The following is a 63054-nucleotide window of genomic DNA, read 5'->3' as shown; positions in this document are numbered from 1 at the left end:
TATAAACATTGAAGTGAAAAAAAGTTTTGCAATTCACTTTATCACTTTTTCAAGTTGATATACTTTCAAGGAATATTTTAAGTGATTTTATTTGTATTTAATGTTTTTGACTCTTAATTGCATGTAATGAGGACCCTGGGAAGCGTGTAAGATCCATAAGCGAGCTTTATTTGAACAGATCGTAGTCAACAGGCAGAGTCCGATACCAGCAAACAGATATATCCAGGGCAACACAAACTCATAGTCCAAAACACAGGCACAGTCGAAAAAACAAGAGTGAGCAGTCCAAAAGTGACAAAGAAACAAAGCTAAGAAACCGAACAAAACTATGGCAAAAAACTGAGTAAAACTAAGACAGAAACAACGAACAAAACGATGATCATGAAACAAAACCGTGGAACTAAACAAGGCAAAGAAAACAGATAAACGCTTGGTAGAGTCCGTAAAACAAGGCAATACTTCGCAACCGAGAGAGCACATGGTGAGTCCTTATATACTGCCAAACAGGAAGTGACAGTAGAAGCAGCAGAGGGAGCATGCAGGCAGTACTGGGGTGAGGGCTCCCTCTGCTGGCTTGGCGTTACAGAATCCCCCCCCCTAGGAGCGACTCCTGGCGCTCAAACAACAGTCCAGGTGGGTGGGGGAACAGAGGCAAAACAGGGGGTGGGACGGAGGGCCAGGTCCATGTAGAGCAGGTGGCCTGGATCGTGGAGCAGGGACAGACAGTGAAGCACTGGAGGACCTGGACCATGGAGTAGTGGCAGACAGTGAAGCACAGGAGGACCTGGACCATGGAGCAGTGGTAGACAGTGAAGCACTGGAGGACCTGGACCATGGAGTAGTGGCAGACAGTGAAGCACAGGAGGACCTGGACCATGGAGCAGTGGCAGACAGTGAAGCACTGGAGGACCTGGACCATGGAGCAATGGCAGAGTAGGGAACCATGGTGGGGCAGGCAGAGCAGGTAGGGCTGGGAGCCATGGCGACGCAGGCAGAGCGGGGTGTATATGAATGATTTCTTTGGCCTTCTTGGCTATGACATGACAGGCAGAGAGTTCATGATAGGACGCCGCCCCCATAGGAGGATCTACAGCTTGCGCTGACACCTCCGGGGGCATGGGCGCAGATGCTTGGGCAGGTGTGGCAGGGCAATTATAAATGGCCTTCATGGCCGTGACAGGACAGGCAGAGAGTCCGTGGGGAAACGCCGCCCCTTGAGGAGATTCTGCAGCCGGAGCTGCCACTTCAGGGGGCATTGGCGCAGAGTCTTTGACAAAAGAGGCCTCTGGCGTAGACTCGTGGACAGGCGAGGCCTCTGGTGTAGACTCGTGGACAGGCGAGGCCTCGGGAGCAGATTCGTGGACCGATAAGGCCTCTGGAGCAGACTCATGGACAGACGAGGCCTCTGAACCAGATTCGTTGATAGACGAGGCCTCTGGAGCAGACTTGTGGACAGATGAGGCCTCTAGAGCACAGCGTGCTGCCCACACACTGAAAATGGCGATGGCCATTACAGGCAGCACAGTAGATAGTGGGGTGTCTGTTGACCTCGAGGGTGCTGATGCTATGGACTTATGGCTTGTGAATGTGGGCTCTGCGTGGCTTGGGAGCGTGGGCTCTGCGTGGTCAGCTGATATGGGAGGTGGTTTGAGAAGGTCAGAGGGGACCTGGTGAGATTCTGGTAGAACAACAGTTTTTTGACTTGACTCAGGGAGGCCTGCCGTGGCCGGACTTGACTCAGGGAGGCCTGCCGTGGCCGGACTTGACTCAGGGAGGCCTGCCGTGGCCGGACTTGACTCAGGGAGGCCTGCCGTGGCCGGACTTGACTCAGGGAGGCCTGCCGTGGCCGGACTTGACTCAGGAGCAACAGCAGCAACCCGACTTGGCTCATGAAGAACAACCGTGGCTTGACTTGGCTCATGGACGACAGCAGCAACTTGACTTGGTTCATGGAGATCAACTGTGGCGTGGCTTGGTTCAGGGAGATCAGCTGTGGCTTGACTTGGTTCATGAAGGTCAGCTGTGGCTTGACTTGGTTCATGAAGGTCAACAGTGACTTTGCTTGACTCGAGGGCTACAGCTCTAGCTTTACTTGACACAGGAGAAATAGCTGTAACCTGATTGGACTTCGGAAGAGCAGCTCTGACCTGACTTGACACAGGAAACACAGCTTTAACTTGACTTGATGCTGGAATAACAGCTGCAGCTTGACTGGACTCGGAAACTTGACTGGACTCAGGAAACGCAGCTGTAACTTGACTGGACTCAGGAAATGCAGTAGCAACTTGACTTGGAAACTTGGCTTGGCTCAGGAACAACATGGCTTGACTCAGGAACATCATGGCTTGACTCAGGAACATCATGGCTTGACTCAGGAACATCATGGCTTGACTCAGGAACATCATGGCTTGACTCAGGAACATCAGCTGTAACGTGACTTGACTCCTGGGGAACAGCTGTGACTTGGCTTGACTCGTGGGGAACAGCTGTGACTTGGCTTGACTCGTGGGGAACAGCTGTGACTTGGCTTGACTCGAGGGGAACAATAGCTTTGGCTTGACTTGACTCTGTTGCTTGACTTGACCCTGGAAATCGACTGGGCTTGGAAGCCTGACAGAAACTGGAAACTTGACTTGACCCTGGAGCTTGGCTTGACTTGGAAGCTTTGGACTTTGGAGCAGCAGCTGTAGCTGGACTTGACTCGGCAGCTGGACTCGAATCGGCAGCTGGACTCGAATCAGGGGTAGCTGCCGTGACATGAGCTGCCCACACAGCCATTAGGGGTGAGTCCAGCACGTGGGCCATCATGAGGCATGGCTTGGAGACAGCGATTATCTTGTGGAGTGGCTCTGGGATGGCGGCCATCTTGTGAACTGGCTTGGGGAAGGCAGCCATCTTGTGGACTGGCTCTGGAATGGCAGCCATCTTGTGAAGAGGTTTGGAGATGGCGGCCATCTTGTGGACTGGCTCTGGGATGGCAGCCATCTTGTGAACAGGTTTGGGGATGGCGGCCATCTTGTGGACTGGCTCTGGAATGGCAGCCATCTTATGAAGAGGCTTGGAGATGGCGGCCATCTGGTGGACTGGCTCTGGGATGGCGGCCATGACGGGTGCAGGCCCTGGAGCGGCAGGCGTGGCGTGAGCAGGCCCTGGAGCGGCAGGCGTGGCGTGAGCAGGCCCTGGAGCGGCAGGCGTGGCGTGAGCAGGCCCTGGAGCGGCAGGCGTGGCGTGAGCAGGCCCTGGAGCATGGAGAACAGCTGTATCTCAGCTTGACTCATGGAGAACAACAGCTGTATCTTGGCTTGGCACAGAAAGTGTTGCCCTGGCTTGACTTGACTCTGTTGCTTGACCGGACTTGGAAGCTTGACCGGACTTGGAGGCTTGACCGGACTTGGAGGCTTGACTTGACACTGGAGCTGCAACTCGACTTGACTCAGTAGCAGCCGTGACGTGATGGAGCGCCATTTTAGCTGCCCATACAGCCATTAGGGGTGAATCCAGCACGTGGGCCATCATGACCACAGGCGGCGTCCGAGTGCTGGCTGCGGGTTCTGGGATGGCGGCCATCTTGTGGCGTGGTTCGGAGACAGCAGCCATCTTGTGAACTGGTTCTGGGATGGCGGCCATCTTGTGGACTGGCTTGGAGATAGCAGCCATCTTGTGAGCTGGTTGGAAGACAAAATTAAAATTAGGACTTTAAAGTACCTAGACTGAAACTTCAAGTTCTTCTGTTTTTCATCTTCTCAAAGTTCCTCCAGCTGCTCCTTTCCTATTGCTGTCTGAAAACTGGACAGTGAATTCCCATGAATGGACTAGGTTGTTCAGTGGCTTTTGAGTTACTGTCACTCTGGAGGCATCTTAAGTATTTCAGAGTCACTTTGTAGCATGTTTATCAGCCGGTAGCTTCATATTCCTCCACTGGGTGGCGGTGATGGAACAGGCTGATGACGTCACTGCAGTCACGTTCTCATGTTCTAAGGAGAAACACAAACATTCATCCAAGGCCAATACTCAGTAATTAAAACTGACATAATGTATTGCATGTGATCTCATCACAACGGAATAATGAAAGACATACTTGTACTATTTTTATTAGTTCATTTATTCTAGTGCCTCTTCTCAGTTTTTTTCCCCCCGTAAACACAATGTAAATATCTCACCTTATCATGTGCCTCTTCAGATATGTCAGTGTAATGTGGATGCTGAGGCGGCGTTAGAATCCAAATGCAGAAGTTTATTACAAACAACAGCAAACATACACGTGGAAACAGGCAGAGGGTCAATAACTGGAAAGGCAGTCGAACAGTATACAAAATGTAAACGTAATCCAAGCAGCAGAGTAATAACACAGGCAGTGGGTCAAATGCCGTGAAGTCAGTCCAATAAAGCAACCAATCCAACAAGGGTAATCCGTAAACTCGAAATCCAAAGACAAAGCAAGACAGCAACAGGTAATCAGAGTAATAACAAATGCTTGGTAAGGCAGGTGAAACTGGCAATACTTCGCAAAGTATAGAGCACATGGTCAGTCTTTAAATAGTCCCAAACAGGAAGTGACAGTAGAAGCAGCAGAGGGAGCGTGCAGGCAGTACTAGGGTGAGGGCTCCCTCTGCTGGCTTGGCATTACAGATTCCCCCCCCCCCCAGGAGCGACTCCTGGCGCTCAAAAACAATAGTCCAGGTGGGTGGGGAAACAGAGGCAAAACGGGGTGGGACGGGGGACCAGGTCCGTGCAGTGGAGGTGGGCCTGGATCGTGGAGCAGGGACAGACAGTGTAGCACTGGAGGACCTGGACCATGGAGCAGTGGCAGACAGTGAAGCACTGGAGGGCCTGGGCCATGGAGCAGTGGCAGACAGTGAAGCACTGGAGGACCTGGGCCGTGGAGCTGTGGCAGACAGTGGAACCTCGGAGGACCTAGGCCGTGGAGCAATGGCAGACAGTGGAACCTTGGAGGACCTGGGCCGTGGAGCAGTAGCAGACCGTGAAACACTGGAGGGCCTGGGCCGTGGCGCAATGGCAGACAGTGGAACTTTGGAGGACCTTGGTCGTGGAGCTGTGGCAGACAGTGGAATCTTGGAGGACCTGGGCCGTGGAGCAATGGTAGACAGTGTAGCCTTGGAGGACCTGGGCCGTGGAGCCGTAGCAGAGTAGGAAGCCATGGTGGGGCAGGCAGAGCAGGTAGAGCAGGGAGCCATGGCGAGGCAGGCAGAGCAGGCATAACAGGGAGCCATTGCAGGGCAGGCAGAGCAGGCAGAGCAAGGAGCCATGGCGAGGCAGGCAGAGCAGGCATAACAGGGAGCCATGGCGAGGCAGGCAAAGCAGGCAGAGCAAGGAGCCAATGCAGGGCAGGCAGAGCAGGCAGAGCAGGCAGGAGCAGAGATATCCACAGTGGAACTAGTGACATCCATAGCAGAGCGGTGTGTTCACGAATGATTTCTTTGGCCGTGGCATGACAGGCAGAGAGTTCAATATTGGCCTTCTTGATTGTGACATGGCGGGCAGGGAGTTCATCATAGGCCTTTGTGACTGTGACATGACAGGCTGAGAGTTCATGATAGGACGCCGCCCCCATAGGAGGATCTACAGCTTGCGCTGACACCTCTGGGGGCATGGGCGCAGATTCTTGGGCAGGCGTGGCAGGGAAGTTATAAATGGCCTTCATGGCCATGACAGGACAGGCAGAGAGTCCGTGGGGAAAAGCCGCCCCTTTAGGAGGTTCTGCAGCTGGAGCTGTCACTTCTGGGGCTATTGGCGCAGACTCATTGACAGAAGAGGCCTCTGGCGTAGACTCGTGGACAGGCGAGGCCTCTGGAGTAAGCTCGTGATCAAATAAAGCCTCTGGGGTAGACTCGCAGTCAGGCGAGGCCTCTGGAGCACAGTGTGCAGCCCACACACTGAAAATGGCAACGGCCATTACAGGCAGCACAGTAGATAGTGGGATGTCTGTTGACCTTGAGGGTGTGGATGCTATGGACTTGTGGCTTGGGAATGTGGGTTCTGCGTGGCTTGGGAGCGTGGGCTCTGCGTGGCTTGGGAGCGCGGGCTCTGCGGGGTCAGCTGATACGTGAGGTGGCTTGAGAAGGTCAGAGGGGACCTGGTGAGGTTCCGGTAGGACAGCAGTTTCTTGACTTGATTCATGGAGGTCTGTCGTGACTTGACTTGACTCAGGGAGGTCTGCCATGGCCTGACTGGACTCAGGGAGGCCTACCGTGACTTGACTTGACTCAGGGAGGCCTGCCTTGACTTGACTTGGCTCGTGAAGAACAACAGTGACTTGACTTGGCTCGTGAAGGTCAGCTGTGACTTGACTTGGCTCATGAAGGTCAGCTGTAGCTTGACTTGGTTCATGAAGGTCAGCTGTGGCTTGACTTGGCTCAGGAATAACAGCAGCAACTTGACTTGGCTCATAAAGATCTGCTGTAACTTGGCTTAGCTCATGAAGATCAACTGTGGCTTGGCTTGGCTTAGGGACAACAGCAGCAACTTGACTTGGCTCATGAAGATCTGTTGTAACTTGGCTTGGTTCATGGAAATCAGCTGTGGTTTGACATAACATAGACAACCCAGCTGTAACTTGACTTGACTCAGGAACAACAGCTGTAACGTGACTTGACTCAGGAACAACATGGCTTGACTCAGGAATAACAGCTGTAACGTGACTTGACTCAGGAACAACAGCTGTAACGTGACTTGACTCATGGGGAACAGCTGTGACTTGGCTTGACTTGTGGGGCACAGCTGTGACTTGGCTTGACTCATGGAGAACAACAGCTGTGACTTGGCTTGACTCATGGAGAACAACAGCTGTATCTTGGCTTGACTCATGGAGAACAGCTGTATCTCAGCTTGACTCATGGAGAACAACAGCTGTATCTTGGCTTGGCACAGAAAGTGTTGCCCTGGCTTGACTTGACTCTGTTGCTTGACCGGACTTGGAAGCTTGACCGGACTTGGAGGCTTGACCGGACTTGGAGGCTTGACCGGACTTGGAGGCTTGACTTGACACTGGAGCTGCAACTCGACTTGACTCAGTAGCAGCCGTGACGTGATGGAGCGCCATTTTAGCTGCCCATACAGCCATTAGGGGTGAATCGAGCACGTGGGCCATCATGACCACAGGCGGCGTCCGAGTGCTGGCTGCGGGTTCTGGGATGGCGGCCATCTTGTGGCGTGGTTCGGAGACAGCGGCCATCTTGTGAACTGGCTTTGGGAAGGCGGCCATCTTGTGAACTGGCTCTGGGAAGGCGGCCATCTTGTGAACTGGCTCTGGGAAGGCAGCCATCTTGTGAACTGGTTCTGGGATGGTGGCCATCTTGTGGACTGTCTTGGAGATAGCAGCCATCTTGTGAGCTGGTTGTAGGAGGGCAGCCATGACAGGTGCAGACTCCGGACAGGCAGGCATGGCGTGAGCAGGCCCTTGAGCGGCAGGCATGGTGTGAGCAGGCCCTGGAGCGGCAGGCATGGCGTGAGCAGGCCCTGGAGCGGCAGGCATGGCGTGAGCAGGCCCTGGAGCGGCAGGCATGGCGTGAGCAGGCCCTGGAGCGGCAGGCATGGCGTGAGCAGGCCCTGGAGCGGCAGGCATGGCGTGAGCAGGCCCTGGAGCGGCAGGCATGGCGTGAGCAGGCCCTGGAGCGGCAGGCATGGCGTGAGCAGACCCTGGAGCGGCAGGCATGGCGTGAGCAGGCCCTGGAGCGGCAGGCATGACGTGAGTATGGCTTGGAGTGGCTGACGTGACGTGAGCGGGCTTTGGAGCAGCAGGCATGACGAGTGCAGGTTGTGGTTTGGCAGATGTGGAGTGAACAGGCTGTAGCTTGGCAGACATGACGTTAGCAGACCTTGGCTTGGTGGATGTGGCTTGAACAGGCTTTGACTTGGCAGACTTGATGTGAGGGGTCTCTGACTTGGCAGACGTGATGTGAGCGGGCTGTGGTATGGTGATTACTGCTGGATTGCAGGGTCTCTCGTCCGCAATCCCAACAGTGAAAGGTGAGCCGCTTAACCGGAGTGCAAGATCTATGTAATTTTCAAGAGTCCAATGTGGGGTATTGCGTGGCATCAAATATGAAATGTCCTTACATAAACCAAAACGGAAAAGATCTTTAAGAGATGTATCATTAAAATTCACCTGATAGCACAGTTCACAGAAGTCGGTTACGTAGTCCTCTATTGGACGGTTTCCTTGTCGGAGACTGATGAGACGATCTGCTGGGTCCATGGTTGGTCGTGTATTTGTAACTTCCGCTTCATTCATGGGAGGCGAAGTATTCTGTAATGTGGACGCTGAGGCGGCGTTAGAATCCAAATGCAGAAGTTTATTACAAACAACAGCAAACATACACGTGGAAATAGGCAGAGGGTCAATAACTGGAAAGGCAGTCCAACAGTATACAAAACGTAAACGTAATCCAAGCAGCAGAGTAATAACACAGGCAGTGGGTCAAATGCCGTGAAGTCAGTCCAATAAAGCAACCAATCCAACAAGGGTAATCCGTAAACTCGAAATCCAAAGACAAAGCAAGACAGCAACAGGTAATCAGAGTAATAACAAATGCTTGATAAGGCAGGTGAAACTGGCAATACTTCGCAAAGTATAGAGCACATGGTCAGTCTTTAAATAGTCCCAAACAGGAAGTGACAGTAGAAGCAGCAGAGGGAGCGTGCAGGCAGTACTAGGGTGAGGGCTCCCTCTGCTGGCTTGGGGTTACAGTCAGGCTGACATTGTTCTGTTTATTACAAGAAACCCATCTTTTGGAATCAGAACATAAAAAAGTAACAAATACACAATTAACACAAATATACTCTGCATCTTACAACTCAAATAAAAGAGGCGTAGCTATATTAATCAGTAAAAACCTTACCGTATGTCCATATGTGACCCAGAAGGAAGATACATTATCATCAACATATCCTTTAATAATAAAACAACAACCATTGCTAATATATATGGACCAAACACAGATGACCCCTAATTTTTCCATAATTTTTTTCTCATCACTAGCCAATCTTTCTCAGTCAGTTATCATAATTGGAGGTGATTTTAATACCTATTTAATACCTATGTTATTGATACAACTCAAGACAAATCGAAAACGGCAACACAGTTTAAACCATGGCAGTCTACCGAAACCATTAAACAATACATGAATGATCTTGGTCTTGGCGATAGCGGGAGACTGACAAACCCAAATTCAAGAGAATATACTTATTTTTCAGCCATTCATAAATCATACTCGCGTATTGATTATTTCTTGACAAGCAACTCTCAACAATTAATCCTATCATCATATCCGATCATACTCCAGTCACTATAACTATTAATAATACAGATGTTAAAAAAAAAATCATTCAGATGGAGAATGAATACATCACTACTCAAAGACAAAGACCTTAATGAATATTTTAAAAAAGAATGGGCATTTTTCTTGGAAACAAATAACATACCAGGCACTTCTGCAGTACAGCTGACTAACAAATGGTTTACTTAATTAAATCAAACAACAAATACATTTTACTGGAAGTTTACAAAAGCTACAAAAAAATAAAGCTCAAGGTGGTTTAACAGCACCAGATTTTTTACACTATTACTTGGCATCTCATCTACAATATCTTTGCAAATGGATACGACACCATCCAAAACCTGTGGCTAGAGTTAGAACAAGCAGAATGTAAAGACATTATTATATCTGATCTCTCATCACTCACTCTCACACACACACACACAAAACAAACAAACAAACAAAAAAAAATTAAACAACAAAATCTATTTTGATGATAAAAAAAAAGAATTACTAAATGGAAGAAGAAAGGCATTGCACATTTACGTCACCTGTTTCCGGGTAACACCTTCATTACATTTACAAAATTAATGCAGAAATTGAATTTAGGAAAATAACACTATTATTACTAGCTACAAATAAGAAATTCCATTAAAACTACAATTGGAATCAAAGATATTGCACAACCTCCCCCAATTTTAAAACACGCGCAATAACCAATTCAGCAAATTCGCTTACAAAATTATATACTTTAATATCATCTATAGACACAAACACTGCAGCACCAGTTAAACAATGGGAGAAAGACCTCAATATCAACACAGATGTGGAATTCTGAAAAACAGTTTATAGAAATACTTTCATTTGTAGCACAAACACAAATATCCAATTAATTCAGTATAAAGTTGTACATAGAACACACATTACACAATACAAGATGTTCAAAATGGGCTTAGGAACTTCTGACAGATGTACCAACTGCAACTTAGATACACAAGACTCCTACCTTCATGCATTTTGGTTATGCCCACCAGTTCTTCAATTCTGGACTGATGTTACAAACAAATTGACAGAAATTTTCAAAATTATAATCCCAACGCTCCCCGTACTGTCCCTCTTCAGTGATACCTCTCAAATTAACCCGTCTTTTAAACATCTGATACCTTTACTCATGTCTCTAGCTATCGCCAAGAAAACAGTATTACTTAACTGTTATTCAAATTTAATACAACCTTCAGCCCTCTGTTCCTACCATTAAATACTGAATAAATCTAGCTGGTGAGCTGATGTCCCAATTAAGTCTCATGATATGATAACTGACTATGATGATATTGTAACAGGACTCGTAGGAAGCGTGATAGATCCAGATGCGAGCTTTAATAAACACAACGTAGTCAAGACAGGCAGGGTCGATAACCTAACCAAACAAAACTGTAACACGTAGGCAAGACCAAAAGACGAATCCAATTCAACAGGCAGAAGGTCAAAATCCAAGAGAGAGCAGTCCAAAATGACAAATGAACAAGGCTATGGCAGAAAACAAGACAAAACTATGACAATAAACAAAACCGTGGAAAATAACAAAACAGGGCAATGAAACAGGAGAAATGCTTAGTAGAGTCCGAACAGGCAAAACAATACTTCGCCGGGTCTGTTTGGTATAGGCCTCCTTAAATGGCCACCAAACAGGAAGTAACCCATGAAGCACAGAGGGAGCAGAAACAGTCAGTGCATGGGTGAGGGCTCCCTCTGCTGGCGTGGGGTTACAGATGTCCTATTTCTTTTGGTAAGATTCTTATAAATTCTGCATATTATTATTATTATTATCAATACTATTATTACTATTATTTCTATTATTATTATTATTACTATTATTATTAACAGAGGTGGAGGTGGTGGTCATCATAGTATTGATATGTGTGTGTGTGTATGCATCTATGTGTGTATGTTTATATGTATGTATCTGTGTGAATGTATATGCATCTGTTATGTACGTGTGTATTATGTATTAGCCTGGTTCATAACTTGATGGTTCATGGGCTCTTTGTGTGTTGCGGCTGCTCTGTCCCTGTCGGTGGGCCTGATTGACGCATCTTGTCGGCATGGGCACTATCTACTTTTTAGTTTGGGTCCCCTGCTCCCTCAATTTGCTGCCTCTGCCGGCGCTGCATTATATCTCTTAATTTTATGGAATAAGAGTATAATCTGAGCTGGAAGTGGTGTATCTGGCTGGGGAGCTAACTAGTGAACATCAGGACTACAGCCAATTATATATATATATATAAATATATATAATTATATATAATATATATATCTTAACGGAGACAACCCACCTCCATGTTGTGCATTTAAAATCCTTTAATGCATGGCAAACCGTTGATTATCCCTTACATATACAGTATCTCACAAAAATGAGTACACCCCTCACATTTCAACAATCATTTCAGTACAGTGTATCTTCTCAAGGGACAATACTATAGAAATGAAACTTGGATCTATTTTAGAGTAGTCAATGTGCAGCTTGTATAGCAGTGTATATTTACTGTACCCTGAAAATAACTCAACATACAGCCATTATTGTCAAAATAGCTGGAAACAAAAATGAGTACACCCTAAGTGAACCATTGTTATCCAGCACTGCCTTAATCATTCTGTGCATGGAATTCACCAGAGCTGCACAGGTTGTTGCTGGGATCCTCTTCAAATCCTCTATAATGATCACATGGAGCTGCTGGATCTTAGACACATGCTGCTCCTCCACCTTCCGCTTGAGGATGCCCCGTAGGTGCTCAGTAGGGTTCAGGTCAGATCACCTTTACCTGCACCTTCCTTAGCAAGGCAATTGTCATCTTGGTGGTGTGTTTGGGATCATTATCATGTTGGAAAACTGCCGTTCGGCCCAGTTTCTGAAGGGAAGGCATCGTGTTCTGCTTCAGAAATGTACAGTACATAATGGAATCCATGTTTCCCTCAATGAACCGCAGCTCCCCAGTACCAGCAGCACTCATGCAGCCCCAGACCATGATGCTACCACCACCATGCTTGACTGTAAGAGAGACAAAAGTTTCTTGGGCCTCCTTACCAGGGCATCACCACACATGCTGGAAACCATCTGAGCCAAACAAGTTTATCTTAATCTCAAAAGACCATAGGACATGGTTTCAGTAACACATGCTCTTGGGCAGGTTGTCTTCAGCAAACTGTTTGCGGGCTTTCTTGTAAGCCATCTTCAGAAGAGGCTTCCTTCTCGGATGACGCCAATGCAAACCGACTTGTTGCAGTGTGCAGCGTATGGTCTGAGCACTGACAAGCAGCCCTTCTACTTCTGAAATCTCTAAAGCAATGCTGGCAGCACTCATGCATCTATTTTTTGAATCCAGGTTCTGCACCTGATGCACAGATGAAAACTCAACTTCGTTGATCGACCCTTGCGAGGTTAAATGACATAGTGCTGTTAGGATCTATCACTTAGGATGTACTCACTTTTGTTGCCAGCTGTTTTGACAATAATGGATGTATATTGAATTATTTTCAGGGGACAGTTGTAACGTGGGAAGGAAGACGAGAGGTGAGTGGACATGGTCAAACAGGCAGTGGACATGGTCGAACAGGCAGAGTAGACAACAGTAGACAACAGCAAACAGGTATATATGGAGCGAGACACAAGAATAGTCTGAGAAGCAGGCGTGGGTCGATCCGTGGCGAACGTAATCCGAGGGGGGGCAAGCGAAGGGGTAATCCAACCAGGTGGTGCAGGAGCCCTCCAAGGCGGAGCAGGAGGCGCAGGAGCCCTCCAGGGTGGAGCAAGCACCCGCGTCTTGAACTGGGACCTGGGAAGAGCAGGGACAGAGGAGGCAGACAGAACAAGGAGAGAAGCAGAGAGTTCGTTGGTGGTTCAGGACCAGGCATGGGTACTCTAGCTGGGTGAGGATTATTGGGCGCTACCACCGTGCAAGGAGCTAGGACAAACGTCCCTGTTTCATGAGATTCCGCGGCCTCATCCGCCAACTCCGCTAGCGCTGCCACCTCCAGAATCTCTGCAGCAAAAGCCGCCACCTCTGGAGTCTCGATGGTGGTATCCGCGACCCCTTTAGGAGGATCTGCTACCAGTACTGCCACCTCCGGGGGTACTGGTGCAGACTCACGGTCAGACGAGGCCTCTGGAGCAGACTTGTGAACAGACAAGACCTCTGGAGCAGACTTGTGATCAGACGAGACCTCTGGAGCAGACTTGTGAACAGACGAGACCTCAGGAGCAGACTTGTGATCAGACGAGGCCTCTATAGCAGACTTCTGATCAGACAAGACCTCTGGAGCAGACTTGTGATCAGACGGGATCTCTAGAGCAGACTTGTGAACAGGCGAGACCTCAGGAGCGTAGTGTGCGGCCCACATACTCAGAGTAGTGACCGCCATCACACTAGTATTCATGGCCTGACGTGGCTCTGGGAGGTCAGATGAGACGTGACTTAACTCTGGGCAGTCAGCCGGGACGTGACTTGACTCTGGGCGACCAGCCGGGTCGTGACTTGGTTCGTGGAGACCAGCAGTGACGTGACTTGGCTCGCGGAGATCAGCATTGACTGGACTTGGCTCGTGAAGATCAGCAGTGACTTGACTCATGGAGATCAGTAGTGACTTGACTTGGCTCGGGAAAATCCGTTTTGACTTTGCTTGACACAGGAACCACAGTTTTGACTTTACTTGGCTCAGGAACAGCAGCTTTGACGTTGCTTGAATCAGGAATGACAGCTTTGACTCTGCTTGACTCAGGAACGACTGCTGTGACTTGACTTGACTCGGGAAACACAGCTGTAACTTGACTGGACTTGGAATCAACCTGACTGGGCTTGGGAACAACAGCTGTGGCTTGACTTGACTCGGGTAACAGCTGCAACTGGACTTGACTCTGGAACAACAGCTGTAACTTGACTTGACTCTGGAACAACAGCTGTATCTTGACATGACTCTGGAACAGCAGCTGTAACTTGGCTTGACTCAGGAAACACAGCTGCAACTTGGCTTGACTCGGGAAACACAGCTGCAAGTTGGCTTGACTCAGGGGTAGCAGCTGTGACGTGACGGAGCACCATTTTCGCCGCCATTTTGGGAACGGGCGCGGCCGCCATCTTGCGAATGGGGTCCATTGTAGCCGCCACTAGGCCTCACCGGTGATGAAAGCGGACCCTCGCGTCTCAGTCTCGCCTTTAAAGGCTGATTTAAGCCATCGCAAAAAATCTCAAGTAATAGATAGTCTCAATGATTAGCAGTAGCCAAAAATTCACAGATGTGTTGTTCTAGTGTTCATGGGCCTTGTTTTAATCTGAATAATATCCGGGTTGTGTCCATACCTGTTAACTGTCTGTGGGTGAAGCTGCTGGATCCTTGTGTGACTGAGTATTCTGTAACGTGGGAAGGAAGACGAGAGGCGAGCGGATCCAAATGCAAGCTTTTATTCATTAGGCGAGGCAAATACATGGTCGAACAGGCAGAGTAGACAACAGCAAACAGGTATATATGGATCGAGACACAAGAATAGTCCGAGAAGCAGGCGTGGGTCAATCCGTGGTGAACGTAATCCGAGGGGGGGCAAGGCGAAGGGGTAATTCCAAACAAACAAGCGAGTAGTCCAAAGGCAGGTGGCAAGAAAGATGTAACGAGAAGACCAGGCGAGAAAGCTAAACTCAGGGAACTAGAGAACTAGGGAACGTACGCAAAACAACAATGAAAACACCATAATACTCTGTGAGTAACAGGGGGAAAGTTTCATTTCTATAGTATTGTTCCTTAAGAAGATTTACTAAAAACGTTGCAGAAATGTCAGGGGTGTACTCACTTTTGTGAGATACTGTACGGTACTGTCCAAAAGTTTTAGGCCACTAATATTGTCACCAACTAAAATGGTTTTAAGTCAGTTATTTTTATCTTTTGCTGTAGTGTGTCAGTAGGAAATATCAGTTTACATTTCCAAACATTCATTTTGCCATCCAAAATCCAGTGAGATTTTTGTTTGCACAAGGAGTCTGACAACAGCCAGTGCTCCACACAGAGATCTGAACTCATCATTATCTAGTCTGTCTGAAATGACTTAACAAAACAAACTGAGACAGACTAAATCAAGAACAACTGTGGCAACATCTCCAAGATGCTTCAAGAGACCTACCTGCAAAGCTACCTGAAACACTATGCACAGGCACCTATGCATCTAGGGCAAAAGCTGCTTTAAACGGATGGTCACACCACATGTTGATTTAATTTAGTTAATAGATGTTACTTAATAAAGAAAATCTATTTATGATATTATTTTTGACAGCATCCTCATTTTACAGCATCTTTACACAAGTGCCTAAAACTGTTAACGCTACTGTAGCTTTGCAGGTAGGTTTCTTGAAGCATCTTTATATGATGTTGTATGAGTAATAAATGTGTAATAACCACTGCAGCATTCCATTAAAAATTGTCACTTGTCAATGTTTCCATGGTGATTTATGTAATTAAAAAAAATGCACAGAAATGTATTTCTAGATCTATGACACACCAACAAAATTTTCTGAGATTCATACAATAAGTTTACAAATAAGAACACAGAAGAATACAGAGAAAATCAGACTGGAGATGAAAGAAGGCACAGCTAAGTAAGTATAAACCATGGCAGGAGAAGAGTGTACACCCGAAGGGAGACTAGACAATAGCGGTGTCTCAAATTGCCCCGAATACAGGACAGCTATTTGTGGTGGTGTCCAAAACCAGAGTAAATGTTACTGAGTGCACTCATTTGATCCCATAATGTAATGCAATAATGAGTATACAAACAATGTACACTCAACAGGTAGAGAACACCCAAAATGCACTGTGAAGATTGTGCTGAATGAATTCACGTGTTTGCCAGAAGATGGGGCTGAATCATTCGCCCATCCATTCATCCATTTTCCAAACTACTGGTCCAATGTGGGTACAGCGTAGTATCATACGAATTTCTTTTTAACTGATTATTAAATAGCGTAATTAAGGTTTATACATAACAGGGTTCAGGATAAATCTCTTACTACTGGAACTGCCAGTTTAATAAGTTTTCTAATGATTATTAAACAGCTGGCACAAACTCTTCAAAAGGGACAGGCATTGTCAAGTCACTCACCCATTTTCTTTCAATCCTTCAACTGCTCTATATTAGTAGATTATAATGTTGGGAATAGTGAATGAGGGTTTAGGGGGCGAATTTGAACACAGCAAATGCCTGAGATTATGCAGTCCACAGAATGTTTATTGCTTGCAGGTGGAGGTGTGAAGAGTGTTGGGAGAAAGCGCCTGATGTAGGCAAGGCATTAATATATAAATTATATGTTATTGAACCATAAATGATAACTAAAATTGACTTGTACAAGGAATAGATGGGATATCATTTAGATAAGTTTTTTTCAGAGAAGTATTTTTTTCTTCTCATAGGCCTGCAGAGCAAAACTGCTGATTGCCTCTAAAGACTCAAATTCATTGAAAATGTTAACAAGCGAACTTACTGAAGGATAATAAAATACCAAAGTGAAAATTATAATAATAATATAACCTTTAAATATATTGTTGTTTCAATTAAATACAGATAAATAGAATACAAATAAGGCCTATTTCACAACTATACATCAGCAATGTTCAGTAACATATGTAATTATTTGTCATGAAAAGACATTTAATGAATGAATGATGCTTTTGTCACAAACAAAAGAGTGGATCACAAATTGTATTTACATGGTGTAAAATATGAAGGGAGTGATGCTGATAAAGCTGTATGCCCTTAGCAATTATAGAGTTTTCCATTTGTGTTTAGAAACAGGTAAGACCAGTTATATTTGTGAAATAACATCACAAACACATTATTTTTTGTACATTTTTAAGCAGAGTTCAAAACCAATTCACAAAACCAAGTTAACTAAAACTTTGTAATCAATACATAACTGTAATCAGACTATGAATATTTTTAAATATAATCGCATCTCAGCTTGTCTAACAGACATTTCTTGCTGGATGAAGGACCATCACCTTCAACTCAGCCTTACCAAGACAGAACTGCTGGTGCTTACATAAATTTCAAGGCATTAATGTTTGCCTACAAAACCACCACTGGCTCTGCACTCTAACTCTACCACTAGCTTTCTCTATTCTTTTTCTATTCTATCTGTTTTCTTTTTATTTATTATAATGAAAAAATAAAATAAAATATAATAAAAAAAAAAAAACCTTGCTACGTGTACTGCCTTAAGCTAACTGAGACTTGTCATAGCACTTACATATCATTGCTCTTTTGTTAATTTTGATTGCTTCCATTGTCCTCATTTGTAAGTCGCTTTGGACTGGGTTCAACATGTATTGCAAAAGGAAGGTAGTGAGAAGGATAAACTAGACTAGTGACAACTGAAATGTGCCTCACTTGGAATAACAACTTCTGCTTTCTGGAAGGAAGAGGATGCTACAGAAGAAACTCAAATTCCAATCAATAGCATAATGGGAGAGCCAATAAATGTGCATAAACATCTCATGTGTCTATGTGATTTGTAATGTTTATATATCGTAACTAGTTGTTTGATGGTGGTGACCATGTTTAATTGTAGACTGATGACAGACAATCAGATTTTCAGCACAACAATATCAGAATTTATTAAGGTAACATTGTTTGCATGTGTTTGGCAAATTAAGTCTCCAAAATTGATGTCAGGAATATTGTTACCTCAGCTGCACAGATATGCCTGTATATGTAAAACACAAAACTACAGCTCTCAATATAGCTATAATAGACAGAATTAAATGTATTACAATTAACTCAATATAAAAAACATAGCTTGTGAAAACACAACACAGTTATGGTAAATAAAGCAGAGAGTAATTTTAAACAAAAACTTTCAACAGCCAAATATTGAAAACCTTTAAGGCATGTCAAGAGAACAAAAATATCCATGAATGTATAGGAGAAAAAAATTATGGTTCACCAAGAGAACAAACAAACAAAAAAATCACTTTACTTTTCATGACTTTTCTTATGGCAGGACCAACTGCAAGCTGCCATCTGTCTACATCAGAAATTGTTATAAAATTTTGTCTAATGGCATTACATTGTTCTCTGTTTCATGCATTAATCGTGATATGCTAGCATTAAATTCTGAAACAAAACATGCCTTTTCTACTGTTAGATTTATTAATTCATTCATTCATTCATTCATTGAATGATGTTTACTCTAGGCTTTTCTTTGCTTCATCCTTTTTGATGTCTTTCCAGGTTGAGGGTATATCTGCTGGCTTTGCATTGTACTCTGCAGCAAACTGCTCATTGAATTGTGCCATCACATATTTCCAGTATGCTGAGGCCTCTATGCTGCGGTCTGGATCAATTTGCCAGTCTGGATAGATTTTACTGTATTCCTTGTATGGATGCCACTGATCATTGGTGTCTCTGTTCTTAAAGCGTGTGTCGCTGTGCACCGATGATGTACAGATGTCTGTCACTAGTTTTTTAGAATCATTAAATCTGGTACAACCGAGACCTTCTGGTCTGTGAATTGAGACAAAGTGTTTAGTGTGGGCTTCTCCTCCAGCCTCACATGGTGCTTCACAGAATGGACACTGTTTCCCACAGCCCCACACTCGCTTGAACAGCACATCCTGTGGTTTGATTTGAAGACGCTTTATTCTGCTTTGAAAACCTGATTTTTGGAAACTATCTTTCAGTAATTTATCCATGTCCTTCACAGAACATTGAAGACATTCAGCAATTTTTTGGGGATTTGCATTGTTCAGTGTGCCAATTTTGTCCACTACATCCTTGAGAATAACGAGTCTTTCTTGAAGTTTCTTGCAGATGTGTTGGATGAATCCCTTGATGTCATTTATGTTTGAGTCTTGCTCTGCTTCTTCGATTCCCTGAGTAATTTCACTGATGACTTCACTGAGTAGCTCTTCCTCTAATTTGATCATTCTGTTCTCCGCTGTAAAGTGCTCTCTGACTTTGTCAAAAATAAAGTCTTTGACAAATGTTTCATATGACTTAATGAAGAGGAAATATCTTTTAAATTTAAATTTATCAAGAAGATTTGTCAAGAGTGAATTCTGAAATGCTATCCTTGTTCTAAATATTTTGGAGTTTTCTCCAGTCACCATCTTGTCTGCCATTTTCATGCCTACAACCTCAGACATGTATTTTTCCAAGGCAGGTTTTATGCAGTTACTCATGAATTCATCAGCTTTCTTCTGACACTGATCTTGTTCACGATAAAGGTCAATAAAGTCAGAGTAGTATGACTGTTTGAAGTTCTCCAAAGCTGTTCGTGGGTTGTTTTCCTGAATGAATCGACTGTGAATCTTTTGAAACTCTCTGCTTGCAAAGCCACAGATGTGTAATTTAAGGGACAGTTCAAAATGGTCCTTTAGCTCAAGATGTTCATGAGCCTTAAGTTTCTCATCAATCATGTTAAGAATTTCCCTGATGTATGTGTCATCATAATCATCCTTACTTTCACTCTTTGTTTTCACAAATTTCCAACAATCACTGATAAGGTTGTCTGACATATTTTGAACTGTCTTGATCTGACTTTTATAATACCACTTGGCAAACCAGTTTTTGTGTTCGCAGGCAATAAATTTTTCTTGCCCTTGATTGTTTAAATCCTTCACTTTGTCTAAGTTTTGAGTCATTGAACTTCCTCTAGATTCAAGATTTTTCCTCAAATGAAGAAGAACTCTTGTGATGATGTCTTGTTTCTGGAGCCCTGTGTTTGGCAATGTATTGAGAGTCTCCTGCCACATCTTTTCAAATGCTTCATCCAGCATGGAGTCTGACATGTCTGACTTGTCCTCATTACAGAGCTTCAGCAAGTTCAGCACTTTTTTCTCCATTGTGTTCATGTATGTCTTTTTGATTCCTTCCACCTTCATCATTCCATTTCGACGTGAAACAGCAGCATCCAGTTTGATTCTGATTGAATTTGAAAGCTCTGTCTTCAAAGACTTGGCAGAGTTTATAAATTCTTGTCGATAACTTTCCACAAGTTCAACATGACCTTCTCCTTGTTCATAGTATGATTTGATCTTGTCAGTAATTTCATTGTGTACCTTTGAAAGCTCAATGTCTGCTTTTTGTATTAACTGACAGTGGACGTCTTCAATGGTGCACTGCTCAGAGTTTTCAAATTTTCCATGGTTTAAGATCTTTGTTTCAGCCTGTAATGCCCATGTGTGCATTTGCTTTCTCAGTGTCCAGTCCCATTTGTTGTACTCTGTGCACAGTTTCATGTATGCATCAGCCACCAGACTGTTTCTGAAGCTAAAGATAAATTTCTCATATTTCACAGCAGTCCACAAGTCTTTGGTCCATCTAATAAATTCATTCATGTCACTGGGCTTGTAACCTCTGAACATCTTCATTATATGCTTTTTGAGAGCATACACAGACTCACTATAGCCAATACTCACTGGTGCCATTGGGGGGTTTCCATGCCACAATCCAGGGATGTAGTGGTCACCCGTCTCAGTGTCATAATTCATCACATCTGTGAATTTCTTGAACTCCAATTTGTTCTCCATTTTGGCTGCAGCTTCTGTCATTTCATTCAGTTGCTCCAACAGAAATTTACGGTCTCTCATGTTTGAATCATGAGCTGAGACATCAGCAACATTCTGGTGCACAAACAAACACGTGTGTTTCTTTCCTATTTCCTTCATCCTGAGGAATGCATGAACAATGATCTGTAAAATGTCTTTCATCTCTGTTGAATTCTCCATGGCGATGTTGACAATTGTTACATCACTCAGTCCAACAACAAGAGTTGCCAACTCATTATCATGTTCATAGCTGTTGTCCAGTTGTGCGAGCTCAGGTGATTTCAGTCCTTCAGTGTCAATTATTATTATATAATCACATTTCAGTTCTGCGTCACAATCTTCTGTTACTTTAATGAGCTGCATAAAGGCTCCCCTTGTGCATCTTCCACTGCTCACTGCAAACTGAACTCCAAACATGGTGTTCAGCAGCGTTGACTTTCCTGAACTCTGGACGCCCAAAACAGTGACAACCATAATCTTGTTTTTGGGCTCCACCAGTGTGTTTAATTCAGAAAACACACTAGACAGCCATTTTTCAGGGATATTTGAAGAATCTCCATCCATAAGTTCAAGTGAAAATCCATCCAGCAGTAGTTGAGCACAGAGTTTAGGTAAATGTTCCAGCTGTTTTTGGGAAATTGCATCTTCTGAGAGTGAAGCTGCAGCCTCGTAAACCTGGCTCATCTCTCGAATGAAGTGCTCCACTCCTAAAGGACTGTTTGAAATCTTTTTATCAAGCTCAGCAATTTCCTTCTTGTTCCCATAAATATCTTGACATTTCTGTTTATACATTTCCCTGAGTTTGGCCAGTACCTCATGTGAGCGATTCTCCAAATTGATTCTCAGCCATTTTAGGAAATAGACCCTTTCTGGTTTTGACATTGCACTGATAAAGCAGCTCATACTAGCAGACGTGCCTTTGCTGCATTGCTCCTCTCTGAGCTTCTTTTTCTTAATCTGAAGTGTATTTTTGTATTCCTCAACACCCTTATCCCCAGCGTTCTTCATCTGACATTCCTCTTTCTCTAACTTGGCCAATCTTATCAATATTTCTCCTTGCAAGGGCAGCTCCTCCTTCTTGAACTGAACTATGTCATTAATTTTCAATGTGATTTCATCTGCATTTGCTTTGGCACGCTGACATTCTTCAGCATCCTCATCCACCAAGATTTTCAGTTTTTGTGCAGTCTTAGCTAAATGAGCAACAGACGTTTTGTAACTATTGTTGTTAATCACATCTTGCAACTTACTCTGGATTTTGTCAGCAAAGTCTGCATTATTCTGCTTACCTTTAACAATTAAACTACTTTTGTTCAGGCTGAGCTTGCTGACTGTAGCTTCTATGCTCATATTCTTGGAATCCCCCACAAAAAATAGCTGAGGTGTAGATTTCTGACTGGGGACTGAAATGAACTGTGTATCTAAAAGCTGTGAATCAAAGAACATAAACACAGCAGTCGAAGCCTCACACAGAAAAGTGTACTGTGTTTCAAAGTCCTGAATGTCACCTCTCAAGTTTGCAATCGCTACAGGCTCAGGAAAGACATCAATATTCTTGTTTCCACAAGGAAGATACCAGGACATCTCAACTAAGCCATTTGATATTTTCTTATTGATGTTTCCACAATCCATGTTGAAGTGCACAAAGATATCAGTGTACTGCTGTGGATTGCTGAGCAACTTATTCAGAATTTCTGATTTGGAAATGTTGCACCTTCCAAGTCTCACAAAAGACACTAAAGGTATTTCTGAGAGAGCAATCCTTTCTTCCACAAAAGCACTTGAATCTGATAGAGAGTGTGGTCTGTATTTTTTCACAAGATCTCTCATTGCCCAAAGCATAAGAGTGATCTGATTGTTATCACTGTTTGGAAGCAGCAGAGGAACAGCAAACTGACACATGGACATTTTCATGATCATTAACTGCTGAAGAAAACAGTCAGAACAAAGGAACACAGCAGTCAAAACATCTAAAGGATTAACTGACTGAGCACAGTCTGATTCAGTCTCTTGATCATCATTTTTATCTGAATCTTCTGTCCCATCTGAACACTTAACACTCCTTGCTGACCTTTGTAGCATCATCAGTCTCTTCAAGAACAGCCATGGCAGATCTGAAAGGGACTGAACAGGCACATCTGTCACACTGTTCTTGTCGATCTGCATCACGGTGTGTAGACTAAGCTTCTCATCATAATACTCAGCCAAACCCAAATGTTCCAGGAGTTTCTTCATGAAGTTCCCTGTAAATGAGAACACGGCATGATTTTAAGAGCAATGCCATTCCCCCATTACATACTTCTATACAATAAAATAATACTATATTATACTATACAAATTTCAAATAGTCAACCTTGTTGGCAAAGGTTAATTTTGCCACTGCTCAGACAATTCATATTACTGACATTAACATTTCATAATATTGAACATCAAAAAAGAAAAAGACTAGTGTGACCTCCTTTTTTGATGGGAATCAGACAAGGTAAGTTATTTTTGCCTTAGTCATACTGTAGCAGAATAATTATTATCCCCTGCTGTAGTTGTATGAATTCTTAAAAATTCCATTTCATCTATTTTTCATGAACCAACCAGACTAATGAATGGCTTGACACAAAGCATACTAAGGCAGAGCCTACACAGGGATTCCTTCTGTGTAGACATAAGCTCAGTATTGTTATACGCATACCAGATAAGTAGGGTATTATTGGCGTTTATGTCAGAAATACGAGTGTACCTTGCATCTGCATTCACATTACCTGTTAGTCTACTTCTTTTGACCATTTTTATTTAGCTGAATTGAGCAAATCTTTGCAACACATAGGATAACACAAAGCAAATCAGTTTTCACACTGCAGTGAAGCACAAACCAGTATAAGTGCAAGTCTAAATATGCAGCAGTCATAGTAAGTTTTGTTTTATATATTATGCTGAGTTTATTTAATTACTATTGAGTAGATGGAATGTCACACAATTGATCATATGCTCTAAGCGTTCTTTAGAACTTCCGCATAATGATAAGCCAGCTCGTAAACTTCCGGTGAAGCTCATTTTATATGTGCTACATATAGGTGGAGACTCTTGAGACTCCTCTTCTGCCTCATTCAACACCGTAAATAATGATAGCAGCAATAACATCCAGTTTTATGTTTTTTAACAACATAAAATTTATAAACATATAAGCCAGGTAATCCCTAGACACCTATACTGCCACACAGTATCTTATGCTCATCAAGGCTGCATTTATTTGATAAAAAATACAGAAAAAAACAGTAATATTGCAAAATATTATTACAATATAAAATAATAGTTATTATTTTACTATAATTTAAAATATAATTTATTCCTGTGATGAATTTTCATCAGCTGTTACTTCAGTCTTCAGTGTCACATTGTCCTTCAGAAATCATTCTAATATGCTGATTTATTATCAATGTTGAAAACAGTTGTGCTGCTTAATATTTTTAATATTTAATATTAATTTTAATATAATTTTTTTTGGATACTTTTTAATATTGTTTGATCAATAAAAGTTAAAAAGAACAGCATTTATTTAAAATAGAAAGGTTTTTTTTTTTTAACAATATACACTACTGTTCAAAAGTTTGTGGTCAGTATTAGAAATCGGCCGATATATTGAATTTTAAGCATTTTACCATAATCGGTTTTCTTTTTGTAATATCGGATTCAACAATAAACGCCGTCATCTCTTGGGTGTTTTGAGATTTGCAGGCAGGGTCGCCATTGCAGCGCGTCTGATGGGAGACAACACAACAACTGTGGCGTGCAATGGTAAAGCATTTGCTTAGTAATTAGTAAACTTTATTTAACATAACATAAATGTGTTACATTAGAATTAGATACACAAAATTTGTTACATAAATGCCTGATATGTAGCTAATTTATGCAGATTTATGCAGATCTCATTAACCGAGAGAACACTTTATAATACAGTTAGTAAAAGTATTACAATACCAAAAATATTTGGCAGCACAGCTGTTTCCAACACTGATCATTCTAATAATAAATCAGCATATTGGAATGATTTCTGAAGGATCATGTGACAAGACTGCAGTAACAGCTGATGAAAATTCAGCATTGCATCACAGGAATATAAAATATTATAAAGTATATTAAAATAAAAAAAAAAAACATTGTTTTATATAGTAATAACATTTTACAACATTACTGTTTTTTTCTGTATTGTTGATCAACTAAATGCAGCTTTGATGAGCATAAGAGACTTCTTTAAAAAACATTACAAGACTTACTGATCCCAGACTTTTGAGTGGCAGTGTAGTTGTACATTTTAATGCTGACAACTAAACAGTATCATAACTGTTATCTCTTCAAGGACATCGTAATAGTATTCAGGATAATCAATAACTTGCTTCATAAACATGAACACATTTTTAAAATCCTAATAATATTTTAAAGCCTTTACTATTTTTCATCTCTACAGCTGTGCAGTAAAATTCACTTCAGATATTCACTTTCAGTCATAAAGATGACATGGAAAATGTCTTTTCATGGAAAACAAAGAATTTTTAAGATGAAAATGACATGAAATTACCTTTATACCAAGGAGATGGCAGCAGATGATCTGCAATTTCAACTTCCTATTTTTTTCAAGTCTTGCTTTTTATTTACTTTAAAGTGACCATTCTAACAAATCTGAGTACTTTTATTGCACTGAAGTATATAGTACAGCAAGTGCAGAAAGCCATTTAAATAAATAAATAAATAAATAAGCCCAGACACCAGCAGCCTACAAGGGTTAATTATTTAAATAGTTAACTACAAATTAAATAAGTTAAATATTAATGGTGTAACAATTAAATAATGCATTCAATAGATCAATATAAATGTGAAATATTTATAACTGCATCTTTTAAGTTTTATCTTGAACTGTAAAAGCTATTAAATAGCCTATATTCAACCAACACAAACTTGTAACTGCTGTAATTTTGTTACTTTGAATTTAGTCTGAATCATTTAATGCACAGCTCTGTTTTTGACATTGGCTTGTCAGATGTTTTGTTCTGTTATTATTGTCAGTCATAGCAATGACTTGCGGCATATTTAACAGATTTACACTCATGTTTGTAATTCTTGAAAGAGTATACGTGGAAGTTCGTTCCTCTTAGACAAACAAAAATTTTCTTCAAATTGTAAATGGTTTATGTAGCGAAAACGAGCAAAGGGCACTCCCCTTACGGCACAGTACAGTTGACCGGAAATGACTGAGCTGGTTTGTCTAAAACAAGGAAGTAATTGTGCATAAGGTCAATTCAGTGTGTTTTATTTTCTCTGCCAACCAAACTTTCAAAGCAAAGTCACAGAACCAATGTGTGACTGACTCCCAGCATAGGTGCACAATGTGGTGTTTCATTCCTGAATGAATCTTTGAATGAACTGGTTAAGTAAGTGATTCAGTGACCCATTAATAGAGACCAATATCAATCAGCCTTTTAAATAAATTGATTGAATAAATGGCTCATTCATTAACACAATGACTTGCTGCCATCTCTGGGCAATATTACTTTCATAATCCAAATATTGTTTCATTTAGTCATTGATTTCATATTACTGTATTCAAAATGTTATGTTTAAATTAATAACATTAATCTCATTACAATATGCAATTGTAATTACTGCAGAAAATGCATTTTTCTGCCCTCTTTAATTGGAAACACAGACAGACTAACGCTACCCTGAAGAGGACAGTTTTACATATTTACCTGACTGATAATAAATGGTTACATTTGATTCTATTATGATTTATTCTGATTTTTTTTTTTACTAGTAGATTACGTTGTATCCTTGTTACTGCATTTTCTGCGTCAAATATCGGCCTAAAATTCAGGTGAGATGGAGCATAGGGCACACCAACTGTATCTTTAGATATTCGGCTAACACTTGATATTAGTTCAGTTGTACTTAGACTAAGGGAAGGGCTTATAGGGAATTTCCGTTTAGGTCAGCTGAATGTGGTTTGACCAACCTAAATAGGGTGAGCCTAAACTCTGTTTATTGTAATATTACTCGAGCTAAGTGTACATGGGAAACCATGGCATGACCATGACCATGACCAAAACTACTACCAGGGAAAGTAATGTTGGTTGGCTTATACCTATAGTAGTAGTCGTGACCTCTGACTAAAATAATATTGCTTTCTTCAAGTGTGTACAGATCTATGGGGAATAAATAAAAGAACTTTTAGAACAAGCAAGCATATGGGCGGCCGTCTAAAGTCAATTACCTCTGTCTAATAACCAAGACTGGCGAGTATGTGACCGTAAGCAATACCTTTGAACAACATGAGCACCCGAATGAACGAGTACAATAATATTAAAGAGTAAATAGAATCATCAGATGTCTAGATAAATTATCCTATGAATGATCAATAATGATTGGCATTCTAACCCAAATTCTAAACCAAAGTCAGATTAGAATTTAATTTACATTATCATGGGCATAGTCTCTGAACTTCTGATCACCCCTTGTATGTTGAGATATAGCACAAATAGTGTAGAAATTAACTTTATATATATGCACACTCACACAGGTTTGTTTTTGTGAATTGTGGGGATTTTTCATAGACTTTTATTGTTTTTATACTGTACAAACCATATTTTCTATCGCCCTACACCAACTCTACAACCAACCCTAGCCCTCACAGGAAACTGTGCACATTTTTACTTCCTCAAAAAAACTCATTTTGTATGATTTATAAGCCTTTTGAACTATGAGGACAATCAGAATGTCCTCATATTTCACCCTCTCCTTGTAAAACCTATGTCATTCCCATGCCATTATAAAAATTTGTGTCCTGATATGTCACACACACGCACACATGTTTGTTTTTGTGAATTGTGGGGACTTTCCACAGACTTCTATAGTTTTTATACTGACTAAACAATATTGTCTATCCCCTAACCCAACCCTAACCCTAACCCTAAACCTACCCCTTACAGAAAACGTTTCCATCGTTACATTTTCAGATAAACATCATTTACTATTTTTAATCTTTTTTTTTTTACATTGTGGGGATGGCAGGCCTGTCCCCACACTGTCAAAAATTTCAGGTTTTACTATCCTTGTGGGCAAGGCCGCATTAACCATTGGGCTAGGCGGGTTGAAGCCCCGGGGCCCGTGCAAGGAGGGGGCCCATGATTGGCTGTGGAGTAGATTGACTGGCCATCGGTGGCGCTGATCGCAAAAGCCCCACCATGCCCCACACATATTAGCGCTATTAGGAGCTTTTCCGTACATTCCTCGCATTACCATTAGAGATTAAAACTTTGCGTTTGAATTTGGTTTACAAATCAAATGCATTTATTCTATATTTTACTTTTGAACGACCTGTGCATGTATCTCAGGTGATCGCTGTGCCTAATGTCCGCATTCACCTCTCATCACTTCGTTCTGGCGTCTGGAAATGGTACGCAATAGAATTTATCTTCGATAAGTACAGATGTCAGCTTTTCTAAAACCAAAGGGGGCTATCTGAAAAAATGAGGAGAGGGGAAAACATGAGTTAGTCAAATCCCCATCTAGGTTATTTTACTAAAGCTGATGATGGTGTGAAAGTTGTGGAATACCAAGTGGACCGGGCACATGGAGCAGATAAAAACACAGCATCATTGTTCCCACAGATTTTTTTTTACGTTTATAAACTTGCTGGATGTATAGCCTATTGCTTTTTGTGTTTGAACAACGTATATTCACTTATGGGTTGAGAGATAACCTGGTTGAAATATGCATTAAGTCATAGCCCCGGGGGAGTAGATAATTCTAGTGGTGAAAACAACCATGCATGTCACTTCTGCAGGCTGTGTTGTACTCCGTAAGATATAGTGTCAGTCTTTTCATAGCTTTTGCCAGTTTTGAGACACTTGTATGGTATTTCTCCTGCTCTTTTTGTAGCAAAATCACTCATCACATGACACACAGCTCAGCTCTCAGCTCAGCTTTTTCATTTCAACCAGATGATACAATGGTAGCTGCACAAATCTCTAGCTGCCTGGTGGACATCTCGTCATAGATAAAAGAAAATCACCTGCAGTTCAACCTGGCAACGACTGAACTTATCATCTTCCCTGCCAGTCTGACTCTACAGCGCAGTTTCACCATCCAGCTAGGTTCAACAATTACCCAATCAAGTTCGGTCAGAAATCTTGGTGTAATTTTTGATGACCAGCTGACCTTCAAGGAACACACTGCAAAAACCACTTGATCATGCAGGTTTGCAATGAACAACTTTGGGAAGATCAGGCCTTTTCTAATGCAGCATGCTGCACAACTTCTGGTCCAAGCCTTTGTAATGTCTAGCCTGGACTTCTGGCTGGACTTCCATCATGTGCAATCAAACCTCTATAAATGATTCAGAATGCAGCAGCACGACTGGTCTTCAGTGGGCCCTAAAGGGTCTATATCATACCTCTCTTTATCTCCCTTCATATTAGCCGCTTTCCCCCTGTCAGTCCAATGTGAGGCAGGCTGGGCCAATTGCCTCACACCTCAAGTCACTGCGTTTCCACTGTCAGACCAGCACTACTATAAAACCCACCCTTAGCACACCTCTCTGAAGCAAACGCCACACAACATCACCATTTCACCAGTGAGGGGAAAATAAATGAAAAATATCACAAAACTTCACAGAAGCAGACATTTCGTCCTTATATAAACATTTAAAAAGACTATATAAAGACAGCATTATTATTTTACCAATAATTTATAATTTAATTTTTTTTCCCCTTACAGTAATTTATTAATTTGTGCCAGAAGTGCACATTAATGCTGATGAACAAATATGTGTAATTATTTCACATAAAAAGAGAAAACACATCTACTTCAGTCGCGGCTCCTCAACTCAGTCCATTTAAGTCCAAAGGCATACACAAATAACACAATAGAAAAACACTGATGAACCCATTTGCTTGAACCTCTTTAGAAAGAAGGAGAATTTCTATTAATTTTCCATGACATTATATAATGTGAGGAGGTTTGAGTGTTTCCCGTCTCACTATAGGCTACTGTTTTTCTTTCAAAGGGACAAAGGGAGCTTACAGACTGAAAAACTGGAGTTATATAAGTTATTAAACGGATATGAAATTTATTACATATGCGGATGCAGAAGTTCGACATCAACAAAGACACAGGACAAAGACAGAACAAGAAACCAAATAAATACTCAATTATAATCATATATGATTTGTCTAAGTTCTTCCAGTGGTCTCTGGTATTGTCATAATCATAACGTCTGTTTATCATATGTAGCTTTTAGCATTGCCTATAATAAATTTCTGCCTCACACAATGAACAGAATGGCCTGCAATCGTAAGTTATTTCAGACACTCGCTAGTGTATGAAGGTTAAATTTAAAACAGTTTATAATAGTTATAATAGTAGTAAAATAGTTTTGAATGTTTTAAATGCTGTTTTAGTTGGTAGCTTGATATGAAAACACAGGAAATGAGAAGCAGTGCCGACTGTAATATAAGTGCAAATAATATTGAAAAGTGGGTTAAAAATTTTGGTTTTGAAGACAAAAACAAGAAAACAAATTATCTTAAGGTAGACAGACTCTTAACCTGAGGGTCCTTAACCAGACACAAATCAGAATGACACTGATGCTAAAACTACATAAAGGGAAGATGTCACACACAGCAGAGTCACAGTGGTAATCTGGTTTTCAAGATCTAATTTAAACCTGAAGTAAAGTGTAAATCAATGTTTGGCAAAATGAATTTCAATTTTATAAGATTCTGCACAATTTTTATTTCCACAACCATTAGAAACATTAATTGATGTTTAATAGGTTTCCATTCAGTGAGGTTTTGAAAATAGTTTAAGCTCTTAATGTTAAAGTCCCCCTGTAGTGAAAATATATGTTTTATGTTTATTTGTCTATGTGGTGTTTTTAACATGCTTTTAGATAAACCATGTGCCAATCCATTAATTAACACCATTGTTGAGTATTTTCTGCTTAAAATGTACTCGGTTAATAACGCAACCTCGGTCCCTGATATATGGGAACTAGTACTACATCTGCTTAAGACGTTATGGGGAAAAACTCCTTTTTCTCTGAGACTGAAGCCTTTTTGAATAACGCAGTGTAACTGCATGGCCGTTGGTTCGTGCAGAGGAAACAGACAAACCAATGGCTCGGTGGCAGAGCACGATGAAGCCCGCCAGAATTCGCCACAAAGAGGGTGGAGTGTCTGGCTATATAAGCGGTCATTTCGCCGTAGGATCTTCAGGTTACTTCGACTGAAGCGACGACTGAGTCGTGCGGGTTTCCGTATCTCAGGGAACCCGAGGTTATGTAAGTAACTATGTTAGTAAACCTGTCGATACTTCACTTGTACTGCATCTGCTTAAGATGCTTTGGGGAACCAGTACAATCCCACCGTGCCTATGCTGGAGGGATGACTAAACCTTCCTAGCCCTAGCACCAGAGTGACTAAAGGGGCCTTAATATAACATTTCCTGGGGATATAACAGGGCCAAACTCATTGAGGTTGGTCACCTAAGCGATCGTCCCAAGGGAATCGCACAGCCTCGGAACTCATGCTGAGGTCCAAGAGTGTACAGGAATGGAGCACTGGATTAGAATAAGTCCAATTTAAGCAGAGAGGACCCAGGCCTGTAAGGCCTGGACATCCAGACTATAAAATCTGGCAAATGTGGACGGCGAGGCCCAGCCGGCCACCGCACAAATTTCTGTAATGGACACACCACTAGACCAGGCCCAGGACGAGGCAACGCCTCTAGTCGAGTGGGCCCCTACTCCCATGGGGCATTGCAGGCCTAAGGAAAGGATGAGTATGCCACCGCAATAGCCTCGACTATCCATTTGGATAGCCTCTGCTTCGTTTCAGAACGCTCGATAAATGTCCTCAAAGCCCTGACAGGGCAGAGAAGATTAAAGTCCTGATCTTGTTCAGAAGGAGAAAGCACCAAGAGAGTGATCACCTGGGCTCTGAATGGAGTCGAGAGCACTTTAGGAACATAGCCCTGCTTTGTCTTTAGGACGACTTTGGAGTCATTGGGCCCGAATTCCAGACAGGCGGGGTTCACCGAAAGTGCCTGTAGGTCACCTATACGTTTTACAGATGCTAGTGCTAGTAGCAGAGCAGTCTTCAACGTCAGAGGGCGGAGGTCAATGGAGTGCAGCGTCTCAAAGGGAGGGCTCCTCAGGGCCCTCAGTACTATAGGCAGATCCCAGGAGGGAACAGTGATGGGGTGAGGCGGATTGAGCCTCCTAGACCCCTTAAAAAAAACGAACAAACAGGTTGTTCTTGCCTACCGACTGGCTGGCTATAGGAGCATAATAGGCCGCTATGGCCGGTACATAGATCTTGAGCGTGGAGGGAGAGCAGCCCTTCTCCAGCAACTCTTAGAAAGGACAATATCAGAGATATGTCACAGGAAATTGGGTCTGAACCACGGGCTGCACACCAGCCGGAGAAGACAGACCATATAACTGTATAGAGACGTCTTGTAGACAGAACTCTAGCCTGGGAGATTGTATTCAGGACGCTCTTGGGGAGGTTTGCAGGCTCCCATCGGGCCCACAACTCAGCATATTGCATCAGCATATTGTTCTGTTCGCCTGAGAGAGGAGGTCCCGTCTCAGGGGGTTGGGCCACGGTGCCGCTGAGAGCAGCTGAGATAGTTCTGCAAACCAGGGCCAGACCTGAGGGCGTGATTCAGGCACCTTAGATCGAGGATGGGTCTCAGACCTCCATCCTTTTTGGGAACGGGGAATAAAAGCCTGACCATTTCTACGGCTCCTTTTGCCAGCAGGTTCCTCACCTTGGTTCGCGCGATGTCTGGGTCCTTGCCCTGAACCAAGGTGGAGACCACTCCGCTGAAACGTGGGAGTCTTCGAGTGAATTGAAGTGTATAACCTCGTCTTATTATCCCTATCATCCAGCTTGACACTCCGGGAATAGCTTGCCAAGCCTCGGCCCATAAGGCAAGGGGATGGATTGTCTCAAACAGCTGACGGCCCTGCGTGGGCTCGCTGTTTGTAGTAGGTGGAAGAGGAAATGTGCTCTCTTTTTGAGAATGTGTTTTATTTTTTCCACTATAACAGCCAATGGTTGTGTGGGCACTGTTTGAACGGACCCAGGGTTCACAACTGTGTTTATCACAAACACATTGCCATCGGCACCTGAAACAGAACGGGATGCTAGGAGGCAAAAACGAGGTAGCTTGGGGGCTGGTCCAGCTCCAGCGAGACTTGGCCCCTTCCTCTTCCTTCCCTGCTAATCAGGTAGACGCCTGCGGCGCCTGGTCCAGCACCACCTTGGGCCGGGGTCCCTGGCACTTAGGAAACGGGTAGCGTCTGGCCAAGCGGGATTGATGGCGGGTCTCAGGTTTGGGAGCTGACTGAGCAGCTGAAGGTGCAGGCTTCACAGGCTGCTGAGTCGGTGCTGGTTTGGGGTGACTGGAAGCAGCAGATGAGCTGGAGTGCTTTGGCAGGAAGTGTCGCATAGCTTGGGATGGCTTCTGTGCCGCAGTGAAGCACTCTGTGAAACCCTCGACTGCAGGACTGAACAGGCCAGTAGGGGAGACCTAAGAATCCCGGAAGGGGACTTTATCCATGTCCTTGATCTCTGTAAGGGTCAGCCATAAGTGGCCTTTGAGCACCACTAGACTGGCCATGGTCCTGCCAATCGCTTGAGCCATCATCTTGGTGGCGCGTAACGCCAGGTCAGTCGCGCTGCGCAGGTCCTTGAAAGCTCCGAGGTCTGGGCCGGACTTATCCATGCTCTGAGGAGTTTGGCCTGGTAGACCTGTAGCTCGTTGGCGAGGGGTCTGACGGCGCTCCGGCAGGAACCATTCATCCAGGCGGCCGCGAGTGGGCTCCTCAGGCGGGGACCACTCCAAGTCCAGCTCTTCCACAGCTTTAGACAGGATGTGGTATAATTCGGCATCAATGCGTAGGCTGATCGCACTGGACTCTGCAGACGGTGTGGGGGCGGGGTCGTGAGACGAGCCCGACAGCTGCTCCAAGTCAGAAGCCGCCAAAGACATGCTGTCGTCCATGGCGTTGCACTCACTCCCACCGAAAGAGACCAGATCACTCACAGCAGCAGAGGGCTGTGGTCTGGGTGAGAAAAAAGTATGGGGGAATCCCCTCTAGGTGGCGAGAGTGAGGCATGCGGAATCTCAGTCGGTGTGAGCTCACTCGGCACCGAGCGCCGAGCTCCTCTGCCCCACTGCTTTTTCCTCACAGGTTTCTGAGAGGAAGAAAGTGGGAGGGCGCGAGGGGTGGAGTCACATTCTTAAATCCTTATATCCTCGCAATGAGGACATTCTGTCTCAGTGAGCGCAGCTCCGGCGTAGGCGGTTCCCAAGCATGAAACGCACTCGCTGTGACCATCCGCGGCGTGCACGAGCGACAGCGACAGCGCGGCATTTGGAACAAAGCCTATAGAAATTTGCTCTTAGAAAATTTGCTCTATAATCAGCAAGGATCGCTGGACGGCGGCAGGGGATCGAGCGAGACCACAGCTGCTGCAGACGCTAAAGGCGGCAGGAAGCAGTGAAGACAGCCGAGCAGAAACCGGTCTTGATCCGTTGAAGAGGCTTGATCATGGCGAGCTTGATCGTAGAGCGAAGGCTGGAGTCCTGTAGCGAAGATGTGAAGTCTTCGCTGAAGGAGAAGAATCTGAAGATCCTACGGCGAAATGCCTGCTTATATGGTGTTTGAAGTGGTTTGAAACAACACTTTATTTTGCTACGTCACAAACTTTAATGACTAATCAGATGAATGGATAGATTCCTATCATTAGCATTCAAAATATACCAATAGGGATTACCAGCACAAAACCAAAAATTAAACAGAGCAAAACTGCTAGCTGATAACTTGAATACTAACCAGTGGCAACAGTCCCTGATAGGACACATGTATCTCAGAGACGTCTATTTGACGTCTGCATTTACATCTGCAAGACATAGTTTGCTAATCTGCAATACGTCTATCGGACGTTTCCTATCAGATGTAAAATAGACGTCTATTAGATGTCTTTAAGATGTTTATGATTTAGAATGTATGTAAAACTGACATCTTACAGACATCTGCCAGACGTTTGTACACAGCAGATGCTTTCCAGATCAAGAGATCTTTAACAGACATCTTTCAGACGTACATGTGCTATCTGGGAGTGTAAAAGTAGCCCGGAGTCAGACACACCTCTCCTGCTTGACCTCTCTCGCACTTCACACACATTTGCTTGCTGACACGAATTGGAATCACAAACTAGGCTGCATTCGAGTCTTCAAGGCATTTTGAGGACACAACATCATCAAGTAAGTAACTTTAACTAATGTTACAGGATCCACCGTAGTTGTCCGCTATTTAAAAACATAGTTTTATCAGTCATTATCAATGTATCGCCATTATATCACGTGTACTAAAGTTCATTTAGTGGATTAGGAAGCTCTGGCTAGTGTGACTCAGTGAAGGCAGGGCTAATTTGCATATTCATAGTTCCATGTATAGTACATGAGGCAAGGGGGGTTGAGTTACATTCAAGCTGTTTTAAGACATGAGAAAATTATTTTCACAAGAAAAAATATTTAAATGTGTAATTTCGATGATCAAAGATGAGTTTTAAGGGATACAATTTTTGACTATACAGGGGAACTTGCACTTTATTTTAAGGTGTCCTTGTTACACATTACATATACTTAATATTATAATAACAAAAAAGTATGCATGATAAAATGCAAGTAACCCTAAACCCTAAAATAAACCATAAACCCTAATCCTAACCTTAACCATATAGTATGTACTTTTCTCAGTACTTAAATGTATAATGACACTTAAAACAAGGACACCTTAAAATAAAGTGTAACCAAATGCATTAGTATAAGTTAACATTATCTACGACTAACTACTGCTGTGTATAGATTCTGTATACAGTAGTCAACATTTGAAATGGATCAAAAAAGTCCATCAGAGTTGTCCTAAGACAATAATGGTGTATTGTTCTGGTTTTAGGACAACTTTGATGAAAGTTGATTAGCAAGTTATTAGCATTTTTCTAGCCTGATAAGCATGTTGATAGCATGTTTCGCATGATTAGCATGTTACTAGCATGTTTCCTAACATGGCTAACATGTTACTAACTTGTTGTCAACATGTTTCTAGCATGAATAGCATATTACTAGCATGTTGCTAGCATTTTTCTATCATTATTAGCATGTTACTAGCATGTTGCTAGCATGATTAGCATGTTAATAGCATGTTGCTAGCATGATTGGCAAGTAACTAGCATGTTGTTAGCACGATTAGCATGTTGTTAGTATGTTTCTTACATGATTAGGATACTGTTACAATGATTAGCATGTTGCTAGTATGATTACCAAGGTAACAGCATGTTGTTAGCATGATTAACATATTACTACCATGTTGCTAGCATATTTCTATCATGATTAGCAAGTTATTAGCATGATCTTAGCATGATTAACATGTTGTTAGCATGGTTAGCAAGTTACTAGCATGTTGCTAGCATGAATAACAAGTTGCTAGCATGATTAGCAAGTTGCTAGCATGTTTCTAGCATGATTAGCAAAGTTGCTAGCATGTTTTTGGCATGATTAGCAAAGTTGCTAGCATGATTTGGCATGATTAGCAAGTTGCTGGCATGTTTCTAGCATGATGTTTCTAACATGACTAGCAAGTTGCTAGCATGATTAGCAAAGTTACTAGCATGTTTATAGCATGATTAGCAAAGTTGCTAGCATGTTTTTGGCGTGATTACCAAGTTGCTAACATGTTTCTAGCATGATTAGCAAAGTTGCTAGCATGTTTTTGGCATGATTAGCAAAGTTGCTAACATGTTTCTAGCGTGATTAGCAAGCTGTTAGCATGATTAACATGTTGTTAGCATGGTTAGCAAGTTACTAACATGTTGCTAGCATGAATAGCAAGTTGCTAGCATGATTAGCAAGTTGCTAGCATGTTTCTAGCATGATTTGCAAAGTTGCTAGCATGTTTTTGGCATGATTAGCAAAGTTGCTAGCATGATTTGTCATGATTAGCAAGTTGCTGGCATGTTTCTAGCATGATGTTTCTAACATGCCTAGCAAGTTGCTAGCATGATTAGCAAAGTTACTAGCATGTTTATAGCACGATTAGCAAAGTTGCTAGCATGTTTTTGGCGTGACTACCAAGTTGCTAACATGTTTCTAGCATGATTAGCAACGTTGCTAGCATGTTTTTGGCATGATTAGCAAAGTTGCTAACATGTTTCTAGCGTGATTAGCAAGCTGCTAGCATGTTTCTAACATGATTAGCAAAGCTGCTAGCATGTTTCTAGCATGATTAGCAAGTTGCTAGCATGATTACCAAGTTGCTAGCATGCGTCTAGCATGATTAGCAGTTGCTAGCATGTTTCTATCATGATTAGCAAGTTATTAGCATGTTGCTAGCATGATTAGCATATTATTAGAATTTTGTTAGCATGTTTCTAACATGTTGTTAGAAGTTACTAGCATGTTGCCAGCATGATTTAGATAGTTAGATAGATTAGAAATATTAGAAATATTAAAGTGGAAGCTTAAATGAGTCTAAATGGATTAGAAATAGTACATAGAAGTGAAGCTTGATTGAGCCTCAAGGGATTCTGGGAGTTTGAAGAGTGTTGGCTCATTTGAACATTCCGTCAATGTAAGTCTATGGGATTTTTGGTGGATTTGATAGTCTGGTTTATGAAAACTGTAAGCCGGATCAATCTGAAAAGACAGAGCACATCAAGTCAGACCAGTCTGAAGATCTGGACCGAGTTTGGTGGTTCTAGCTCGAAAGCTCTAGGAGGAGACAGATACCGAAATTTGGCTCAGAAGAAGAAGAATAATAATCTTAAATAGTAGATCAGTAAGTGACTTTCTCAAGACAACTTAATTACTACAGATACAGTGTATTCTCTGTAATGCACTGAGAACCGTTTGCCCAGGCTGTGGACTACAGGCAATAATAATGTTGTAAATAATATATATATCAAAACCAAGCAGCCACAGATGTATATGAATTTGTTAATTTGTTCACAATGATTTCCCCCAAAAAATTTCTTTACAGTTATACTGAAGACAATGTCACCTACATCTTAGATGGCCTGAGGGTGAGTATATTATCAGCAAAGTTTCATTTTTGGGTGAACTATCCTTTTAACAAATGCAATTACAAACTGCATATTAAACATGATTTTATAAATTAATTTAAACTTACTGTCATTTAAAGATTCTGTTTTCTTTCCCTGTGGAAAAAAAAATAAAAACTACATTACCGAAAATGAAATTTTAAATGCATGAACCAATTAAAAATGTCATGAAACCCCCCTTTATTAACAAATGCATCTTAAAAATTTTAACAAATGAGCTATTGGTTCTTAAAAGATATTTCAGCAACACTTTATTTTGAAAAACCACTTCCTACTATTAACTAACATGTAACTATGACTTTTCCCTCAATAAACTCCTAATTTGCGTATTATTAGTTTGTAAGGTAGTTGTTAAGGTCATGCAGAATAAGGCAATAATATGTGCTTTATAAGTATTAATAAACCATCGATATGCTAGTAATATGCATGCTAGTGTAACGCAATTACATTGGACACTGTAAAAAAAAAACAATTTAAAAAAAATTTAAACTCAAAAAAGTAAGTGTTCGTGATACCTTAAAATTTTAAGGTAAGTCAGCATGAAATGTTATGTTGTACTACATGAAAACGTTGATATTTGAGTTGAGTAAACTTAAAATTTCAAAGCAGGATGAAAACTTACTTTTTTAAGTTAAAACATCTTTTTTTTAAGTAGTTTTTTTTTTCAAGTGCACTCCAGAAATGTAAATAAGAAGTATGCTACATACCACGGTTCTAATATTAAATAGACATTGTGGGATTCAAAATTCACAGTCTCAGATTAAACCAGCAGGTGGCAGTGAAGTGGTGTGGTGAGTGCCACGCCCACTTTAGGCTTCAAAAATGCTTTTCAGAAACCTATCAGTAATGTCACGGACAATATGTCCAAGTTTTTTTTACAGTCTATGGTGGTGAGTTATGGAACTGTACTCTTGCTGAATTTCGAGAGAGTTTGAGAGCGAGAGTAAATGCGTTAACCACAAGTGCCGCTACTAAAACGATTAATTCATATTGTTCAGAATAAAAGTCCACCTTAAACGTGCAACCATCCTCTGTGAATTCATTATTGCACAGTGGGAAGTGTTACACTAATAAGCAACTAGTTAGTAGTGAGAATTAGTCTTTAAAATTAAGTGTTACCAATATTGCATAACATATTCATGACAAGCATTAGAGTCTCTTAACAAATTAAGCACATCAATTGAATACACTTATGCAGTGAGAATAATAGAGTTACTTTTCTGTTTATTCTTCTTCTCTGAATTTTCAGTTTCAGCATTTGAATTCTTCACTGTAACACAACATCACGAATAATACAGTGCAGTAATTGGACTAAACAAGATATTTCTCATAAATAATTTTATCCCGTGTCTGTTCTCTTTTTGATCTCTTTTGGTGAACTGAGATGAGGATTACTATAATGCAGAGAAAAACTAAGATGACAAGGGAAGACTAATGATGACAAGGATGCATACTCTCCAGCTCATAGTTTATGAATATATTCTCAGTTGTGACTTTGGTTTAGCATTTTTTCCCCATAAGAGCGAAATGGCTGAAAAAGTGCATTGTTTTCTTGTGTATGAAATGCATTCTTTCTTTCTGAATAAGAATATCTCGTCCACCAGACCATAAACACTCATTATAAAATTATACTCTTTTATTAAGTCCCCAAAATGTTCTCCATGACAACCTGCTAGGGTATTTGTTTTTGCCTGTCAGTTTGTTGTTGCTATAGATTGTTTTAGTGTGCCTGTAGGAAATATCAGCTTTTAATTTCCAAACTTCCTTTTGCAAATATTGCAATAATTCTGTATGATTTTTGTATGGAAAAGTGGTATTGGCTGGTTTTTCATGAATAATGATCATACCTTTCTTTTGTAGTTACTGTTTGTAGTAACTTTGATGACATCACTTTCTACGGTGTAGTTCAGTTTCCCCACAGCTGCACATTTGATCTCATACTCAATGTCTGGTCTGAGGTCTTTCAGAGTAGCTTTACTTTGTCCCTGTAGCACAGATTGATATTTCCAGTCCTTGTCCTCCTTCATTCTGTACTGTAACTTGAGCTCTTCTGTTGCAGGACATGATGGAGAGACTGTAATAACCACGCTGTCACTTGCGATGTGTTTAGTGACTGAGCAGGATGGTTTTAATGGAGGAGTAAAGCAGGTGGCTTCCTCAGATCCATTTTCATACAGGAGAATGCAAGAACCTGGAAGGTTTTTCATCTCTTTTGATGTGACAATAAATTTAGTTGATTTACATGTATTTGATTTGATCAGATTTTTAAAGATTGTCAAGTTTCTCCTCATAGTCATTTTGATGTCAGGGAAGAAGCCAGTATTTTGTTCAGGGTCAGGTGCATTGCCATCATTGTGGTCTTTTGCTGATGGATTCAGGAAGGCCTTCTGCTTGGAAAGGAGAACATCTGGCCACTCTAATGATGTGAAAGTGTAGCTAACCACATTTTCAACATCCAGATCCATCAAAATTTCATCTAGAAATTCTTCCACCTTTGCTCCAGAGTCTTTCAGTTGTCTAAGTAATGATTTAATTGTGATTGATTCTGTCTCTTTCTTTTTCATCCATTGCTCAAGATCACTTCCTCTGAATGGACATTCCTCATGATTGAGCAGAAGATCAGTCAGGGCTGTTTCCTTTTCCAAGTCCCCACGGATTTTTGGCAACAGAGAGCCAAGTTTCCTCATAAGACTCAACTTATAGGCACAGCAATTTTGCTTAATGAGCATTATTTTATTATGAAATCCTGTAAAAGCCAAAGATGGTGTATCCTTCAGGAGGTCACTGCATTTCATTTCAGTGATGTTTAAACTCTCGATTACTGATTCAACATTTTTTATTAGACTTGTGTGGATTTCTTTTTGAAGTTTTGCAGCAGATGAATGTAGTTTGTCTAGGGGATAAAGCCAAACTCTTAATGGAACTGCAAGTTCTTTGTTGTCTCCCAGGAGTTTTGGAAGATCAGCAAAAACCCTCAAAGCATCTTCAAAAGAGGCTGGATTAGATGGTAACTGAAAGTCACCATAAAAAGTGCAACTGAATTTTTGAACAGCATTCTTCTGATGGTCATTCCTGCTTATATTAATCTCTCCATTTCCCGAAATGCCCTTTAGTTTCTCAAAGGCGGCTTTTACTTCTCCTTCTACAGTGCTCTTGTCTTCATCTGATGAAACATCTCTATCAAAAACAAAGCAAGCATCCGCCCCATACAGCACAGCTGTCACCACATGTGTGGCTGTATCATTATCAAACAGTTCATAGTGAGCTATATTTCCAGAAGCCAAGTGGTTCATGGCCAGTGCTTCAAACTTGGTGGTTGAATGATAATGTAAAGTCAGTCTCTGTTGTTTGAATGACTTCTTGGTATCACTGAGATACTTGCCTGCTCCACTTAGATTGAGGCGCCCACCTAACAAACTCAATTTTAGACACCGTCAATGTTCAGCAGGCGAGATTTTTCTTCAATGGAGTCTGAAGCTGTAACATTGAAATGTGTATTAATTTGAGGATGAGAATGTATATTCTGCTGCAGCTGCTCATTGTCCCATAGTGTGATTCCTGAAAAAAAAAAAAAAAAATACAGGTTTAACTTTTAGAAGTTAAAACAAACAAACAAATTAATTAAGTCACAACCACATATGTGGGCAGGATGAGTGACTACACAGACTACATACTGTAAAGTCAGTCTGATAAATGCAACAGAAAATCAGAACATAATTTCTGGTACCTGGTATTAGTGCTTCTTTTCTGCAGTCATACAGCATCCCCAGCTGGAAGGGTCTCCCAAGAGCTGCACTTTCAATAACATCCACTCCCACTGAATCCATACTAAAGCCAGGACAGAAAAGAGGGAGAAATAGTAGTCACATATTGAGATATCATTCAATTATGCCATGCAAATCTTTTGGATTTCTGTTATACACTGAACATTGTTATCACAAATGTAATCTTGCATACCTGGCTACTATAGATGAGGTTTTGTTGAAACTGTGAAAAAATGACTTGAATGAGTGTGATGGCCCAAGATGTGGCCACACATCTCTGAGTGGTAAAGTGCTTTCACACATCTACATATACCAACATATATACTGTATTGTTTAGTGTTTCTTTTGTTGCAGTTCACATAATGCTTTTACCCTGAATATCCAGGGCTTTTTGGGGGCCTTAACATGCTCAAAAACTCTTGAAAATTGGCACACATGTTGGAATATGCGGCCACTAGGACATCACAGAGACTGGGACCCAGGCGTGGCACAGGGGCTCTACGGTGCCCCCTGGAACACAGTCAGAAATCTTGCCTCATGCATACATACTTGCATGCATACATATAAAACTCGGTACACATATAGATCTCACAGAGATCTCTGCCCAACAGGAAGTGAGCTATTCAGGATTTTGTGAAAAGCACATTCTGTGAAATTTGTGGAATACTCCTGCTAGTTTTTTTTTTTCTTCTGATTTTTCTGATATAACACAATGATTATTGTGACTTTCAAAATCCTTCATCACTTGAATTAAGATTATAAGTAAGAGATAATATACATCTTTATTTTGTGATAACAACTGGCTGGATGTACATTATCCCACTTATTACACAGCTGCTCGCCACATAAGTAAATAAACAAGAAACAGTTAAAATATTTGAACGCAAAGCTTCCATGAAGAAATCAGTTGCTAGCAAGTGGCAAGTTTAAACTAGACTGAGATTTAAGGGGTATGGTGCACTCATACCAATTTTTATTACACAAAATTTCACCACATAAATAATTAAGTACTACTATTAACTGTACTAGTTTGTTAGTTATCTTATAATCCATTACAGTGTACAAAACAAAATGGCAGCAGCTGCGTTCGTATGAAACGAGAGCAGGTTCACGATACCAGGATGACAGAATTAAGAAATTGTACACATAACACTGAATTGAGATTTAATATTTTATTAGCTAACCAAATGCAAAGCTTCCACGAAGAAAAACTATCAAGCGTATAGTTGCCTAGATGAGTCTGTGTTATTAGCTTTAACCAATTTTTATTGGGGAATAACATCCCTTGGAATGTCATGGCTGACCAATGTGTGTGTGTGTGTGTGTGTGAAAAAAATTAAATGTAACCCCCTTTGTAATCATTAACATTTTCAAAAGTAGCTGTAATTAATTACACTTTTTTTCTCAGTAACTGTAACTAATTACAATTACCTTTTTTTGTAATTAAATTAGGTAATTGTAACTAGTTATTTCCCAACACTGATGATTGCTAATCACTGTTGTAGCCCAAATAGAGGAGTACAGAGTTATTTTGCCTTTAATGTAAATAAACGTGCAAACAATATACTTGTTCTTGTGAATTTATTTTGATGTTAATAACATTTACTTACAAATTCCCACTGTATATAGCAGTATGTGGATCAGTGTGTAATACACAGCAATAGCAAGATTTGTGTCAGCTTATTTACAGCACCATATAGGGGATGTTGAAAATTCTACTATAAATGCATGCATCGTGCGAGCTGTCTCACTTTAATACCATGTGGTTTGTACATGTTGCAGCTGATTGGGCTGACATTTTTGACACACCCACCAAACAAAAGAAAACGTATCTCAAACCCTGTTGCACACCGTTTCCAGGAAACATGTCGTTCAACCCGGAAACCGTAGCAAAACGTTGGGCATTTTTATGTAAAACACTTGTGTATGAAATTTGGTATATAAATAAACCTGTCTTGCAATGAAGCTAAAAATATAAACAACAACATCATCATGTTGATATGCTGTATTGTTACTATAAAACTCTTACGACATGTCTTGCAATATTTTATAATTGTTGCATATACCCAGTGTTGGGGAGTAACTTACATGTAACAGAATTACGTAATTTAATTACAAATTTAATGTAACTGTAATTAGTTACAGTTACTAAGAAAACATGAGTAATTAAATTACAGTTACATTTGAAAATGTTAATGATTACAAAGGGGGTTACTTTTTTTTTTTTTTTTTTTTTTCCACACACACACCCACATACAGATTTAATTGACTTCTTTCCAAAACTGCTCTAAAATAAGACACCAGTGTTTCAGGGGTTTAGGACAAATGGACACATGCTTATTCTCAACTGATTTGGGTTTGTGCATATACATTATTTTTTAAGATTATTTGTTTTTTTTCCAAGGCATTGTTAGATGCCAGTGTTTCCTGTCATAATTATACAAACATTTGATTTCAAAACCAGTATCAAAGCTATTAAACTATTTCTTGTTATGATTTCAAATCTATATTTGACCTCAGTATGATAGTAAATAAGTATAAGTTTACAGTATGAAGTAAATAAGAGGTGTTAAGTCTGAATTTGTGTTTGAAATTAAATTATTACACAGCTCTGTGGAATGTTTGATTCTGATTGGTCAGTCATAAGCCGGCGCTATATGCATGATGGTTTTTCTTGGTGGAAGCTTTGCGTTTTTTTTAGCTAATAAAGTATTAAAGCTCAATTCAATATTATGTGTACAATTTCTTAATTCTCTCAACCTGCCACTTGCTAGCAACTGATTTTTTCATGGAAGTTTTGTGTTCAAATATTTCAACTCAGATCAGTGTTTTGTGTCCAATTATTTACTTTTGCAAGCAGCTGTGTAATAAGTGGGATAATGTACATCCAGCCAGTTATTATTGCAAAATAAAGATGTATATTATCCCTTACTTATTATAATCTTAATTATAAGATTAAAGTGATAAAGTCTGACAGTAATCAGTGTTGAGTGCTACTGTAAGGTTAACTCTGCCTGGTTTAATGGTTTAAAATGATTAACAGTTGAAAATATTAGAAATTTAGAAAAGTAATCAAAAAGTAATCAAAAGTAATGTTACATTACTTTAATAAAGTAATTGAAAAGTTAGACTACTTATTACATTTTAAATAGATTAACTTGTAATATGTAACCTATTACATTTCCAAAATAACCTTCCCAACACTGCGTATACCAAGCTGCAGCGGACTTTACTTGGACCCACTGTGTGAGCTGTCAGTCGTACAGTAATTGCAGTCCAAGTCCAAGTTTATTTTCTTCTTTTGATAACTTTTTGTCAGGACTTTAAGATAGTGGATACTCAGTGTAGTACAAATCAGACAAATAGCCACAAACGCGTAACTTGCACTTTCCGAGATATTAGCAAAAATGTGGTTTAGTGGTTAGTTCTCACTAAATTTAATCCAGTATTTAAATTTAATCCAGTATGTAAATTTAATCTAAGTATCTACCATATATCGTAACAGCTGACCATTCAAATTTGACTTTGCAAGCAGCTAAGGTTTGACTGGCTGCTGGTGAGAATGTTTGTTTGGTTATCTGAGTGATATTTGAAGAATATTAATCTCATGGGGATGTAAGGATGTCTCTGTTTTTCTCTCACCACCCTCTTAAAAATCCCTGGGCGAATTACCTACTGTTTTTTTGATGAACACCAAGGTTGTGTGGTAATTTAATTGACGTCTGAATCCACGTCTCTTGAGTTTCTGAGAAGAAATCGATTCAAAATTCAATATTTAATACCTTTTTGGCTACTAGCCTAGCCTAGCTGTTGTACGTCGCTGTAATTTGCATGTATATTTATTTCTGAAATGCTGAAAAGTATTTAAAAAAACAATACTGCATAACAGCTTCATCGGGTGGGAGCAAAAAGAGTAGAAAAGCACGTAAACATTCGAAATGGGTCTTTATTATGGCAGCAGCAGTTTCGAATGAGTGGCAATTTGGCGTCAATTGACTGAATGGACAACAACAAAACAGTATGACAAACTCAACATAGAATAATTAATTTATTAACAAAACAAATAAAAATACAGGCTTGTTTCCGAGGGGCACTACTGTAAGAAAGAACGTAGGTACAACTTCCGATGAGGCGGCAGTAGTAGTATACCAGTGTTATTTTGTGTGCTAATTAGCGAGAGGCTAAGTGTTTTTCGGATCATTGTTTACTTTGTAAAGTTGCAAACCTTTATGAGAGATGTGGTTATGGTGCTCAGGGACAATGTGTTGTTCGAAGCTGTGCTCTCACATCGTTAGCAAGTTTGGAATGGATTGTTAAATCTTGAATGACTGTTAACTACTGATGTGACATTTGAACCGAGGCATCGGAGCTTGTCTTATGGGTTGTGCCAGATGAGGCCTCAATTCGAGGCTTGTATTGTTAACATCACAAAACCAGTGACAAACAAAGCCTCACTTTCTCTCCAGTCCCTTGCGAGATTCAATGTGTGTCGGTTCGAACCCCCAGATCTTACTTATTCATTTATATTTTTAAATACCCAGTCATACAGGTAATATGAAAAATACAAATTATTTCACAAATTAAATATTTGCCATATGCACTTCATGTGTACATTTTTCTTCTATTAGATCATATTCGTACTAGCATTTAATGCCACAGTTTAATGGATAAATGAATTTATCCGAGACAGAAATTCAACAAACAAACACACACACTCTTGGACTTATATTGTGCATGTAAATGAGTCGATCTCTGGAATGTGTGAATGTTTCGTCTGACGGTGTTCTTTCACATGCTTCTGGGTGCTTTATTTTTTACTAACCACCAGATTGCACTGTTTTCGACACACTAGAAGCTTTGAATCTTTTCCTGAAACAGTCAGATGAAATGTCAGTGCATGCAAGGCCTCATTTGCCCATCACTACTGTCAGCTGTTGAATAAATGAGTGTTATGTCCCACTTGTTTACTTCGAACCAGAAGACCCTCCCACTTTTGATGCAAGGTCTCATGGGGCGTAGAAAACTTGTGGATATGCTAAATGTAAAATAACAAATTACTTATGGATCTGATGTGACTGTTGTTCCTCACACTGCATTGAGCAGCCGCGTTCAATTGTAATTGTATTGCCTGTTCTCTAACTGAACAAAATAATTTTTATTTACTATAAAAAAATAAAAACAAAATGATGGTGATATAAACAAAATTCTTTGTGTTATTTTTGAAGAATTGTCAGAGCCTGATGAAATCGGTATATAAATACATTTAATACTGCAAAATATCACTGCCCTTACCATCCAGAAAAAAAGAGAACATCCCAATCGAGTGAAGGGGTTTGTGGAAACTGTGGTTCCTAATTATTGTGATCCAACATTTGCCCCACATTTCAGGATGAAAAGACAAACATTTCAGGTGAAGGATAATCCACTGTGTTATGATTCAGATGGCCTTATTATTTTTATTGTGAGTAACGTTATTAGGCTTATTGCTAACCACTGTTGATGTGCTATGATATTGTAATATTTACCATTACATAATCACAGCAGTATAGAAAAGTTTATTAAAGTGTCACTCCACAATACAATAGGAAAATATATAAATATGTATAGTATTTTTATGTTACATTAATCAGTGTCTCTTTAATACCGCGTGGTCTATATACATGTTGCTGCTGACAGTTGGCTGACATTTTTGACACACCCACCAAACAAGAGAAAACGTATCTCAAACCCCGTTGCACACCATTTCCAGGAAACACGACGTTTAACACGGAGACCGTAGCAAAACGTTGCGCACCAGTTTGAGCTTGAACTTTTTAATACCAGTAAGACCCACTATCGCAACAAGCCTATGCAATACAATTTTAAAATGTGTATTATATACAGATATACACATATTTATATTGCATATTAATGTACATAAATGTATAACTATAGCGCGTCTGTTTTCCTATTCTTAAACAGAGATTTAAATAAATAATAAATAGAATTGTATATTATAAAATATGCTTGGAATAATAAGAATACATTTTACATAATATTAAGAATAAATTTGTTTATAAAATTAATTTAATTTACAGGAGACAATTATGTGACTGGCGACTTGAGCAGCACGTTCCTGGGTTCATAGGATCACAGAAATCACTTCTCCATTGTGAATAAATCATCATCTAAATCCGTGAGTTTGATCACTGAGGTGACATTTAAAATTATTAATTTTCCTCAAAGAGGGGGCATGCTCATTTTCAACTTGGCCGATTGTACTACTGAAAATTGAAAAGCTTTTTTTTAGCAAACAATTTGGCATGCATCCCCAGAAGGTCCTTTTGTCTGTTTATCAAGTTTCATAGAGTTTATACCTATGTTTGGCAGATATACTGTAGGTCAATTTCTGAAAAAGTGCAATGCCAGACCAATTAATTCACTAATATGTTCATAGCAATTGGACCAAGTGAAATTATTTTGAGAACTTTTGCCAGGAGGGTCTAGAGCTGATTTGTTGAAGATTTTTTTTAAAGTTTGGTGAAGATGTCTCTTAAATGATATCATCATAAATGAAGCGTAAACCCACTTCCCAGGCACCACTACACCACTGGATATATGTATATTACAAAATTATATTATATATACACTATACAGATAAATTTAATGTTCTAGAAAATAATCATCTAGTATCTATAAAAATATTATAGCAGGACATTGGCAGACAGAGAAAATGTATACTTACTCTTCACAGGAAAAACCTCTATGAGGTCTGGAGGTGGGAGCACTTTTCTCTTATTTTCTGTGCAAATCTGTGTAATCATTGAACAAGAGCAGAGGATGTTGTCATAATCACATTAATGGAAAGAAAAAAAAGTTGTAATAGACTCAGTGGCTTTCTCCATAAAAATATTTCTCCATTTAAAAAATGTGAAAAGCTCACCATGTAAATATGAGTCATTTAGGGTGTAGAACATGCTGTCTGTTGCACTCAAAAAAATGGTTTTGTGCCACTGTTCATTTTACCCAGGTATTTATTGTTAAAACAACACAAGTGTATTTGTTTTTCCACCAAAACACTATTGTATTGAGCTCTATTAATTTAAACTGTTTAAGTTTCCATTTTACTTGATTATCAATCGTTAAACTAACGTAAACGGTTTAATTTCGCCGTTCAAAAAACCGGATATGACGTTTCCAACGCATTTTATGAAGACGGCGCGAAGGAGGTGTATCATGGCGTCGGAGCTAGAAGTACCAGTCAGGTAAGAAAATCTAAAGACTTCTTTGTGTTAAGTCAAAGTCTTTAATTTCTGTAAGTGTTTTAGTATGCTTTTAGTGTTGTTTTGCAGACGAGTGTAACTGGTATATTGCGCCGTTAATAGATGATTTCGTGCGGTTGGGATGTGAACGCGCTTATGGACTGTAACGTTAGTGTATTTGTACGTGTGCTTGTGGAACAGAGGATGCGGCGAAATATTAAAATTAGTGCTTTTCCGCCTTATTAATGATATATAGGCAGTTAAATAAAACCTTCCTGTGCTCTTTCTAGGCTGCTCAAGTCCCAGTAAAATTAGCGTTAGCTAAAGCACGAAAGCAAGTACAAATGTTGCCACATTCGACTGCTGCATACTTTTAACATTTTATCTGCTATTCGTTTTTATAACAGCATGAGTTTGATCACGGGTTTCTTCATCGCTGCCTAATTTTGGCGAAATGAAGGAATGGCACAACTTTACTGACGGAGAAAAAAAGTTTTGGCTAAGGTAAGTGAACCGCTGTATTGCCTTTTCATCCTTTATAAACAAAAGTAATAAGGGTATTTTGCATTTTCACTTTTAGAGGAATGCACGCAGTTGTCAGTGTGAACTGGTGGATGGTTAAGAATCTGATGTGCATTCTAGAAATCTAAACAAGTAAGACACTAAGATATATTGATATGTTATATGTTAATAAATTTATGTATGCATGTATTTGTGCGTGTGTGTGTATATGAAGAGTTCATGTGTATATTTGTATATATTAAGAGTTAATTTGCAAGAACAGATAACTTTTTTTTTTTTTTTTTTAAATAATTATTCTGCATTCCAAGTAATATCAATCAAACTGTGGTTGGTTTATTTTGAATGAATATTAATAGCTCAAAAATACAGCTAACTAACACAATAAAACACAAAAAAACAACAACAACACACTTACAATAAAAAACGTTTTATGAATATTAATAAAAACGGATTTATTTGTTTTTGCAAATGAACTCTTCATATGTATATGTTTGTGTGTGTGTGTGTGTGTGTGTGTGTGTGTGTATTTAATGGGTACTTTTAACTCATTCTTTTTCTTAAAAATGGTTTGAATGCAGAAATGTGATGTTTATCATTTTATAAACTTAATGTTTTTGTGAAAAGCTGTGCCTGAACTATAAATCATGCTTTTTACAGTCATTTTATGACTTTAAATATGCTCCAGATCATGTCCACCCTTTTGGAATAATATACATGACAATAATCACACAAATCTTTTGATCACTGAATTTGTCTTTGCTGTTAAACTATATATGGGTGCTCTTGTAACAAATTGTACTTCATGTGTTTACAGATTTGTGCAGAATAACCATAGGTCCATTAGTGTCAGCTGTCTTTGCCAATGGGTGGATCCACACTGCAAAACTTATGAAGATGATTGCAAACCGAAGAAGAGTCCTTGGACAAAGCATTAAACCCTCTTGGTCCCCACTACACAGGTAAGAACAGCTACACTCAACAAAAACTTTTGTAATCATGTTAAAGGGGTCATCAGATGCTGTTGATATGATTCTTTAGAGTCTTAATGAGAAGTCCATAGCATACTTTTGTTAAAATTTCTCAGTGGTAGTGTAAAAAACACCCATTTTACCATATCAAAATCAGCCCTTTTCAGAGTGGGCCATTCTGTTGCATGTTCCTTTAAATACAATAATGGTGGTCAGACTATTCTCAGCTCTCACTCGGCTCATTTAGGGCAGGTCTAAGATAAGACGGTCATGTAAATCAACTAATGTGGGAGCGGCCTTGATCGGTGTGACGTCACACCAACTAGAAGCTGAGAATGACCTGATTTGAAAAAAGGCATATTACTTATAATGATTAAAAAATACCACTGGGTGGATTTTTATCATTATAGGGTGGTTGTGTACACATACTGCCAACATGCATATATGTTCAAACAACATGTAAAAGTGAGTTTTGGATCAGATGACCCCTTTAAAACATTGTCTCACCAGCCACTGAGTTTTAGGGTTATGGTCATAGGCATTAACAAAAAAGACAGATATAATAAGAATTGGGTTATTAATATAGTAAATATAAAATATATGGTATTACTGTAAACTGACAGATATTGCGAATACATTAACTTCCCAAAAACAATACATTCTAAAGCAAGGCAGGCGTGTCAAACCTGCTCTTGGAGAGACAGTGTTCTGGAGTTTAGCTCCAACACCCCTGCCTGGAACTTTTAGTAAGACTTTGATTAGCAAACCTGTAAGACCTTCGTTCATCTTCAAAATACAAATTAAGATATTTTTTGATAAAATCAGAGAGCTTTCTGACCCTGCATAGACATCAACACAACTGAAATATTCCCAAGCCCCGAAACGTAGTAAGGACTTCGCTATAATAGTCCATGTGACATCAGTGGTTCAACCATAATTTTACAAAGCTACAAGAATACTTTTTATGGGTAAAGAAAACAAAAACAACTACTTTATTCAACAATTCTTCTCCTCCAAATCACGTATTTTGCTATTATGGAGAGTATCACGATGCATGCACATTGCTTTCCTCTGCAAGCAAACAAGGCCCAGCACATACATGTTCTACGTCAGCAGAATCACATGCATGCGTTATGCAAAGAGGTACTCTCGATAATGGTAGAAGACGTAATTTGGAGAAGAATTGTTGAATAAAGTCAATATTTTTGTTTTCTTTGCACACAAAAAGTATTCTCACTGCTTTGTAAAATTATGGTTGAACCACTGATTTTTACACTGTTTTACTGGTGTCCTTATTACGTTTCTGGGTCTGGGAGCATTTCAGTTGCATTACTGTCTATGCCGGGTCAGAAAGCTCTCAGATTTCATCAAAAATATCTTAATTTGTGTTCTGAAGATGAATGAACATCTTGTGGGTTTGGAACGACATGAGGGTGAGTAATTAATGACAGAATTTTCATTTTTGGGTGAACTATCCCTTTAATTGGGAATATTGCTAAACTCTGCAGGACAGTGACTTTCTGTGCTGATCTGGTCCAGTACTGTTATAGTTTCATTGTCCACTGTAATGTTAGTTAGAATTCCATCTGGACATCTTGCCTGTATTTCCCGTAAGGAAATGATCAGACAGAATAATAATGACATTTTTCAAATGTGTTTTTTTTTTTTTTAAGAAAAATGTAAAGGCTAAATCTCATGAATTTTGTTGTTGTCTGCATCTTTAGACTAATGACGTTGAAGTACCCAAATGAAGACACTAGCAGTGTTATTATGGAGTATATGGTAAGTTGTTTTATTTATTTATTTATTTATTTATTGGTATTTTCAAGGATGATAAATGCTAAGGTAAATTTAAGAATTTACAGTAAATTTAAGAATTTGAGTACTCCATTCTTTTAAATATCCTCTCTAGGATACAGACGTTGGCAGCACTCAGGAGGTGATCCAGAGGAATCATGGGAATCTATGTCATACGATTTGAAGGTGCAGACATTGAAGACAGCACAGCAGATGTTGGAGTGTTGGAAGATAAAGTTCTTCAGGACCTTAGCAGTAAACCCTATGAAAAAACATGTTGCTGGGACTGATATATGGACTAAACTTGAACTCCTGAAATCAGGTACACATTTGGAGTACTGCAGAAGTTATTTCTGGAGCCAGTTCCTGTTCCTGGATTAAGGTTTGATTGGTTACCTTTATATGCCAATTAGAAAATGACAGTAGTTTAATATTTCTGTAATTTTGTAATGTGGTTGTAACTGTAATTGTTGCTCTTGTTTAACAAATACACTTGATAATTTGTGACATCTTGTCTTTTGTGATTCATTGCAAAATAATCACACAAAAATGCTTTGTTGAAGGGAGTAACTTTAACTTGAAATCATTTAGTTAAAGTAACTAGAACCAATTGGATGGAACCGCTGTCCATAATTTAAATGAGTTGTCTGAAACAAACTTCCTTATGTTGATAAAGTGAAACATATTTAGCCAGTTTTTAATAAACCAAAACATGTTCACTAAACTTAACCGGTTTAAGTTACAGGGAAGTGAATAAATTGAGTTGGTTGGACATTACTATTTCACATAAATTCTTCCTCATTCAGCTGTGTTGTCACAACACAAAGAGTTTGCATAGATTCAAAAAATTCCATTCATGTTCATCAAAAACAATTTGGTTGTGTGGAACCACTGTCCATAATTGAATTAAGTAGGTTTAAAGAATCATTTTTTTGAGTGTGTCTGGCTCCTTGTGCATACAAAAATCTTCCTGGATTACTACAATTAATAGCAACATAAATGTCATGTATCATTGTCTTTTCTTTTTGTGATGAAAAACCTAGCATTATACTTTTTTTTTTTTTTGCGCAGTACTATAGTTCACAAGCAGGCATGAATATAAATTAATGTTACATATGAAAAGAAATTACAGACACTTACCCTGAACCTCGAACGCTTCTCTGCTGCTGTCAGAAGGCTATGCGGACCACCACTGTCACGACTCTCTTTTATCTCATAGGACTGTACCAAACAACAGAGGGGGAGATGATGTGATCTTAGGTATAAAAAGATATATTAGATTATATCAACACCTAGAATCCTGTTACTGAAGTGAATAGTTGAAGTGTAGCAATGGCTTTCTTTGTAAAATTAACATGAAGCAGCATCTCCAATTAGACTTTTTCTCTTGCAGTTTCCTTTCAGTTTCAGTTTTCCTTTCAGTCATGTGATTTTCAGGAATCAGAACCCAAACACACATTTTTTGATTTTCATGGACACTTTTAATAAAGTTTTTTTTTTCTCAATTGCTAATACACTACAATGGATTTAGTTGCCGCAATTCTCCAAACTATTCATTCAAAACAAAGACAAATCTCTCAAAACGTTCAAAATATACACATTCCAATTTATACACATTTCCAAGTTTTCAGCAAAGGTCTACACAAAAATGCCTTTATTTTGCACAGGCGTAACCATGTTCTCATTCAGAAAACACAATTACATTATAAATACAATATATACAATATAATTAACTCAAGGATCACAATGTGAACTCAAATAGCACACATCCATGTGTGAACATTAAGTAGCAAAACTGATGACACACTGATCAGAATCTCAGGATAATATAAATAGGAACACAGGTGATAATATGCTTTAGAAAATGCATCCTAATACCAGAGGTAGACCTGAAAGAATTATCTACAGGGGTTTTATACTACATACAATATAGTTACAGTACACAGTAACTTTTTTCTGTTCTTTGTAAAGTAAATATAGCACATGTTGTATACCCTCAAATTGAATTGTAGGCAAGTACTTGACCATATTCAGTTCTTTGGTATTTGAACTTTTGCTCTCTAGTGTTTTTTGTCTTCTGTAAGATCACTTTACAGTGGTGCAATGAAAAATATTTTTCCTAAAGCTCATTGTTGTGTTTTACAGTCTCTGCATCCATCTATATTTATGTTATACACTGTAATACACTTTGAGTTATAAAATAATATTTGATTTCCAAGAGAAGGTTTTTGTAACAGTGTTGAGTCAGTGATATCTAGGCAGTGGAGTAGTCTGTGTAGTTTGAATGTTGTTGAAAAGTACTGTATGTTTTTGACTACAGTTTTTTATGATTGTTTACACTCTAAAATAAAAATTTCCACACAATTTGCAAAATTCTACTCCAAGGAGCAAAACACCGCCACAGATTTGCACAACAATAGACACAATGTCTGCTTCACTCTTTTTGCAAAACATTACACACAGTGATTTGTAAAACTCTACACACATTTCGACAGCTTAGACACAGATAAGGATTGTGAGGTTACTTCCTTGTCATTACAAAGCCCTGGATTGCCAATGACCACACTAATGAACGAATTGGATAATCACATCCACAAGGTGTGGAAGCACACATGTGCTAATTTGAAAACGCAGCACTCAGGTGTGCTATAAAAGGCAGCAGGTGCGTTCACCTGTATTCATCAAAAATGGAAGGAGCTAGAAGAAGAGTGAGAATGAGAGGGGGAGCTCAAAGAGGAGAAGAAGGAGGTAGAGGAAGAGGAGAAGAAGGAGATAGAGGAAGAGGCTTAGGTAGAGGAAGAGGAGAAGGAGGTAGAGGAAGAGGCCTAGGTAGAGGAAGAGGTAGAGAAGGACTTGAAGAGTTGATAGAACCTGAACAAAGAAGACGAGAACCAAATTTGACTCAAGAAATCCGTGCAACACTTATTGACCATGTTATCAACCATGGACTGACACTGATGGAAGCTGGACAAAGAGTTCAACCAAATCTCAGCAGAAATACTGTTGCGTCAGTAATTTGGACATTTCATTGAGAAAACAGGTAAGCTAACCACACAGTACATTGAAACTTAAGCTTGATTATCATCAATATTGTTTACTGTGACATTTGACAGTAGGCTGCATGTGTATTTTTTTTATATATACAGTATATTTTTCACATAGGATTGAGGGTCGAGGACACCAAGGTGGAAGGGGCCCTATGTTCACCCGTGCACAAGAGGCCGCCATTGTGAACATGGTTATGGCCAATAATTGTATCAGGCTGCGAGAAATCCAAGCCAATATCATCAACGATGACCGTATTTTCAATAACATCCAACGAGTCTCTCTGTCAACATTAGCTCGAATCCTCAAGAAAAATCAAGTACACATGGAGCAACTGTATCGGGTACCATTTGACAGAAATTCAGAGAGAGTGAAACATCTGCGCACTGAGTATGTGGAGGTATGTATTGTTCATTTTACTGCTATGGTGTGGTATTGTGCACTGCTCATAATGTTCTGGCACAAAAAAAATGTGCAATAGATATCGAATAGCATCCTATTGTCTTTTACTGTGTTTCAGAGAGTCTTGCAAATGGATGCAGAACAAATTCAGCATGAATTTATATATGTGGATGAGGCTGGATTTAACCTTGCAAAAACACAAAGACGAGGGAGAAATGTAATTGGACACAGGGCAATCACCAATGTGCCAGGGCAGCGAGGGGGTAACATCACCCTCTGCGCTGCTATCACACAAAATGGGGTCCTCCACCACCATGCAAATCTGGGACCCTATAATGCAAATCTAATACTTGCATTTCTTGACAGACTGCATGAGATTGTCACAGCATTTAAGCAAGTGGATCAGATGCGGTACATTGTCATTTGGGACAATGTCTCATTCCATTGGGCTGCTCTGGTCCAGAATTGGTTCCATGATCACCCTGAATTTGAAGTCTTATACCTTCCCCCATACTCCCCCTTCCTGAATCCAATCGAAGAGTTTTTTTTTCAGCATGGCGGTGGAAGGTATACGACCTGCGGCCCTATGACCGTTTGCCCCTCATTCAGGCCATGGAGCAGGCATGATCAAATCGAAGCAGCTTCTGTGCAGGGGTGGATTCGTCACTCAAGGCGATTCTTCCAACGGTGCCTTGCCAATGAAGACATAGCCTGTGATGTGGATGAAATCTTATGGCCTGATCCAGCCAGATGGAGAGATGAGGAATAGTTACAGTATTTGTGTTGCTTTTTTTTTTTTTCAGAGTCAAACTGTATGTACTTCATGCAGTAATTTTTATTTGTCTACAGATTTTATTTGTTTCATTGATTTCATTGTTGGTTGATTACTGTAACTGATTATGGTAAGAAATACTGTATTTCTTGAATTGAAATAAATACTTGAAATATTCAGTCTGCAGCATCAGTGTTGTGCAGTGCTTGGTAAGTTTATAGTAGGCCTATTTGTGTACATTCTCACTATATCTCAAACTAATCATGAAGAATGTTGTGGGTTTGTCACTATTTTGTTTTGTCATCGAAATGATCCCTTACATAACAATGTCTGCCCAAAAATCTAGCACATGCTATTTCCTAAAATTAGTTTTTTTACAAATGTGTTTTTTATTTATCACAGCACTGTGAAACTGTCTGCAGTAGTGTCTGATCATTGAGGACTGTGTTGGTTAAATGAAAACTAATAGCATTTTCACAAATATGTGTATATGTTTTGACTGAAATGTGTATGTTTTGACTGAAGTGTGTCATTTTGCAAACAATCTAGGAATTCTGCAAATTGAGTGTGGTGTTTGGATAATTGTGAATATATTTTGAAAAAAAGAACCCGCTTTTCAAAATTGTGTGTAAACAATTGAAAAAATCTGTAAAATAAAATACAGTAGTTTTCTTAATTGCTAACACAATTTTCACAACTGTAAAGACAATCTGAAAACTAACACACAACATGTACAAAGTAAAACTGTCAAGTCATGTAACCTGGCAGCCATGGCCTAATGGTTAGAAAGTCTGACTTGTAACCCAATGGTTGTGGGTTCATGTCTCAGGTCTGGCAGGGATTGTTGGTGGAGGGTGTGAATTACCAGTGCTCTCTCCATCCTCATTACTCAATACCATTACACTAAGTTGAGACCCTTGAGCAAGGTACCAAACCCCCAACTGGTCCAGGTGTGTGTGTATGTGTGTGTTTGTTCACTACTACTTGGATTGGTTAGATGCAGAGCACAAATTCCGAGTATAGGTCACCATACATGGTCACATGTCATGTCTTTTCCTTTTCTTTCCCTTAAATATCATTGTCAAAAACATTCACTTTAGTGAACAATCAAGCCTTGTCTACAGATGACACAAAACCAATAAATACACAGACTACTCAACTGCCTAGTACTTGTTAACACTTTAGGGACTAATTTTATATACAACATAAATGAGTGCCAATACAGTAAAATTAAACAATGAGCTTTAATTTTCATTATACTACTGTAAAGAGTGATCTTACAGTAAAATCTTACAGTAGATGAAAAGCACTAGATTCTTCTTTGGGCGTATTTGGAGTTTCCGTGTGAGAGCGCCCTCTGGCTTTTGGATAAAGATTTACTGCTGATCACAGAACCATGCTTCACGGATAGATATGCATGACAATCACAGTTTCTGATTAATCGCAATTGCGATTTCATTTCGATTTATCGTGCGGCCCTGTTAGATGATGATTTCAGCTATTTTCTGAAACACGCTGCCACTGCTACAGCAAGCACTAGACATATATTTGAATGTTGAGCAGCAAGCTCATCGTTCACTGATCCAGGAGAGAACCAGTCAGCTGTGCCATGTGATAATGATGTCATTAGGTCAGATTGAGTTGGACCTATCAGACTGCGCAATCTAGAGTTCCATGCCAAAACTTTGTATTCAAATTAAAAATACCCCTGGCCACCCCCTGGCTCCGCCACTGTTTTCCCCACTCAAAACTGCAGTTTTTGTCCCTTTCTTTCTTAGCAAGAAGTGCATTTATTAAGACGCGGAACCACTGTATCTCTTTACGACCACATCAAACGGGAGACTTTTTAGACACATACACTCTTAAAAATAAAGGTGCTTCACGATGCCATAGAATAACCTTTTTGTTTAAATGGTTCCATAAAGAACCTTTAACATCTGAAGAACCTTTCTGTTTCACAAAAGGTTCTTTGGGGCAAAAGAAGGTTCTTCAGATTGTAAAAAGGTAAGAAAGAGATGATTTTTTTAAAGAACCTTTGACTGAATGGTTCTTTGTGGAACCAAAAATGGTTCTTCTATACCATCACTGTGAAAAACCCTTTAAAGCACCTTAATTTTTGAGTGTACCTCAACTTGCTTCAGCACCAGGCGCGAGTCAAACAAGCACGGAAAAGGTAATTAGTTTCTCTCTAATTAATTTGTAATGTATGAAAAAGAACCCTGCTTAAAAAAAACAGCTAAAATTTTGGCCACTTCCCAGCCTGGTCATGCTGCCAGCCAGCAAGCCTAGGCTGGTTTGACCTGTTTTTTTTTTTTTTTTTTTTTTCAGTGGGGAAACCATTTAAATGCATAAAATAACTAATTTTCCATTCTACCATTTATGTGCTGTTGACTTCTGGCCTTTTCCACATTCTTATCAATATTTGCATGTCTCATCCATGAGTATGCAATGAGGACAAGCTTTTGGGGGTTTTGAGAACCATAACCAAGCTGACTGCGCAATAGTGAGTCCCTACAAAAATTGTCATATGTATTCTCAATTGTATTAGAGAAGAAATAAACCACCCCCTTCAATCTCAGGTGTTTACATGAAGGCTTTTCAGTCCAACTGAGCCGTCAATCCTATTACAAATGGATTATTTTGTTGCAAGTAAACATAGCCACTGTAAACTAAAATTCAACACCAGAGTTGGGTTTAATGCATTACATTGTATCTATACTGTATCTATCCTGTGTTACTGTAATATTTTTTACTTTTCCTGGTAATGCAGTAAAGTAATGCATTACATTTTAAATATATGCAATTTGATTACAGTTACATGTCAAAAAAATTACATTACTTAAGTTACAAATGCACTGCTAAAAAAAAGATGAAGTTAACAGTCTCTTTGGGCACGACTGACGGGGTAGAAAGTTCATTGTTGGTCTCCTTGAGAATAGCTGGACCGTCAGACAGTTCAATAACAGAAACGTTACTTGAAAGTAGACAGGCAGGCAGTTCAGGATCAAGAGCATTGACTGAATTTGTAATGACAGATGGCTCCAATTTGGATAAGTTCACTGGAACCTCATGGGCAGACAGTTCGATATTGAATTCATTGGAAAGACTGGTTGGTTTGACAGATCACAACTTGACTCACTGACTGAAACTGGCGAGACTGACAGTTCAAAACCTAATTCAAAGGCAGAATCCAGATAGACAGACAGTTCAAAATTGGATGTGTAAACTGAAACAGGACAGATGAACAAATTACACTCAGAACCATTATTAGCAACTGGACAGACAGATGGTTGAACATCAGACTTATTGACCAGCACTGGGCTAACAAAAGTTTCAGACATAATACTTGAAATAGCACAGACAGATAATTCAGAAACAGATTAATTGGCTGACACTGGATAGAGTGACAGTTCATAATCAGCCTCCATGGCCAGTTCAGAGCAGGACATGATTTCATAAACGGCCTCTGTGGCCAGAACAGGGCAAACAGGGAGTTCACAGACGGCCTCCATAGCCATGACAGGACAGGCACAGAGTTCATAGATGGCCTCTTTGGCCGGGACAGGACAGGCAGAGGTGTCAGACAGACGTGACATGACGAGAATCTGGGAGGTCAGGCGTGACGATCAACTGTGACTTAACTTGATTCAGGGATAGCAGCAGCAACAATACAGAGTAGGAACAAGACTGAACTAGACTAGGAAAACTAGGAAATACTCGGAGGGGCTTCATAATGTGGCTAACACTAGACAACACTCTGCACTGATGACAGGTGGGACCTTGTATTTATGCTGTGAGGGGCGAAAAGAGTCAGAAATGACAAGACAAAGGGTTAATCCACGATAAGCGATAAATCCAGGGTAGGCTGCAGACAGACAGGATGAGATAACAAGCTAGGATCAAGACTCGGATAACTAGACTAGAAACAAGATTTAACTAGACTCAGGAAACTTAGAATTGGTTCCGTAATGTAGCTATAACTTGGAGAGCGATATAAGCTAGATAAAACTCAAAAAACAGACTAGGAACAAGACTGAACTAGACTAGGAAAACTAAGAAATAGTAGGAGGGGCTTCGTAATGTAGCACTAGGAGAGTGTTAAACGTTAGACAATACTCGGAGCTGGATGACAGTTGGGACCTCGTATTTATGCTGTGTGCGATTGGCTGCAGCTTTGTGCGTAATCAGTGAAGTGGAGCATGGGAAATGTAGTCCAGAGTGTAATGCAACAGTCTGTGTAGTGTGAATGTCAATAAAATGGCAGAGACCTCTGGTGGTGAGCAGACTGAAGACCATGGACAGGATTCGTGACAAGTATTATTTGAGAGAAATGGACTGAGTGATCGTGATTACCTGCATTTGATACAGCATTCATTGTTCAAGTTCACAATGAAACATTAGTTTGAATGTCCGCTTAGGAAAGCATTAACTTTGTCGTAACGTAAATATCCTTAATATCATCTGTTAAAAGTGATTTATGATGACTGCGCTGCTCAGTGATTTTTTTATGGCCCTATAGTGATATTTTTCAGTCAAAAAGTCTTTACTGCTGACTCCTAAAACAGTCTCTTGTTGCCATCTCATGGTAGAACAATATAACTAAAATCACCATCACAAACACACACACACCGTTTCTTAATATTAAACACTTTTAAATACTACTGTTATTTATATAAAATATTATTTATAGAATAATAATATTTAATAAACAGCAACAACAGCCATCATAAAAGTTGCCAAGCCAGTGCTCTGATATATAACATTGAATTTACATAAATATGATGAGATTTTGCCAAAACTATTTGCTCTGGAGCAAATAATAGTTTAATGAGACCAACAACTGCCCTTAGATTTTCCCAAATAGAATTATATCTCATGTTTAACCACTATAGGGACATCAGAGCCAGCGGTAAATTCCAGAAGATCTGGCAGAGATGAGGTGCTCTCATGTGGTTTCATGAGTGCAGAACGGCCATGATCCGGAGCTCTCATGTCCAAAAACGTTGACACAAATTTTCAAATAAACATTATCTTTATTAACAAACCGTATATTTGCAGTATAAACAAGTACATTCTCACCTGAAAACCTCTTAAAACTACATTCTGTGACACAGAAACAGTAATATTTATAAAATTATACTGGATTATACTGTCCGCCATGACACTTGCTGTAAGAAGTACCGAAAGAAGCACAGCGATACAATTACAAACTGTAAAACTGCTGTTGGAGTTCTGTTGGACTATAATATCACATTCTTATCAGCAGATTCGAGAACCAGAAAGAGCTGTTGTATAAATATATATATATATATATATAACTTCTAATTTAAGTGAATTTAAGTGAAACAATCATTACATAAATCAATTGTTAAATCTAGTTTACACAAGTTTTAAAAACACTGCATTTCAGAGACATGTTCTGAAATGGGAGTCATATATAATCAGTGTTGGGGGTAATGCATTACAAGTAATGCGAGTTAAACAATTAGATTACTTTCTTTTCAAGTAACTAGTAAATTACTTCTTATTTTGCAAGAAATATCTGAATTACTTTTTCAAATAAATTTCCCATTTATTGACTGACAGCTCTCCTGTCCCCATGTTGAGAGAAATCACGAAAAGCGCAGAAGTATTGTGTGCCCCGTGTATGGTTACTGTAGTTCTAGACTAAATGTGAACATGCATTTACTCATCTCACCTGCACAAAAACAGATTCAGTATTCCTCCAAATTAATAAGAACAGTGAAATGCAAACTCAGAATATGACACAAATCAAATTTGTACTTTTTTTTTTTATTTGATTTTAGTTATTTGTTTCATGAAAACTCACTAAACTCTTCTCTAAAACAGTAAATATACAGTTATATGACAGTTAAAGTTAACTGCATTGTCTGCAAATGCATCAAACCTATAGAATATAATGTAGTGATGTTATATATAAACCCAAGCACATATGACCGCATTAACTTTAAGAATCATACTTTTTTTGTTTGTTTGTTTCATAAAATGCTCAGAGGGGTTTGACCAAACAAATGAGATTATTTACAAATCATGCAAGCACCCGATTCCTAGCTATTTCTTATATAACTACATATTATAAAGAAATTACAGATACATCTTTGGAATTCCAGGTTCATTTCCCTATAGCCAATAAGATTTCATATAGAATTTGTATCTCTCAGTCGTAGAAAAATCTGATTGGTTGTTAACTTTAAAATAATTATTTTCTACCAAATGAGCACGAAGAGATTTGCGAGTGCACAGAACACAGTTTGAGCGCGCACACGCACACTTTGAGAGAGAGGAGAGACAGGTTGTAATTGCGCGCAATCTCTCTAGGCCAGAGCAGAGTGAATCTGAGAGCGTGCGTCCGGTTTTGTGCGAGAGCAAAGGAAATCCGCGTGCGAGCGGAAATGCGCTCGCACATCGTATTAATCTATCATTAAATTAACGCCATAAAGGACTGGAACTTAAATGCATGGGCAAATGAGATAATTGGGAGGAA

The 63054-nt window shown here is 40.0% G+C and overlaps 1 protein-coding gene and 1 long non-coding RNA gene across 3 annotated transcripts; one reads left to right on the top strand and one right to left on the bottom strand.

The window, feature by feature from the left end:
• Positions 1-18030: 18030 nt before the first annotated feature.
• LOC127172563 (up-regulator of cell proliferation) lies at positions 18031-53490 on the bottom strand. Of its 2 annotated transcripts, none has more exons than XM_051121887.1 (5): positions 53471-53490; positions 48527-48593; positions 41766-41866; positions 39886-41596; positions 18031-23101 (listed from the first exon to the last, which is right to left on the bottom strand). In XM_051121887.1, exon 5 carries the CDS (start codon positions 23091-23093, stop codon positions 18495-18497), a length of 4599 nt encoding a protein of 1532 aa, XP_050977844.1. In that variant the 5' UTR covers positions 23094-23101; positions 39886-41596; positions 41766-41866; positions 48527-48593; positions 53471-53490; the 3' UTR covers positions 18031-18494. The 2 variants fall into 2 exon arrangements, with proteins under 2 accessions (XP_050977844.1, XP_050977843.1); XM_051121886.1 differs by lacking the exon at positions 53471-53490 and adding an exon at positions 48725-48769.
• LOC127172566 (uncharacterized) lies at positions 48958-52837 on the top strand. The gene is made up of 6 exons (XR_007828648.1): positions 48958-49046; positions 49451-49547; positions 49624-49697; positions 50380-50524; positions 52258-52315; positions 52446-52837. It is a non-coding gene; the product is annotated as an uncharacterized LOC127172566 (long non-coding RNA).
• Positions 53491-63054: the final 9564 nt, after the last annotated feature.

Source organism: Labeo rohita, chromosome 10 (genome assembly GCF_022985175.1).
Source record: "Labeo rohita strain BAU-BD-2019 chromosome 10, IGBB_LRoh.1.0, whole genome shotgun sequence".
Classification (NCBI taxonomy): domain Eukaryota; kingdom Metazoa; phylum Chordata; class Actinopteri; order Cypriniformes; family Cyprinidae; genus Labeo; species Labeo rohita.
The sequence above is the reverse complement of the archived record's forward strand: the minus strand, read 5'-3'. Positions and strand labels throughout refer to the sequence as shown.

Bases quoted from the DNA above. Each gene is read 5' to 3' on its own strand.
- LOC127172563 (XM_051121887.1), bottom strand. From the start codon at position 23,093: ATGAAGAAACTCCTGGAACATTTGGGTTTGGCTGAGTATTATGATGAG.